This window comes from Rhipicephalus sanguineus, chromosome 2 (assembly GCF_013339695.2).
Source record: "Rhipicephalus sanguineus isolate Rsan-2018 chromosome 2, BIME_Rsan_1.4, whole genome shotgun sequence".
NCBI classification, from domain to species: Eukaryota; Metazoa; Arthropoda; class Arachnida; order Ixodida; family Ixodidae; genus Rhipicephalus; species Rhipicephalus sanguineus.
In genome coordinates, this window is record NC_051177.1 from 29466315 (window position 1) to 29538403 (window position 72089).

Below are 72089 nucleotides of genomic sequence, written 5' to 3' on the forward strand. Positions count from 1 at the left end.
AAGTGCCTGCTCTCAGCAAGCGCCACAGCAGTATTGTAATAAGTAGTACGTACTGTTTAAATGCGAGTTAGTTCCCTTGTTTTCTTCAGTTTTCCTCAGGTAACCGTCGATAAAGTCTCTTTCAAAATAACTTTCCATGTTCTTTTCTCGTTTTTTCACTTCCGTCCTGCGACATACACATAAAAAAAGATGGCTGATCCCTCCGTCATAGCAATCGTTATAGCATGAAAGTCAAACGTGTCGTCACATTAGTTGATTGTTTATGGTGCATTGGCATATGAAAGCTTGTACAATGTCTATTGTTGTTTGGCAGATATAGCACCGCTTGATGTGGACGCACCCACGTTGATGCCTAGTGGCCCATCCCCGTACCGACGACTAACGCCATTGATCATGATTTAACCATTGCGGTAGCTGAAGTTGTCACGATATACCTGGACGCGGATATGGTGAATCCCTCGCAAGGATGGCATCAACAAGCACATAGTCAACACTGATACTCGATATGCACTCCTTCAAAGCGTCGTGAAACGCGAAGAGAAACGCGACGAGCGTCGTGTCTTCCCTCTAGCCTGGCCGTTAATTTTCACAGGGTGACCGGGGAACGCGGTGAGACAGCCAGGCGAGCGTCGGAGAGCCGTTTTTCGATATGAATGGATGCTATGAGCGAGGCTAGGGTTAAAGCCGTTACCTCGCGGTGTGTTAAAGCGTTGAACAAATTACACCTCTCCTATTGGAAACGCGCCGAATGGGACGGTCGCAGCAACAGCGCATTGCCGTAGCAAATTGCGGAGGCAACGAAGTTTTCTTTTTTTTTTTTTATACTGGCGGGACACATATCACCGCCCCATTATAAAGGGGACGTTCATAGCATCCATCCATCTATCCAATAGTGAGAGGCGCGTTCATGTAGCCTTCGTTGAGTGTTTGGCGGTAGCTCAGTGGGCTAAACGCCCGCATGCTAATGTCGCGGACCGAGAGGTCGTGGGTTCGACTCCTGTCAATGGAGCTTTTCTGAAAGTTTTTTTTCTTTGCCATCTCATGGTGTTCAATTTGCTGGCGTACTTCCGTGACGGAAATACGTCATGAAAGGCTTGGTGCACCCCGGCATAAAACACTTTCGTGTTAAAAAAAAAATACCACCAGTAATCATTATGCAAATCAGATGGTGTACGTGTCTTTAAGAATGTCAGCTATGCGTTCGCAATTCACCGATTTTTCGTAGTTTACTGAACGGCGTTTCCGATACCAGACGCAGTCCCTCTTTTTTTTCGGTGCTTACACTCGGTACCTTTTCAATACTTATCCAGATGTCGCGAACAGCAGTATCTTATAAAGTGACAAAGTGATTTTGTTCTACTAAGGTAAACGCTAGCCTAAAACTATGAAAATATATATGCTGGCGTTTACGTTAGCAGACAAAGTTCACTTTATCTCAGATCAGGTATCGCACAAGAAGGCGGCCACGCTTTTGAGGTAAGCTCAAGGCAGATTCTGGCTTCATATCTGCCGCTAAGACCTTGTGAATGTTTCCACTCCAGAATTTTTTTTTAAACCTCCTTTGTCACTACTGACACTATACTCTTCGTCCTTCACATTTCACAGCAGCTCACCTGATAGCCTGCTTCATATTCTTGACTACGTCGTTCAAGGTGCCGATCTTCGTGTATGGGATGTAGTTGCACACTGAGCGGACTGTTGGCAGGAAGTCCAGTAGCGACAGAACACTTGCGTAGCGCATAAATGTGCTCACTAATCCCTCGATATAGTGACACCTGGGGTCATCGAGCTCGTATCGCTGCCCGAACACCAAAGCAGAAATGTTGTTGCACACGCTGGCAGCCAGCTTCTTAGCGACCACCATAGGTTGTCCCTCGGCGGATGCGAGGAGATTCACAAAGCATTTTATTTCTTCCTGTCAGAAATAACCGTAATGACTGAAACGTCAAGCGATGCAAACTTCAGCAATACAACACTAGAGGCTCTCGTTTAATCTGTCTAACGTAGAAAGGGTCTACACAACACTAATTCGTTCTCTCTTTTACCACTAACAGAATAACAACCTAAATTAGGTTACATTCGCTTGTTGCAAAGTGTCTAATCATGCTGTTTAAATCATGCTGTTTAAATCAACGCGAGAAAAAGGAATCCATGGACACTTATTTCTTCTAAGGCGATTTGCCAGAGGAGCTGCTAAACACCATGGCAAACGGTACCAAAGCACTTCTTCGGAATCCCTCGAGGGAGAAGAAGGCTCATCAAAGAGAAATTTATCTTCCACTCTTTTCTAGCACAAATACGAGGAAATCAATACGGATTTCTCAGAAAGGAAAGTTGCTCAGTCGATGAGAATTATGCGTCGTTATCGCGTCACTACTGCCTACCGCTGTTAGGCGAACGCACGATAGTCTTAAAACTGCGCCCTGCACCTCTGTATTGAGAAGGAGGTCCGCATAAGTCGACAGGTCAAGCTGCTATTGCATATCCTCGGGTTCGGCCACATTTTCTGCCGACTGAGGACAAAGCGCACTGGCACCGAAAATGCCGACCAACGTACCCCTAAGAACATCACTCTAAAAAAAAGTGGTCACTTACTTGAATGTGTGCTTCCATAGATTTCTTAGCGAATCCCAGGTTTCTTAAAGCATGAAAGCAGTATCTCCGGTTTACTTGCCATGGTTCTCCATTTAGTGACGTAATGCCTGTTTCAATGAAAGACAACGATAAGCGAGCGCTTTATTGAAAATGCGAAGTAGAATTCCGCAAAATGATGAGCAGCAGCGGCAGTTGCAGAAAGCGAAAGAGTTAGGAGGCGAGTGCTACAGCACGAAACATTTCTAACCTTTTACTCCCAGACAAGACATGATGAAATTGTTAGGCCGATAAAGCACGTCCGGGTTATTGAGTCCCGCTCTGATAGAGTCGAGATCATTCAGCACCACGACTTCCCTACATCCGAGTCGAAGCCTGCGAATACCACATAGCTGTTCACACAACGACACTGAGCCAATGCAACCACAATGAGTAAGCACATAGTGTCTATACACTTGAGAACAAAGCAACCTGGCAATACAAAAGCAGTATTTCGCAGAGCGTGTTGCACCGCCGAGACCTGAATCGCATCCATGTCACGTTCCCTCATGCGTCCACATACGCATGTGCATACGTCTTCTGTGGCTACGTGACTGTTCCTGTTACGACGCACAGTGACAGATACTGAAGGCAGCGCATATTTGCAACGCGGCTTGAGCTTGTAGCTGGGGCACCTTCTCGGCCCGCGGCAAAGCAGCGTTTGTGCGATGCGCAACACAAGATCGCTGTTGGTGTTTATGCGGACTACTTATCTTACCAAAAATTTATGAATGGCTCTTTTGTTTATATATGTGTGTTTGTGACTGTACGCATTATATGTGTGCGTACGTGATCATTGTATATATCATAGTCATCACCCGACACCTGGAGTAGAAAGCCAGGCAATAAACCAGGCTAACATATCTGGGAATATCATTAAAGATTGCTATCTATCTATCTATCTATCTATCTATCTATCTATCTATCTATCTATCTATCTATCTATCTATCTATCTATCTATCTATCTATCTATCTATCTATCTATCTATCTATCTATCTATCTATCTATCTATCTATCTATCTATCTATTCTATAGTTCTCGTTCAAGTTAACAGCTATATTAAATAAATATGATAACGGAGCATAACTTGACTTAAGAACCTATTAACTGTCAAGACAGTTAAAGAAGTTTAGTTGATTAAGCTCACTGAAAGATACTGAGCAGCTGGAACCGTTGCAGTAGCTGGCGGAGCAGATCTCAACCGTGAACTTAGAGGTCCGCTTCGGCAGCGCGCACAGCACGAAGTTAACCCAAGGAATACAGCAGGGCACACTAAAGTATTAGAATTGTCTCGAGAATTTTTTTTTGGCATTCATTATGTTTATTCTCTTGATCTCGGACTTCACAAGGTCGCCGTCACTCTATGGGGTAGTTCGCGTTCTGTCAACTTCGAAGCAAACTTTTAGCCATAGGATCAAGGTTCGTGCCTCATTCGAGCCTTCATTCTTCGTGCACCTACCTTATAATGGGACCATACTTCTCACTCAGTTCCTTGAATGCCTCGTGGTATAGCTTCCGTATGAAAGGCAAGTAGCCAAGCATCGGGAGCCCTCTTGGGCCTGGCGGTAGTTTCTTTTCTTGTTTCCTGCTTGTCACTATGAAGAGCCGCAACACCGACGACGTAAAGCAAAAGACCGCCAAGCAAGCTGTGACCAGTAGCCAGCAGTTTTCCCCCATAGCAGCCTGAAAGAAATTTTAATAAACATCATGTCGACCGGGTGGTTATGGGAGCCCGAATGCTAACCCGAAGGTTGTGGGATCGAATCCCGTCCACGGCGGCTGCATTTTCGATTGAGGCGAAAATGTTTCAGGCCCGTGTACTTAGATTTAGGTGCACGGTAAAGAACCCCAGGTGGTCGAAATTTCCGAGTCCTCCACTACGGCGTCTCTCATAAACATATCGTGGTTTTAGGACGCTAAACCCCAGATATTATTAATAAAAATCATGTCCAAATAAGTTGTATGTGGTTGTGTGAGGTTCCACTCATTGCTACGTTACGGCATGGACAACCTACCGGCAGTTACACGTTCTTTTGCGCGTTAGCGCATAGCCATTACGCTCCTACATCGATCCACTAAGCCCCTATATCTTTTGTTTACACGAAATGGCATTTTTCTTACTGGGCTCCCCGTAACACAACTTTGTTTTTTCTTCTTCCGCTAAGAGAATACCAACCGTTGCATTGTGTTGTTGCAAAGTGTCCAAATATCGCAATCACGCTGTTTAAAATCAATATGTTTCTGAAAGGTACAGGCCCGCCATGACAGGACTATTTCCTGGTGCTTGGCAGTGCCTTTCGCTCAAACGCAAGTATTTCCCTACAATTCGTTCATATGCTTGTCGTAATAAATTTGCAAGTATTGCTTTTGTTCGGGGTAGTCAGTACTTTTGGCCGTAATCAGCAACACGTATCGGTGCTTTATTCGGCGATATCTTTCATTTGCTCTGCACATATGATGAACCTCGCTGCGAGGGAGAGGGAGATAATTTATTGGAAGGCAGAGAGGTCGGCCTGCGCTAGTGCGCTCAACCTCGTTGCATTCTTGCCGAAAACTCTGCAGTTAGCACGTGTAGCATTGCCATCAACCGCGCGCATGTGCAACGCATGGCTTACAGTCGTCATAAAGACCTTCTTCTTTTACAAGTATCTTGATTGCTGCCTTCACTGCGACCCCGTATCTCTACCGAAACATTTCCTTGCTTAACAAATAAATCTCGTTGCAAGTGATCGCCAAGGGTCCCATCATTAGCAAGGTGAAAACACTTACTGATTTAAGTGTGACAAGAAAGCGTGTTTCCCGCGCTTCGTGCATTGTATAAGCAAATATGAACGTATATTAATTTTGACCAATGTAGCAGGCGTTTCTGTAACCGGTAAAGTAACTTAAAGAAGACACCATGAAGGATCGGTCATTGTGTAAATTCTCATACAACCGGCGAGCTCCAAACACAATGAAAGCAGCTACAAATTCTTCCAAGGGAGTACGAGGTACTTATATTTGATGACACGTAAATGGAGATCAACAGTGAAAAGGAAAGGTAACCAGAATATACTTCGCTTTGCATGTAACGTTCAGGGGAACGCAAGAAGTTTGGAAGCGGGACTGAATAGAAAAACTTTCTTTAGGTCATTCGGGTCGTGAACTAGAACGTAACGAGCCGCTCCCACGTGGGGACAGATAGACCTAGCCTATCCGCCACGTTGCGGGCCCGTTGGACTGCCCATAGTTGTGCTTCCAAATCCGGACTGCGTATCGCAGCATCCCACTTGGACGACGTAACCCCGTAACGCGGGGAACCGCCAGAGCATGCATGGTCTAAGCTGGCAAATGTCTAAGCAAAGCGCGCTAGTGTTTGACGTCTGAATTTTGGGATAGATCCTGCGCAAGAGTGCGGGGCTAGGGTATGCCGCGACCTGCAAGAGTCTTGGTGTCAATGCCTGCAGGCCTGTTCAGTTTACTGTGCGGTTGGGATAGGCTACATAAAATTTGTGCAGGAGCCATCGAAGATGATTTTCGATGCTTTCTGCGCAAGTTGTCCTGATTGTGCGGAATGCATCGAAAGGTTGGGCTGATCTCGAATATTAGGGCTAATATATCTGAGGGACAGGCCCATAGCCAGCAGGCCCGTAGCCTTGGCTACGGGCCTGCTGAGAGACCAAGTCGCCGGCGCTGTTCTTGCGCGTCTGGGCGCCTTGTAGCAGGCCCGGAAACTGAGCAGCAGTTTCGGTTTCAAGGAATTGTGCGCTCGTAGCGGTTGCCGGGCATCCTAAGATCTGCTTGAACGAAGTGAGGTTCATATGGATGTTCGCATTTATTGTGTTTCACGAGTTTTTACAAATAAATCATTTTGATTGAACGGTAAAGAACTCTTCTTTTGTTTGTTTGTCTTTTAGATGCGAAAGCATCTTATGCTCGGGGCAGTGTACGTTCTGCGGCGTCCGCCCCCATACTGCGTATGCGCCAACTCTCCCCCCTCTCCTCGCGTTAGCGCGAGGAGATGGGAGGAGGTGGCGTGAGTGCTGCCTCCACTTCGTTTCTCCTCTCCCGTTTCTCTCTCTCAGTCACAGCTGTGCGCTCGTAATAATGCGGCGCGCGCTCGCTCCCGTTGCACCCTCCTTCGCAACAGCGATATGGACGATCGCGAAGCTGAACGTAAACGGCAACGCCGGCAATCGAATCTCGAAGCTGCGAGGCTGCGAAAGCGCGCGTTCGCTGTGCTTCCGTCATTCTCTCTCAGTGCAACAGTGTGCGAAACGCCATGAACAACGTCAACGTCGGCGCTAGTTGCAGCGGCAGCGCGCCACCGCCGCGGAGCAGAGAAAGGCTCAGGAAGCCGAACGTAAACGTGAGCGTCGGCAAGCGGTAATTCAAACGCCTCGACAACCACCGTCTCATAAGTCGCATAAGAGAAACGGGAACTCGATGCGCACACCCCGCGATGCTTTCGCATCCCACCATGGTTGCCCGTAGGGGGGATGATGTGTTTTTATTCCTTATTTTCTGAATTCGAGCGAAGCGTGGGAACTGGTTGACTGGTATTCGTAGCGCTTGCCTCCGCTCACCCTTGCCACTCGCTCAGCGATACCACGAGTTGGATCGAGCTAGGTTATCTCGCTCGGTTGACGTACCAAGTATGAATACGGGAAAGATAAGACTTTTGATGTGGTGTGCAGCGAACGGAAGCCGCGGTAGGCCACGTCGAGCACGTCAGCCGTGCATTAGACCAAGATGGCTAAATCGGGGCATCACATGTTTTTCGCGACTCTCTGTTGTGTCAACCCAGGAATTTCCAGTTCCGCGAAGGCTTTTCAGGTTTCCTAGCGACAACTGGTGAGTACAAGTATTTGGGTCCATTATTTGAACAGGTGTTCATTTTGCATGAGTACATGAGTAAATCCAGTTCTCTTCAAGGCTAACTGGACTGACATAAGCGCAGTGTCGCGTCGCTAGACTGATTCCTCATGACGACAGCCTACCTGCTGCCGGCAAAATACGTTTAATGAAAGGCTTAAATGCGTGTTGGTTCAGCGACACAGTTTGTTTATCTATTACTTTTGCCGTGTAGTTCTAATTATTTGAAGCAATTATAGGCTCCTTCTTGCGCATGGAAATGAATGTAGCCAGTTTGAAACTTTGTGGGCCTTTACTTCTAATACCGTCACTGAAATGGACTCACTGATGCTTTGAAAAATTGTTTAACAGGGAATGTCGCTGGAGTCAACGTTTCGACAAGTGGTCTTTTCTTCGTCAAAGCAGTGCCTGACGGAAACAAGTCAATTTACTGAAACATTATCTCCAGCGGTATTCCCTTTTAAACGATTTCTCATGGCTTCACGCCTCCATCTTCCCCTGAACTTCTGTCTTGTTTGGTAGTCAACTTCTGTAAGAAAAATATGTTCGCCGTCATGACAGACGTCATTGAGTCAAGTATGACATGGCCTGCTCGTGATTGTTAATAATTTACGCGTTGGTTCGGATATTCTGGGTTCAATGTTTGCTCATTGTAGACGTATTTAAGTTGTGAATTAAAGCTGCTTTTGCAGATTGAGACTGTCACACTACGTGTATGCCTCTGTTTTTTACTACGAAACGTGTGATTAAAAAACAAGATTGAATATTTACTAGTGTTGATCAAGTTTGTATTATTGAGAAATCGGTCAGCTTTAGTTTCTCCACTTCACAACATACGAAGAAAATTAAAAAATGTCTAACTAAATTTGACGAATGGCCGCGTCGCCCGAGCGGCCAGCGGGCATGCAAGAACGAACACATTTCGCTTGCATGCATTGTGGGAAAGGAGAGCTTTCGCGGCAACCCTCCTCCGCTCATTTTCACGCCCTTTCCCTCTATTTGACGACGTCACGAATGACGTCATGAAAGGAATATTTTGTTTGTGAATTATTTCTAGTTGGATACCCGGCAGCCGCCAGTGGTGGAAGCGGCACTGCCGCAGCGTATCAGCATGCGAGAGGTATAGGGAGTTGACCCCTATAAAGAAAACCCAAAGGTGTTGATACATACATACAATGAGACCAGCTATCTGAAGCCTCTTGGAAAAAAATCACACCATCTCGCGCTAAAGGGGACCATGAGGCGATGCGAAGCAGCGTTTCGGCATGTAGAGCCTGCGTTTCAGAGGGGGAGTGGACAGGGGAAGGAGAGAGGGGGGGAGAGAGAGAAAGGGGAGAGGGGAGATATGGATAGGGGAGAGGGAGTATGGAGAGGGAGAGGAGGTGTGTGGAGATGGCTTGCGCATGCGCAGTAAGGGTGGTCACGCCGCACACCACCACCACCGGATTGAACTCCGCTATAATATGCTTCACATCTAAAACGCCATGCCGGAGCGCGCCGCACAGTCACAGCGAAAGCTGGAAGAGCAGCCTTTCTAGAACCCGTTCCTGGAGAAACTAATACAAGTACACATGCATGGTATCCACTGCGCCACAAATCATTTTTGTGAAGTTGGGAAGCACCCACTATGTCATCATTCGTGTTTCTGCGGTTCTACTATGCTTTACATATGTTTGCGCGTGTGTTTATATGTTTGGTGCATGTATATATACACAGGCAAATTTAAAAATTTTCGGGGGAAAAGGGGTTTTAACTACCCCCCCACCCCCACCCGCTTACGCCAGTGACTTTTGTGGACCCGGTATTTGCGCACAGGGCCCGGTTAATATGGGTGGCGGACATCTGCTGCAGGCGTATGAGCTGAGAACTGCGGTCGCTGTTCTCTATAAGTTTGACACCAAGTATAAGTAATGATTGATGTATGACCACATCTTCCACACGAGCACTGTGGGGAAGGTAGGTTACCCACTTCCATAAGTACTACCTTTAGGAAGGAAAACGGGAGAGAGGAAAGACAGGGATGTTAACCAGTTTGGCATAACCGGTATGCTACCCTGCACAGGGGGAAGGGATGGGGGAGATTGAAAGAAGAGTAAAGAGAGATAGAAATAGAGGGGAACACACAGGCACACACATAACTTCACAGCGCAGAGCGGCAGTGTTGTGCGGTATGCGGCATCATTACGAGTCTACAGCCGTTCGTGTAAGTCTGTTGTCCTTAGGAATTTGAGCAATGCCTTGGTTGCTTGAATTCTCGATTACTTTTCAGGATGACATTGGAGAATTGTTTCTAGTGCCATCGTTCTTGTGAAGACGAGCGAGAGCGAATATGAGGGATCGTCTCTGCGTAGCGTAGCGAGGACAGTCGCGGAAGATATGCTGCAAGGTCTCCTCGGTGCCGCAGGCGTCGCAAAGAGCGTTGTCGGCCATCCCTATTCGAAACGAATACGACTTCGTGAAAGCCACTCTTAGCCATAAGCGGCATAGCAGAGTGGCCTCTCTTCGGCGGAGTCCAGATGGTAGTTGAAGTCACCACAACTCGTTTAGGTGGTGTTGCCGATAGTTTTGGCTTCTTGAGGTATTCACTGTTGAGTGCGAAATGAAATATTCTTTGCGATCCTTTGAAGCATGGCAGCAGCATCAGACCTTGAAAGGGGTATAGCCTCTTCCTTGTCGCCTTGCAAAGCTGACCGAGCAGCATTATCGGCATGTTCGTTGCCAAGCACGCCGCAGTGACTTGGCAACCATTGAAATGTCACTTGATGTCCCTTATCGAATGACCTATGAATGAGGTGTCTTATCTCGAATACCAGTTGTTCCTATGGTCCACGCCGCAGGGCTGACAAGAGAGATTGCAGGGCTGCTTCGGAGTCGCTAAAAATTGACCATCGCTGCGGTTGTTCGCGATTGATAACACAAAGTGCAGCGCGAAGAGCTGTGAGTTCTGCAGCCGTTGATGTTATTGGGTGGTCGGTCTTAAAGCTAACAGTTACACCTTTCGCGGGGACGACAACTACTGCTCCGGACGAATCACGGATGGTCGTTGAGCCGTCGGTGTAAATATGTATGTGGTCGGTGTATTTCTCGTGCAGTAGAAGCAGATATAGCTGTTTCAGGACAGGCGATGACAAATCAGATTTTTTCTTGATTCCTGGTACACTGAGGTGCACTGCAGGACGAACCAAACACCAAGGTGGAATCGATGGTTTGGATGCGGGGCTGAAGTCTGACGGTAGGTTGGCGGAGGAGCTCGAGATTGTTGCGCAGTATGATGCTAGCGGTCTTTCTGAGGGCAGTGTTGCCAGGTGGTGGTTAGGAGCTCGAGCAAAATGCCTGATGTGAGCTCTCAGGGCTTTTAACTAGTGATGCAGAACTATCGATGGTACTATCGATACTATCGATAGCTGGGTCACTATCGAACTATCGATGGTGAAAAATACTATCGATAGCGCTATCGATAGTAAAAAATTTCAATGATACTATCGATAATATAAAATCAACAGCGCCGACTCACTGCAGAATAAACTTGGTTTTCCGCGCGCGTGGTACATAGTGGAGCCAGAGGAGCAGGCTGAAGGGCAAGAAAGTTGACATGCTTGTGTTCTTCACCAGAGTGCTTTGCTGACACATGATCATAAAGTCAAACTGTTCTGCTGTAGCGGAAAGGAAGCCTTTACATATGGTAGGACTGCGCGGCTTCAAATTGATATTGCATTTTATGATTTCAAAGTAAAAAAAATACCAAGTTAATTGTAAGGTGTAACTGGTTGCTTTTGGATACGAATTTATTGATGGACATATTCCGCCATTTTGACTGCGGAAATAATTAATTTATCTGCCAAAAATTGTTCATAAATTAAGCGAAGCTGGTAGTAGGCTATCGCAAATATTTTGGCAATATGGCCGGCCAGCAACCGCATCACGTATTGTCACGTGGTTGTGACGGTGAAGAATGCTGCAGCAAGACTAGGAAATACGGAGGTCTCTATTTGGGCGAACTTGTGTCCAGAAAATCAAAACTCAAAATACAAACGATACATGCTGCGCACTGATAGGGGCGGGAGCAGTCATCAGCCATTGAGTAATCGGATCATCGGTGGAACGCGTCGTTCTTTATACATCAGTCATCAAACCTTCCAGTGTTATCGCTGGTGCTCGCGTAAGCTCTCGAATAAACTTGACTATTCGCGTCTGGCGCGTAATCTTAACAAATGATCTCAAACAATTGTGAACCTTCTCAAACATTACGGCGCGGTCTGTGTCAAACGTTACTAACAGTCTTTGTGGGTGAAACCCGAATACGTCAAAACAAAGCAATAAACACGCGTGACAGTAATATAGTAATATCGCTATAGTAATATTAACGACGGTACTACCAATTGCACTATCGATAGTTTGTCGATAGTAGCACTATCGATAGTCTGTTTACACTATCGATAGTTTCAAAAAAACTATCGATACTATCGATCGTCAATTTACTGATAGTTCTGCATCACTACTTTTAACGCAATGTGCGTTTCTATCGGTCGATCCTTGGCGATGGCAATAGTCGCCTCTGTTGGCGCACATTTGGGCAGACCTAGGCAAACTCTGAATGCCTGAGCTTGTGCAGCCTGTAGAACGCGAAGATTTGTCTTGCAGGTGTTGGCTAGGTCATGTCAGTCGATGCAATGTTGGAATTATACAGAGCACTCTTTCTTGGGTTTCTGAGATATAGTCTGCCTGTACTAACTATCTTTTGGTGTTCAAACGGGCCACCCATCTGATTCAGCGGAGAAAATTTACTTAGCATTTCTGCAAGTGAAAAGAATATTTGCTTGATTCTTTTCGGCCGATATATATAAATCACGCGACAGTGTTTCTACTACCAATTAAAAAAAGGCGCGTCATAAACCTGGGAAATCGAACCATCTATGCTACCGCAACTGTAACGTTTCATCGGCTAGTACAAACTTTCCGCTGCTTCCGTTTCCCCCGCCCGTAATAATAATATAGCAAACACACATCGTAAACAATAAGAGGAAAGAAGGTTTGCTGTATCTTCACAAAAGCCGTACGCAAACTATTTACATATTCAGTGCTATCTCTGCGGTTCTTGTGTCGTGTTTCTCTTTCTTTATCCTGTGTGTGCATGGTTGCTGACCTGATATCTGCAAGCGCTGGAGCTTATCAAGTAGGCTACCATTGTCAGTTGTACCACTCCGGTTGCAATGTAGTAAAAGTAGAGCACATGGGCAGTGGTTCACTCACCAATGCCGTAGAACTTTGCAGTGGAGCGAACGATATTCAATAGGCCATGCTGGAGCTGCCACACTTTAACGAGCTTGCCGTCAGGCAAAACTCACATTTATTTATATACAATCAATCTCCTGTCAATCTCCTTTCGGCTCGTGGGAATGTTGATACCTTGGTGGCGTTTTGCCTCCTCAGTCTCCTCTGGCGTGGTTCACATCAGGCGTTGAACTGAAGGACGTGTATAGGGTCGCGTCTTCTTCTTTCTTTTTTGAGTTCGCGATTCGAAAGTTGTCACTGCTCATCATTTCGCAGAAGGCCGATTCTATAGACGATGTTACATTGGGAGCATGTACGCAGCCTTCTTGGGCTGTTAAACAAATGTTTTTCTATTGTTTGTATGTCGTGACGTAAAATTAACACGGTTAAGAAACGTCAATGCACCAACCCGACCGTTTTCATGCGCATGCGCAATCTGTAGCACTGCTTACTTGTTAAATGATAGAAAACGACAAGGTTAGCGGTCCAGCATGGTGACACCGAAAATAGGCGACAGAAATTAAACTGATCTGCACCTGGTCAGAAGTTCAAGATGTCTGCCGAGCTTGTAAAAACAAATTGCTCTTAATTGAACTGCCAAATGCTGGTTTGCGGGTTCTGTTGGCAAGAGGAAATATCACTGCAAACTTCCACACTTCGTTATGCACATTTCAATAATTTGCGGAGGTACTTCACTGCTTGGCCTGATTATATGTTATAAAACTATAGTTTCAATGTTTCTCGCATTAAATTAGATCTCAAGGTGAATGTACCATGTAAGGTGCATAGCTCGGCGAATGATACCTACACTGTTGGCAGCCACATCTTCACCGTGTTTTTCTTTACTATCACGACGTGCTCATCATTATGGTAATGTGCTCATATAAAAAAATAAAAATGAAAACGTGAGCTCTACGCCATCATTTCCGTTCGCCTTCACCTCCACTGCTTGGTACATCCGGCGGCACTAAAAATTCGGAATTCACGGGGGTGTCGACCACTGTTGTCTAACATGTGGAAAATTATGTAATGAAGCGACGAGCAAAAAAAGTTAACGCGGTAAACATCGCCAAAGCCACGTGAAATCAAGTTAACCTTAAAGAACTTCGTCTGCTGCTGATATAGCAATAATATGATCGTTTCTACCTACATTTAGCATTTCTGTGTCACGTTTTCTTGATCGACCTTTTTTTATACGACGCTGTTTTCAGCGCACCTCTGCGTGCACCTCGAAAATCATCTTTTAACATCGGAGCTGCCACCATTTCGTGCGCAAAAACTCGGGTGTGTGTGTGCCACAGGAATAATTAATAATAATAATATCTGGGGTTTAAAGATCAATTGTGGGCCATCCAGCAAGACCGTGAGTCGGCGAGGAGACAGGGTCTCCGGTCCTTCTCGGGGGCGGCCTAGGCCACGAATTTGCCGCAGTTGTTAATAAAGTTGCTACCGCCACCACGTCCCAAAACCACGATATGATTATAAGAGACGCCGTAGTGGAGGGCTCCGGAAATTTCGACCACCTGGGGTTCGTTAACGTGCACCTAAATCTAAGTACACGGGCCTCAAAAATTTTCGCCTCCATCGAAAATGCAGCCGCCGCGGCCGGGATTCGATCCCGCGACCTTCGGGTCAGCAGTCGAGCGCCATAACCACTAGACCGCCGTGGCCGGGCTGCCACAGGAACTGGGCAAGCCCCACTGCCGAGCGCAGCAGGTGCGAGGGAAAGCGAGGACATTGCAGGGAGAGGGCGGAGCGAAGGAGAGTGATTGACAGCAGTGCGGAAGGAGCCTGGCGCGGCAGGGAGTAAAAACGAGGAATGCTGAGGCAATAAGCCGGGAAGGAGGAGGGAGGCGAGCGCTGAGCGAAAACTCTGCTCGGAAAAGTGAAGAGCAGAAAGAGAAGGAGAGGGGAGTGAAGAAATAAATAAAGCGAAATAAAGTTTCTTGGTGTGACAGGATTCGAACCTGGGTACCCACGGTCCGAAGGCGAGCCTTGTAACCACTCGGTTATCCAGGCACGGTAGGTAGCAGAACAAGCACATGTATGGGAACCACATGATTGCGTTGCTATGGGCGGGTTAACGAGAAAAAGAAAGAGAGAAAGAAAGCATAGCATGGTCATTTATAATGTAATATAGCGAGGGGGTGTGAAACGGAAGTGATGGTGAGGAGGAGGGAGAGGGGGAGGGCGGTGCCACCAGCTCAGCTGTTTCCACAGTCTTCGCACCGCTAGAGCGTACCTGCCCCTATTTTTTAAGGTAAAAAATCGAGCCGCAAAGCAACATTTAGTCAGTAATAAATTCCTGTTCGGGTCACAATTTTTTCTGATTCACTCTCTCACGCACTGAGAGAACTGGAATAAAATTTAGCGATATTCGTGGAATTTAATATTCCCGACTTCTCAAGAACTGGTCCTTACAGACTATTTCCCCAGAGCTCCATATGTTGATAAAATTCTACAAGCTGATTTTCCGGCTGTTTCTCCTCCGCAACCGTTATCATTGCATGTACGCTAAAAACAAGCGATGTTCGGAAAAAGCAGCTACCTCCAAACCGCGACCATCAGAAGTGCTTATTGTGAATAGTGAAACCTTTTTTCTCTGTATGCCATAAAGTACAGGCAAATTTAGAATTGCATTGTCTTCCTGCTCGCTTCGCCAAATCTATGAGCGTGCGATGTCTGGGTACATCACTTTAAGCCTGCAGGAAGCGCAAGCGTCGCAATTCAGTAGCTTACGCCGTCGACATCCCCATGTTGATTTCTAGAACACAACAACCGACGGAGGTTATTTAATAGTGGGAAGCTTGCCACAGGCGACGTATTCAAATTAAATTTCGCGTGGAGGAAATCAATGTGTTTTCGCCGGGCTCCACTGAAATATTGTCTTTGGAAAGAATAAAGACATCTGCGAATTGCAGCAGCGTACTTCATTTATCAATAAAAATGATGAAATCACATTTAGACAAGCAATTCTTACTCAAAATTTGACACCAAACAATGCAACCTGGGTGAGGGAAATACTTTACCCTATATAATTATTACGACAAACACGATTGGCAAATAACGATTGTTTTGCGAACACGAAATTTGTGCGCCTAAGATTACGTTACTGTCGTGTTGGTTTCAAACTTACTTATTTTCTGCTTGTCGTTGTTGTTGTTGTTATTATTATTATTATTGCCTGGACACTTCCATATTTCCTAGAATGTGGAAAACTGCTCGTGTTTTCCAAGTATTTAAGTCGGGCTCTAAAACAGATGTTTGCAATTATCGCCCCATTTCTCTAATATGTGCCACATAAAAGACCTTCGGGCTGGCTCTTCACAACATATTGTCTTTTGGTGTGAAAAATTCATTGATTCCTAATAAACATGGTTTGCTCGTTGGCCGCTCAACTACCAAAAATCTTGTTAATTTCATGGCGCAGATCTCCACACCTATTTCTCAGAGAGGACAGGTTGACGTAATCTACTGTGACCTGAGTAAGGCTTTTGACGTAGTCAGCCACACACTGATTATGGTTAAACTTGCACACTTCGATGTTGACTTGTCGGTTGTGAATCTCCTGCACAGCTATCATCTCAATAGATCTTGTTATGTTCCCGTGAATGGCCAAACGTCTTCTTTCTTTAAAGTGACTGGTGGCGTCCGTCAGGCGTTGGTATTAGGCCCACTCCTATTTTTGTTTACGTTAATAATGTTTGTTTTGTCATTCGTAATTCTCCTTTCCTCTTGTATGCCGATGTCATCAAGATATTTAAGGAAATTCATTCAGTTAACGACTGTCGCTTGCTGCAGTCAGATTTGTGTTCTTTTTCCGAATGGTGCAACGGCAACAACCTTTCTCTGAATACCTCAAAGACAAAGTTCATGTGTATCACTCGCAAAACATCTAGCATTACATTTCAATACACTGTCAATTCTGTGTCGTTATGCGAGGTTTATGAGATCAATTATCTTGGTGTTGTTATCTTGGTGTTGTTGCTGATAGCACGTTAAATTTTTCTGCTCACGTTAAGCGTGCTGCTATGTGGGGACTTCGTTCTCTCGGATGCGTTTGCAGAATATCTCGAGAACTCAGAAGAGCAATGGGACGAGTTCTCGAGATATTCTGCAAACGCATCCGAGAGAACGAAGTTGCGTAGGAAAGCTTATGGAGAAGATGGTATTGATGCGCCTGGACTGGTTGCTGATGAACAAGAATGCATACCCTCCACAAATGTCAGGGTTTCGAAAGGGCCGCAGTAGCATCGACAATGTGATTCGTCTCATTAACTGCGTAAAACTCAACAAAGCTACGGGCAACATCACTATCGGCGTATTCCTCGACATCAAGGGAGCGTTCGATAACGTGACTCACGAGTCCATCCTATACGCCCTTAAGTCTGTCGGAGTTGGCGGTCGTATGTACCGCTGGATCTTGGACTACCTCACTGATCGGTCAGTCTACATGTCCACAAGAGAAGGTGACACAGCCCCGCACACAGTGCATCGAGGAGTTCCCCAGGGCGGTGTTCTAAGTCCAACCTTATTCAACATCTCTCTCATTGGATTGGAGAAGTGTATCCCTGCGTCGGTCGAAATCTCTCTCTATGCAGATGACATTTGTATATGGAGCAGTGGTCGCAACAGACGTGTCCTACGAGCAAGACTACAAAAAGCTCTCAATTCAATCGAAAAATTCTTACTCGGACGAGGTCTAATGATGTCACCAGAAAAATGCGCCGCCGTTGCTTTTACGAGGCGTGATGTTTCGCGCTATACGTTAAAGGTAGCGAATTCTCCCATTCGGTATGTGCAAAGTCACAAGTTTCTGGGAGTGACAATCGACAGGCTAATGACATGGACGCCCCAAGTTCGAATACTAAAGGAAAAAGTTGCATCATATGCGAGCATCTTCCGCATGTTACAAAGCAACGCCGGGGGCTGCTCCGTAAGTGCCCTGCTGCGAATGTATACGGCTCTCTGTGAAGGTCTTCTAAGATACAGCCTTCCTGCGTTACATGGCATTTCACAAACCAACATACAAGCGCTGACTGGAGCTCAAGCGAAAGCCCTGAGAGTGTGCCTTGGCCTACCAAAAAACACATCAAGTATTGGAACCCTTGCCGAAAGCAGACGCCTATCAGCTGCAGTGCTTCTGCAGCAGGAGTTTCTTCGAGTTCACTTGCGTTATGCCACCAGAATGCCGGGTCATCCGCTTGCTTCAGACAGCAGTCTTGTGGTGCGGAGCTTGCTTCCGCTGCATTATGAAAGCGCATCAATGCCTACAGAGCCATCGTGGAAAATTCCTTCGTGGTCAATAATCACTTTTGTGCCTGGGTTCAAGAACAAGAGACGTACACCCGGACCAGCACTAACATATTTCACCCTACAGCACGTGGAAAATAATTACAGGGCTCACCGTCATATTTACACTGATGGCTCTGTTACACCTACATCGTCTGCAATTGGTGTCTGGATTCCATCTGCCAATGTCACCATCTCTGCCACTCTTAGTCACCGCACTTCATCTACAGCGACTGAACTGGCTGCACTACGGGCTGCATTTAATTACATTGTAGATCAGACAGCTGAGTCTTGGGTCATCTTCACCGACTCAAGAGCGGCGCTGCAGTCTCTGAAGTCCCCAAGCACGCAAGACCAACTCGTCATGGACATCAAATATCTATGCAACAAAGCCTGCGACCTCCATCACCGCATTGCTCTGCAGTGGATACCTGCCCACTGTGGAATACAAGGCAACGTCCATGCTGATGACGCTGCCAAAGCTGGACATGAAGCCTCGAGAGAAATCATCAAGATACCTTTCTCGAGAAAAGATGCCGCGACAATCGTATCGGCACACGCTTGGCGGCTCCAGCGATCCCTCTGGACAGATGCTAATCACCAGTATGGACCACTTTAGAAGATTGACCCATCGTGTAACTTTGATATGCCGCGAGACCTAAACAGGCAAGATGAAACGTGCTTGCACCGCATCAGACTGAACGTCGCATACACCAACTACTTCAGGAGCAAGATTAAGCTGTCGGACTCACCAATGTGCGTCCAATGCAACGTCCAAGAAGATTTACATCATGTTCTTTGTGAATGCAAGCGATACGCACCAGAGAGACAGTCTCTGAAGGCAGCCTTGCATCTTCAACGGGGATCGTGCTTAGAGTTGCGACATGTTCTGGGCCCATGGCAAAGCAGCACCTGTGCGCTACGTGCCACGAAAGCGCTGTTGAATTTCTTGCGGGCCACGAGCCTGAACCAAACTTTGTAAACTTGTGTGACTGTATGTGCTATGTGGTTATCACTGTATATATCATAATCGTCACCCAGCACCTGGAGTAGCATGTCAGGCGAACAGCCAGGCAAACATCTCCAGCTTCATTAAAAGGTTTATCTCTCTCTCTCTCGAGAACTCAGTTCTCGTATAGTGCTCCACAAATTGTACACTGCATAATGTCTTCCACAACTTGAGTATGCGTCCGTGATATGAAATGGCATTGATTAATCCGGCGGTAACACCCCTGAACAAGTCCAGAAAAAATTCCTCAGCATATATAATCACCGCTTTGCTAGAAGTGACTCTGGATCTCGTTCAAATACTGCTGGATTATTATCATTGCCATCACTTGACTGCCGACGGAATCGTTCTGATCTGTAATTTCTTTACAAGCTAGTTCACGGTATCATATCCTGCCCTGTATACTTCTCGATTGTGTTCATTTTCGAACTCCGCGTAAATTAGCCAGAGAGAATAGACCGTTTCATCTACCCGCCTGATTCTTATCCAAGCCCTATTCAAGGGGTCCTAAAACACTTTTCTAAGTAATCACCGAATGACCTCAGTATCGGAATTTATTCCTCACGATTCGATCGCCGCAATAGTTTCTCGGGTCCGTCAAGAACGAGTCAAGTTATATGGGTTTGTCGCACGCTTTAACTCTTTCGTGACCGCGCCTATAGAATGTGGGTCACCGGTGACCCGAACGCGCTGAACGAGAATTTAAAAGTACGGGCGCTCCTATCAGCTAGTTGCACCATCTAGCACATTCTGTAAGCACCAATGTTTCGTTTCCTACATAGTTAGCGTCCGTAAACGATTTTTCTGCTGTTTGTAGCACAAATTAGTCCGAGGATTATGTCAAATCATGGATATATATAGTTCGGTTGATAAAAAACCGTACAACGAGCCCGGATCGTAGTCAAGTGTTGATCAGCACATTACGCTTTCTCGCTCATCGATTTTTTACTCCGACTGAAATGTCTTGAGGATGTTCGCACTATTATATATTTTATTTGTAGTGTCTCGACAATACATGGTAAAATTTCGGTGACGTAACCTTCAACCAGCAGAGAGTAATGTTCAGCCCAAGAAGGCTACCCGGCCGTGACGTCAGAGTAATGTTGCACAGTGAAGCGATATGTCTCACCAGGAAAGTCAGCGTTTCGGGCATCTTTTTCACCGTGGAAGTATGAAACAGGATTTGTATTAACAAAAATGAGTGTGCGTGGTTGCAAATCCTGTAGAAACAGTCTTATGCCAAAGATGATGGTTCTTGGGAAATGGTCACGGCCGCAGAATTGGTGAACTTCATTTGCCCGCTAATTTATATGGGCATCGTCGAGCTTCCACGACTAAATCTCCTCAAAACAAGTACATTCAGAACAAGTCCTACCGAATGACAAAGCGGAGAAAATACAAAAAGTGCTAAGAAAAGACACTTGACGACTGGACAAGTGTTGTAACGCCTGTTTTGCCCAGTGGCACATCAACCTGAGAAAAAGACATTTTTTTTTTACATCTTAGAGCTTTCAGACATAATTCCCCCAATTTCGATAATGTCAGACATTGAAATGTCAAGACTTTTTTGTAGCTTACAAGTTCACAATATTTTTAATTTGTGCGGTGAAGCCCTGCTTTAGGATGTTTTGGTGCCGTGTTCAGTGCTATGTTTTGGTATCTGAATTTTTTTTCTGGGCTGCTGGTTAGCATAATTTGCTAAAATACCTATCGCTCAATAGCAAATTTATTCCTCTTCTCAATTATGTTTATTGTATTGCTGTGCTTTAAGAAGCTGTAGAAGGAAAGAATATAACCCGATGAAATAATGCATTTCCCACTGGGCAGACAGAAAAAAATTCTAACTCATACGCTTTTTGAGCTAGATCATTTAAAGTTTCCTCTAATATAGAAAGATGTTGAGCAAATATTTTGTGCATCTCAGATTATTTCTCGTTTCTTTTTTCTTTTATGTTGGGGCATAACATTAAAAATGTTCTCTGCAATGTTCAATAATTCAAGTTTTTATAAATATTCTTGCATTTTATACCTTAATATGAATTTTTCGAAGTAATACCATTAGAAAGTACAGCATTTAGCTTCTATAATATTACACTGTATCTATCATATTATTCATAACAAAACATATTCACTAAAACATACAAAATGTGGCCAATTTTACCGCGGTCACGAAAGAGTCAAACGCTTTCTCTCTTCTCTTGCCACGACAAGCACGCTGGAAACTGCACAGGGAGGGATGGCACGGGGGTAGTAAGTTACGTCAGGGCGCGTCATGACCGCGCGATGAAACGCGATCGCTCTTTTCCTTTTTGCATCCTCCGCTCGCCAGTGTGGCTACTGCGTAATGTGAGCAGACCATGGAGCGCGGCACCGACACATGGTGGCACCCCGTGGGAAGAAGCACACCTGATCCACGCGCTGCGCTTGATTCATGTCCGCTTTTGCCAATAGCACGCTACCTGTTGTTTGACGTAAAACAGCAGGCGCCGGCAGCTCCGAACGAGTGTGAGCACAGACCTCTGTATGAAAGAAGGGCGCCTGAGGAAATGGCAGCTTGCGCTCCGTTTGTAAACTCTCCTTGACTCGCACGATTTCAATATTTGGCTGAGCGGTTCATAACATTATCTGCTTTCTGCAGGATGGGCTTTTTAACAGTGAAGCTGATTAAGCCAGCCGTAACTTGTGTGTTCGCCCCATCAGAAAACTATCTTCATCATGAACGGGTATACGTGAAACAGAATTTGGGCATATCCCACTACTCACCGTTTTGGTGCGGCCTGTAATAACCCTGGGAACGAGTACATAGAAAGAGAAAGAAAGAAAAAAGAGACGGAAAGAAAGGTATAAAGAAAGAGAAATAGAAAAATTCTTACCGAAAAAAAATTTCTTCACGAGGTAGGATTCGAACCCGCGTATCGTCGATCCGAAGCGAGCGCCCTAACCACTAGACTATCCAGGCACTTTTTTTTTTTCTTTCATGGTATTTATTACAAATGTGTGTAATTAGCATACATAGCGAACAAAATACTCAAGGCGGCTTCTACCAGCGCACAAGCGTTACACAGAAGTCCTAAAAGGGTATTAAAGCTATACATTTCATGAAGAGTGGATACCAGTCCGGTTGAAACTCTAATTGTTCGTAAAAGTCTTTTAGCTGAAGAGCCATTTGAATGAGATGCAACCATGGTAGACTATCCAGGCACGCTAGCAGAGCACAGCATAGCCTTGTATATAGTATAGTGCAGCACGGGGCTGGGAAAAGAAAGTGAGAGTGAGGGGGACAGATGTGCTGGTGGGGAGGAGGAAATCCCACTACTCACCACTGGTTCACTAACAGAGAGAGAGAGAAAGCTATAGGAAGAAAGAGAGAGCGAAAAATAGAGTGAAATGATGGGAATGAAGACACAAAAAGAGTTGGCACGACTAGTGCGAAGCTGCCATAATAGGGAACGGGAATGGCAACGGCGGCTTCGAGAAGAGCGCGAAGCGATCGAAGCCCTACGCCAACGACGACGTGCCGTGGATCTACGGGAGGTGAGAAGGCTCGGTTCGGGAGTTTGGACATCCGTGTCATGATTGACCCCGCTAAAGCCTAGCAAAAACCTAGAGCAACCAGATTAGACTTCCGAATCGTCCAGTCTCGCTGTTTCAAGCCTTGAGCGACTTAGTGCAAGCTTCGCCAAGTTTTTTCATCTTGCCCGAGGGGTGGTTCATATCCCCTTTAATTTCAGTTCTCAGTGGGGTCTTGCCGGAACGGAAAAAGAATAAGCGGTGGGTTAAAATCCTTGTCTATACTTTGCCAACGATGTATTTTAGTACTTCCTTCGATTTCGCTACCACAATTTCCTACGATGTACGCGACTCCGAAAGTTGCGCTGAAATCATGTACCTGCATGCATCCGTGTTCTGAACCAGCAACTCCTTGTTAAAGGGGTACTGGCACGAATATTTTCAGTTGTCGTTTTTTTGCGGCAAATGAAAATTCAAGCCCTTAAGAGCCTAGAAAAGGTAGTGCTAAGCGCGAGTTCGCCCTTAAAAAGTAATTACAGTGTGTTTTTAAAAGCTAGTTTCGGTTCCTGCTGCACCCTGACGTCACAACACGGGATGAGCTTCTCGTCACGTGCTCGCACAATATACAATGACGATTCCACGGCCCCTCCGCAACGTGGCTCCGTTGGTGACGCACAAGCGGCCATTTTGGAAGTTTTGATGACGCACAAGTGGCCATCTTGGAAGTTTTGGTACCTAACGTCATCACAACTAGCCAGACTGCTGCGTGAAGTCACCAGAATTTGTACTGTAGCCTGACGTCAAGCTAGTGTCGATGTCAGTAGGTGCGCCATGGAAAAATTGATTTTAATATCAAATTAAAATACCTTACCAGCATTTTCTGAGCTTCACACTTAATCAGAGCCGTCTCTGCATGCAGGAGAGTTGGTGTGGCAGAGTAAACTCGCCTTCGAAAAAATGTATCAGTACCCGTTTAAGTGCAAGGGATACGCATCGACTTCTTGCACAGAGTATATCCTCGCTGTTCCCGGCTGAATCTTATTATTGCTTTTCCTTCAATTTAATCACGGGCGCGATGCTTCTTGAGGGATGTGACAGCGTCAGCGCGGTTTGCTTGCACTTTTCTCGTGGCTGCCACTTCAGTTGCTTATTTGTTCTACCAAAAGCAAATCTGCACGTAGGTTAGCATGATTGTCTGCATAAAAAAAGACTGAAACGCAAAGGAACGCATCGACAGGACGAGCGCAAAGTGCCAAGTTCAAAGTCAGCTTTGTATCAGAGTATATTCAATTACTTTGCGCACTTAAATCAATCTACCGCGCCTTCTGATGTGTTCGCACTTTTAACGTGTCATTCAACCGTCCTGTTTCCTTTTCACTCAGAGAACAGTGCTTAAAAATCTTCACTTAAGCACCTTTTCCTGTGCCGAGGTATACATGACGGTGAAGCCTCTAAGGCGCATACAAGAGCGGTGCCATATCAGTCGTATCCTCACCATAAAACTCTTGCAGCTGCGTGAAAATGGCAACTACATGTGACCGCTGAACTCATTCGCCGCTGGGGAAGTCATTTAGTTTTATGAGCATGAACTGAGGACTCTCTATCGATGCAAGGTAACGAAAACAGCGCACAATGAAAACAAAGGAGCAGCAGCTTTTGATAAAATTGTTGATCCCTATATTCCTAACATTCTATTTATTTTTTGAACTCCTGTTCTTTCCTCTGAATAAAGTTTATTCCTCTTCCTCCTGCTCAACGCCGGTGTTATATATATATATATATATATATATATATATATATATATATATATATATATATTAGAAGTAACAAAGAAAAATAATTCAGAAGAATTACTTCCCGAAGCGCGCGACCGGGGATTCGAACGTGCGACACCTTCCTCCGCAGCGCGCCGCGTTAGATAGCTCCACCACGCGGCTTACGTCCTTCAATATACTAATGGTGAGCTATTAATATACAACTTTTACCGCTGGCGGTAGGCAAAGCTCGGAGGTGCTTCTGCGTGTTCACTATCGCCTGCGAGATGGCGCGAAGGGCGCGCTTTAAAGCTCGCGTTTCGCTGGATTTTGGATGCGCGCGTGCCTCCCGCCTCTTCCCACTTCCCTCTCCCACTTTCACCTGCAGGGCGAAGTCGCCGGTGCTCGCGCTCTTATTTCGTGAATGGGGAGGTTTGTACATCTTGTGCTTTCACCGCAATGTTTGCGTTAAAGCTATCGACTGCTCGAAGGTCAGTTCGCTCGCTGCAGCGGCCGCGTTTACGAAAGGAGTGACCTGCTAGCTAGAAGAGCCAAAGTAGGGGCTAGTTGGCTGTGAATAGTCGACACTTGCAGCGCGCTGCTCAAACAAAAAGTTGTAACAACTCTGACAGGTGTTAGTTAGCGTTCATCCTGTGTATACCTGTGCGTTCGTTTCGTGCTTCCTTCTTTGTGTTTGAGCAACGCTGGTTTGCGCTGAAGATTTCATCAAGCATAAAATTGTGCGGGTAGTGTATAAAACGTGTTGCTTGCAATACTATTACAAGCAGAGCACGTATATGTATGGTTGTTCCAGTGTATGCTACGTAGAACTGACTGTACTTTTTCTGTAATGTTCTTGAACACCACTAACCAAATTTTATGTCTGTATATGAAGAATCGCATCAAATTGAGTGCGAATGAACTTCTCTCTCTCTCTCGCGAACAACTTGGTACACCACTGCAGATATACGGAACTGTTCAGAGAAAAACGCTGTGCTCTGTATTGCAACAAACACGGGATTGATATTCCGCATTCAAATCGGAATATTAACGCACAGCCATTGGTACGCTTCAACGCACAGCCATTGGTATGGGGCTCATGGACAGCCACGTCGTTTCCGATCGCCAGTAATGCAACATCAGTGTGCTTTAAAAGCGTACCGACTGAAATTCGCTCATTAATTAATCAGTTAACGATTTATCCATACTGTGAAGCCTCTGCTGAAGTATCTTACACATAGAAGAAAAACACAAGAAAGCGAGCATGGCAAAGGGATTAAACCGGTGCATCAAGATTACTAGACACATTCTTCAAAATATTGGTATAAAAGTTGGAGGACGCTTGAGCTTCGCCTCAGGAGTAGAACGCGATAGCGTAATCGGGCCCCGTTCGCACGGCCTTCTCAATCGCTAGCCTAGCTACGCTTCTCGGTTTGACACCTCAACCGTGCGACAAGGGAAGGAACATCAGTACACGTAACATTATCCGTTTAAAGTTTATCCTACAATGCCTCTTGGCAGTGCAGTTGCGAAGTGCCCACTACGCCATAATTCTTCCTTTTGCGAATCGGCGAAGTACCCACTACGCGTCCGTAAGGCAAGAAACGAACCTACGCAGCTGCTCGCTTTGTTGAGCAGCTACGTTGATGATGCCGATTAAATATATCTGAGCGATTGTAATGAGTAGGCCTATAAGCCCCTCACTCGTTGTAGAATTCATACGTCTTGACGCCTCGCGCGATTCTACGCATCTGCCACGCAACATTACATGCGTTAAGGAGACTCGTCACGTTACATGGCATTCATATAGGATTTTTTTTTTTTTCGGAAGCAGTACCAAGCAATGGCGTTGCTTTATGGTAGAACACCTGCTTGTCACGCTGGAAGCCTGGGTTTGATTCCCACTCGAATCAAAGTTTTTTTGTTATTATTATTTATACATTTGCATGTATTTCGAATTTTCGCTCACAGACAACGCTGATTTGTCGCTCACAACTAAAGACGCCGACAGCGGAATTTCTGCGAAAAGAGCTCCTCAACCTTATCGCGTCAAAGTGTATTCGTACACCGCATATATTCACAACAATTCTGTAGAGTGCTCAGAAGTGTGCCGGGAACAATAAAGCCGGGATCAATGTAAGGCTGTGACAACGTAAGTTAACGAAAACCTGTTTCTAACACTTTCTCTAGCTTTTCTTTCAAAACCGCAGTAAGAACTTGGTTTTTGTAAGTGCCCCATTTTTAGAGAACGGCTCCACAACTCACAAGGAAGTTCTTACACTCTAACTGTTCTAATAAAAGCGTTAGCAAGCAATCCCATCGTCACAATAGACTTGGCAAAGGCTGTCGCAGCCGATGGCAAAACGCTCTTCCGAGTGTTGTGTAAACATAGGCCCTCAACGGCACAGTAGCAAACACGCCTGAAATGTGACATCCATTACGTGTTCAGTGCTACGCCCACGGGTATTCGCGCCACTGATCTGAGTCTAGTTATGCTACGTAAGGGGTGTTATGTATCGGTAACACCCTTTCACTTCTACCGGAAAGTCAGCTCCGCATAGCCATACCTTTTAGAAGAAGCACCTTTGAAGACACTTGAACACGACAGTGATCTCTGTACTGAATGAATAGCTGATAAATAGCTTTTACCGCCGTGAACGATGGGCACTGCAAGCGAACGTTATCATTAGGCCATCTAGAAGTTTACTGTATTCCGTGAACTTATCACAGTGAGAGGCACATCCTGAAAGTGGCTTTATAGGGCTTTTACCGCGCAAAGGACCACAGCTGTGCTTTATGCTGTAGCAGCTGTTAGCCGCTGAAAACAGTCACTGGGAATGTATAAGCAATGCACGAGTGTCGATGTCGGTAGGTGCAAAGACTGACCGCAAATGTGAAAAATGTTTCAGCAGTTTGTACTACGCGTCAAAGCTTTGCATGTATTATTTCTGTGGTGCGCATTACTTCTTTCTGTAGTATCACTGACATTTCGTTGGGACTCATAAATAATCACACTGAAAATAGCGCTGGTCCCACAGCAGATGTCATGTTATCTTTTATTTTAACAAGGCATGCAAAATGCAGCAAAGAAAATAAAGACTCGAAGATAATGATATCTAGAGCTTTACGTGTCAAAACCCCGATATGATCATGAGGCACGCCGTAGTGGATGGCTCCGGAAATTTTGACCATGTGGAGCTCTTTAACGTACACTGGCATCGCACAGCACATGGGCCTCTAGCATTTAGCCTCCATCGCAATGCAACCGCCGCGGCCGCGATTAAACCTGCGACCTTCGGGTCAGCAGCCGAGCACCGTAACCTCTGTACCACCGCAGTGGACTGATAGAGAGAATTAAACTTTATTGTCTGACCAGGCGCGCGTTCTCTTCGCCCAGAGGTGGGTGACTTCCTTATTCCAGGTAGCCATGGCTTGCAGCTGATGCCAGAGCCCTGTCCACCAGTCGGAGCTGGTCCTCAGGTTTTAGTGACGTCAGCAACGCCTCCCACTGGTCTTCCGGATTTTCTTGGATGCTGTGTTCGTCTATGGTCGGGATACTTGTGTTGTTTCGGCATCCCCATACCATGTGGTAAAGGGTTTTAGCACTCTCCGGGCAGTATCTGCAGTTCCTGAAGTTGCCGGGGTACGAACAAAGATTTTAAGGGAACACGCAGTGGGCTTTAAGGTTAGACCATGTGCCTGCCGTTAACGGTTTCGTTTATAAAATAGCACACAAGTGCTCATTTACCCGCAATAAACAAAACCAAATTTATGAAACAGTGTACATTCCTTTATTGGCAGGCTGTAGAACATTCACTAAAATCGAGCATAATTTTGGCCTCAGTAAAAGACAAGAGAATGCTCATATGTCTGTCACCATATTTAAAGAAGCACGTTATTCAATCTTCAGAAATCGTCTTGCGGATCGCTTCAGGGATCGTTCATTGAAAAACGCTAAAGTATATAACTTATCTTTGAGATCTTTAACTGTTTGGCGCTACACTATATACCCAGCTACAGAGCTGAGCACTGTGTAGCTGTGTATAGCTTATGGGCAAGTCGCTCCAAGATATATACTAGAGAAAAACCCTTGTCTGCTTGCCAAGTATTGACGATACAGTAAATCAGCGTTGCGAGGAACGAGAGGTGAAATCGTTTCTACGTATAGGATGTAGAAATATTAGCCGCATGGGCATTGCGTAGACTACAAGATTACAGTTGGGCATGAAGAAACTCTGAAACAACTTGTTTACACCTCGTTTAGATGCACGGCCCTGTATTGGTAAAAATAAAAATAATGGTACCTTATCTGAGTTTACACAGAACTAGTATAGCAGCAAATTATTATTTATTAGGTGTTGATTCGGCTGAATGGTACACAACAAGTTATGTTTCCTATGCTTAAATCGAAATATTGCGTTGTCGTAGTCTGCGTAGCATATACTGTGCTAGAAATCGCTCGTTTATAGATTCTTTTTGATAACTATATATACAGAGATCCGGGGTAAATTCTTCAGTTAGTTTCATTTTAATAATTCATCATTGTGTAAACACCCTTATTTTGCTTCAACCCTTCAGGTACTCCATATTCTTCATCTAGCGATTGACCAAGCCATGTTTCATGAAATTGTCAACTAGAGAGCTTTTCCTGTGTTGCATGGCACTTTTGTTCATATATAGAAGTTCGCTGAAAGTGTTGCTGTCAACAATGACATTCGGATAGTATGTAATTTTTTGCGCACAAAAGAGGCGACAACAGTGGTCCTTACAACTGTAGTGACAGCCAGTGTCTTCTTAAATTTTCGTTAATTGTCCATCAAGAAAGTTGCTCTAACCGCGTTCGTTCTTATTCCCCTCCAGCTTGGTTACTTCTTCCCTGTATAGATAAGGCGAAAAATTAAAAAAAAAATTCGGCAGATCCCACGTTCCGTGGGAATCGATGTTAGGCGAAGCATGCGCTCGAAGGTGATTGTTTCGCCGTTTTTCACATTGAGCGAAATGTTATTGAATGACGCTAGAGAAATGTGCAAATTGTGTACGTACACGCATACCTTGTAGAGTCGCACATATGTTATATAACCAGCTGTTTACAGTTGCTTAGCAATTCCAACAGCAACATAGGTGTTACCAAGGCCAGGCACAGTAAGCTGATATGTAGTGCTTATATTCTTCAATACTGGATAGCGCGAATTCGAATAGGACAATGAAGGAACAAGATGCACAGTACAGGCGCTACTCGCAACTAAGCTTTATTCAGAAAAGTGTCCCTAGATATATATACACAGGCGAGTGCCACGCGCAGGCGCACTGCACGTACGTTACAGTCACAGTCACAGTTGCAGTTTTTAGTGTTGCGTTACAGTTGTTATGCTTAACTTATTCTTTATGACGGAGAACGCACGCACGTTTCACGAACCTGTGTGCATGTGTGGAAGGAGTTCTTGGCGTTTCAGGAATATGGTAATCGTCACCGTGATCAGTGAGCACCAGCAGTTGGACAGGACTTGTTTTTCGGATCCATTGGTGATCGCAGCTACTAACGGTCCAAGTGTAGTGAAGTGCGAGGTATAGTAGAGCTGGTGGAAGCCGCGGATGGCTTTTACGAAGAAGGGATCTATGATATATCTCCTGTCCTGGACGTAGCACCACGGTCTTGTGATGCGCTGTCCACATCCAAGCCGTCTTTCATGCCGTCTAAGAAACAGGCGTTGTTGGGCTTTGATAACTCAATGCTGAAGTCACCGGTAGTCATGAGGGACATGGTCCTCTAGGCAGAGTTATTGTAAGAAGCATTGGCCCAGTTTTTGCGCAATCCACGTGGTCGACGTTACGGACCACGTGGACGAGTGGAGGGTTGCCCAGCGTCTTCCAGGGGTGCTCTGTCTTCAGGTGCCTAACTTTCCTTGCGTCGGCCGCTGTGGTGTAGTGGTTACGGTCCTCGGCTTCTGACCCGAAGGTCGCGGGTTCGATCCCCGCCGCGGCGGTCGCATTTCGATGGAAGCGAAATGCTACAGTCGCGTGTACTGTGTGATGTCAGTGCTCGTTAAAGAATACCAGATGGTCAAAATTTCCGGATCTCTTCACTACAGCGTCTCTCATAATCATATCGTGGTATTGGGCGGTAAAAACCCAACAAATTACTATTATTATCACTTTCGTTTCGTGTCAATGTGTATGTTCGCGGTTATGCGTTGATCGAGACTCTGTTATCACCTGTGGCACATACCCGCATAACATGAACGCTGGTATGCGGGTATGTGCCACACGTGACTGAGAGAAAGGGTTTCATGACGTACGCGACAGGAATTTTGCGTTATTCACGTCATCACCAGTGAATCGTGTCCGTCATGCACTCATCCTATGCTATGCAAATGTTGGTATATTACAACCTATGGAGACGACCGGGAGAGCGTCCAGACGTAGGCGGCTAGATAGATAGATAGATAGATAGATAGATAGATAGATAGATAGATAGATAGATAGATAGATAGATAGATAGATAGATAGATAGATAGATAGATAGATAGATACGCAGATAGAAACGCCCAAAGTGCCTGAGGTTCGCTAAGAAATGCTTCGCATTTAAAACAGACATCCTGAAGTTGCACATGAAATCCAGGTAAAACGCGAACGCTGACGGCATATTACAGGGGTTATATGTTTAATAAAGCTTAAAACATATTCTTGATTTAAATGAGTGCACGACAATGTAACTCCACAAAAGCATAGTTTTGGATATGCGAGTTTACGTACGTTATATTAACTGCATTATATGAAGTAAGTTTACTTACAAACGAACGAAGTTTCACAGCTTCGTGAGTGCTTTTGCGGAATAGCATTCTAGGGCTTGTTCTTCACTAGTCTGTGCAAATGGTCATTTGGAGTTCTTGTTTTTAAAGATGTGTAAGTTGTGACCTATGAGTACTCTTCGTAGTTGAATGTGCTTCTTGAACGTACAAGCGACAGTATCGTGAACATGCCGTGCATCTCATTACTATGTCAAAAATCATGTTGAGGCTACGGATTCCGGCATATGAATGTGCAGCTGAGTTTTGTCTATTTAACTTGCTTTTATATACGACCTCTAGTAGGAGAAGACATCGTTAATATCTAGATTGTTCTGTCAGGTTTTATCCCTCCGCTCGCTGTGCCGCAGGTCCTGCATGACGATGCTCTCACCATTCATGTTTCAGCGCGGTGTGCATATGTCGTTCCACCTAAGGTTCTCTTTTTTTTTCTTTGTCGTTTGTACAAACTCCTTCATATTTCTTTTATGAAATTACAGAAGCACCCCGCTCATGCGCAACCTTCACTAAAAATGCGCAGTTATACAAAATGTATTTTAACCAAAGCACTCACGTCACAAAGTGCGCCATTTCATCCGTTAAGCGTTTCATATTCTGAATTCTTGTCCTGGGGATCTTGGCCAGCAAAGCCCGAATTCCCAGAAATAAGTCCATGAACGAGAAGAAGCTCTCTCTATGCAAGAGTTTAGTCGATAGCCGCTCGATGAAACGACCTCCGAGTTCTTCGAGGCGAAATCGTTGTCGGAATACCAGCGCCGAAATCACGTTTCCCAAGCTCGACCCAAGAGGCTAGGCCACCAGAGTAGGATTTCTTTTCTTCGAGGTTAAGAAATCGACCAAATGTAGCACTTCCACCTGAGAGGAAAACACCAGGAATCTGGGCACATTTCCAAAACCTAAAGTGGCTATTATATCTTTTTTTGTGCGCATAATTTCATGCTGCTTCAACCCCTTCGCCATTTCTCCCTTAAGTATTTTCTTCTATGATTTGAGAGTGTATGTTAAAGTAGCTTTCCGCGAGCTCCCCGGTGTGACCTAATCAAACGTTATCGCAAGTTCACTGAGAATTCACGATGTTCAGAGTCAATCCTGAACATCGTGAATTAAATAATGAAATATCCGATCAAAAGTATAGGAAGAGGCTTAATTGATGAGAGAGAGAGAGATAAAAGCGAAGGAAAGGCAGGGAGGTTAACCAGGTTGCACCCGGTTTGCTACCCTACACGGGGGAGGGGGAAGGGGAGAAAAAAGAATAGATAGAGCAAGGAGGAAAGAAGGAACAAGTAATACGCGCACAGTGTTCACCGCACACACACAGACAGTCACAACCGAGAAATATTTGACATCGCTTCCTCTGCGGTTGTCTAGAAGTAGGCGTTAACAAAGGCTTGCAAGGACTGGCTCCAAGGAATCCAGAACTTGCAGAGCACATTTCGCTGACGGAGTTGTCATTCCGTTGAGGAGAGTGCGCATCGTGGTCATGAGAGACCTCAACACAGCGAGGACTTGTAGGTTTTTGTCGTGGCAATCATCTGTGGACGATGATGTACATTGCGGGCCATTCTGCATCGGCTCTTTATGACTGCGCAGGGGTGGCAGTGAGGGCCACGCGACATCCGCCGCCGCTTTCAAAGCCTCTGCGTCTTTTCGGCTTTCCGACTGTGATGCAGTGGGCGGTGGTGGTGGCGGCAGTGGTGGTAGCTGTCGCTTCGGAGAAGTCTGACGGTCTGTCGGAGTAGGAGATCGCGTTGTCCGTCCAGATCGCACCGCAGTAGCCTTGGACGGTCGTCGCCGACGCGAGCGTCGTTGTCTATTTCTCACCACATCAGCGGCCTCTTTGTGCGTTGAGCCGTCCCGTACCATCTGTCTCATGACGCTCCATTCCTTTTTCACCAATGGACAGTCCCTTGATGAGGCTTCGTGTGATCCATGGCAGTTGGTACATTTCAGGACAGTTGCTCGGCAGGATTCCGCATTGTGTGGCTCTGCACAGCGGGGGCAAATCGCCACGTTCCTGCAAACTCCGCTCACATGACCCATTTTTTGACATTTACGGCACTGGAGTGGTCGTGGTGTAAATGGACGGACCACGTGACGAAAGTGTCCGACCTTCACGTGGGATGGCAATATGTCGCCTTTGAAGACAATCTTTACGCAACGCGAGTTGCCCAGACGTGAGACTAGGACTATGTTGCTATGATCACTAACTTCCTTGATGAGCATTGGAAGGTCGCCACAAGGAATGGAGATGTCGACATCGTATATGACGCCTACCACCATGTCCTTGTTAAGTGGAAGGTGAGCTCGAACCTTTATACCGTCGAAGTCTGTGACCCTGGTCAGAGCAAGCAGAGATGCCTGGTGTATAACATCGATGGCCAAGACATTCTTGCGGGGGTTGACTCGAACATCCTTGATTTCGTTTGGAGCCAGAGACTCGAGTTTCCTCGAGATGGTCTGCCGATTCAGGTGTCTCAGATTGTCCGATGGCGTAACAGGCACAAATAAGACGGTGTAGTTCGTTGAAGCCACCTTCGGCTTCACAGTAGATGCGGTTGAAGCTGATGAAGCACCCATAGATCTTCGTTTTGGTTTACGACTGTAAACAGGCGTGAATCCATCGTCGGAATCGTCACTGCTCGCCGAATACAGTTCGGTGGACTCACTGTCGGCGTCGCTGAGTTCGCTGTTCCGTTTCCTCGAGGGGCCCGCCGACGGCGGAGGCATGCTGGAGGGTGTGGAAATATGTGTCTGGACTTGCTTCCTCTGTGCGTCTACACTAGCTCCGACGGCCCCATGCGCGATCCCGTCTCATGCAGCATATGATTGAAACGTGCCACAGCTCTGCCAGAGCGCTGCGTGCAACAAAGGCGCTGTAAGTACACCTAGCCTCAACTATATGCGCTTTATTAGCTTGGTGCCGTGTGCGCTTGTGTTTGTTACTTGAGCTATAGCTGTGCGTATGCTCTTATCGGAAGTGAGTCATATCCGTTGTCAACGGGAGTAGCATGCCAGGCACATGACCAGGAATTCACCTCTAACAACTATTAGGGAATGTCTCTGTCTTTTTAGCCAATACGACGAGACTTTCACAGCGTTTTTCCATTTATTCTTACCTGAATATGTTTCTCTATAGCTCTCGACGCAAAATCCACGTTCCGCAATGCATGAAAGCAATATCTGCGATTCACTTTCCATTGCTCTCCATTCATTGTTAAGACGCCTATATCTAGAACAAAAAAAATATACATTTGTGATCTGTTCAGCTCGGACACGGCACGGCGATAGACATTTTCATATATACGAGCAACAAATGCCCGAATACAATGCACGTTTCAATCATTGCCACGTTGTCAATACACCTTATGGCAAGCTGTATTTTCTTTATGACATTTGGCGAAGCACTTATCTCGTATATCGTGTTTTTTTTTCCTCCTTGCCTGCAGTTTCGAAAGTGTGTTCTTGCTTGTTTGTCAACTCTAAACGTGAGCTTACTTTCGGTTTTTCTGCTACTTGAATAGATTATCTGCAGAGTTATGACATATAATTAAAATAACAAATATTAGGTGACCATACCGAGGCCCTACGAGAACATCACTGCACAAGTTCCTACAATACACACATATTTACGTTTAGATTAGTACACAATCTGGTTTTCCTTTACCCGTCAAACTACATGTATTATTTTGTTTCACAGGAGTCGTTTATATTAACTTCTCTCTCTCTCTCTCTCTCTCTATATATATATATATATATATATATATATATATATATATATATATACACACTATATTAATGAGAACTAACAGACAATAATGCCAAGGAAAGTATAGGGGATGTTTTTAGTAATAAATGCAAGGTAATTGTGAAGAAAGAAAAGTGGACGAAAAGATAGCTTGCCGTGGGCAGGGACCGAACCTGCGACCTTCGAATAACGCGTCCGATGCTCTACCAACTGAGCTACCACTTTTCCACTTTTCTTTCTTCACAATTACCTTGCATTTATTACTAAAAACATCCCCTATACTTTCCTTGGCATTATTGTCTGTTAGTTCTCATTAATATAGTGTATAACAAAGAAAACGAGCCCTTGAAATTAACACTTCTTTCCTTTAGATGTAATTGAATATTTCAATTACATCTTCCGAAGAAGGCTGGACCGTCAGCCGTGACTGTTAGGATAAAATAAATATTTGTTTTGTTTCCTATATTGTATAGTACAAAGTTTATCACTATATATATATATATATATATATATATATATATATATATCTATATATATATATATATATATATATATATATATATAGATATATAGATATATATATATATATATAACTGTTATCTTGTTACCAGAATGCGTGTGCTGAAGCGTGGAGCATCGCCACGTCGGTGGGCCTAAAACAACCGATGTGCCGAGCTGTGGTTTTACAAGACCTGTTCTTGCTATTTCTGACATTTCGCAAGTTGACTAACCACGCTGCGGTGACGTGTTTCAAGGAGTGTTCCACAGTGGAGAAAACTTAGGGCTAACGCTTTTGGTTGTCTTCGAGTAGCTTTCATGTGGTCCACTGAAGAGAAACCATAACCTCTTGATCGAGTGAACATTAAATTCTATGTTTTGTTGATCAATTCAGCCTAAAGCTTTTTATTACGGTGCTTGCAATTTTGTAATAAACCCTACTTTAAAAAATGGATTCTCACAGGAGGACCGAGTGCAATCGTTACCAATCATAAAGTCAGAAGTGTAAGCAGGGTTTTTTTAGGTATCTAATTCAAACTTACAACAATGCTATCCACGAATACGGTTAGCCCAGTTTTGAATAAACAAGCACGCCCCAAGGCACCGCTCCACGCTGAAATGTAGACTTCTCTGGCTACTGGCCTTAACCAAATCATCCAGAAGGTTTTAAATATAGAGCCGCTAGTTATATAAATCAGTTTGTGTTTAAAGTGGAGAAAACGTACACGACGACGTTCTGAAGCCCAGCTGAAGCCTGCGGACATGAAATTGTCACCGTTTCGAATTCCACATGACACATTTGCTAGCGAATAGGGTCAAGGCTCAGACATGGCGTCCTTTGGCCACCCATGGTCCTTGCGCCTGAAAATCCCGCTAATCATCATAGGGTCAAGGCTCGTTTGTATACCTTTAACAAATGCTTATATTATTTGTATACATTTAAGTGGTGTCAATTTGTAAGTAAAAAGAAAGAACAAATGTGGTTGTAACGAACGCTTCAGTAAAAGTGGATCTTTTTTTGCTTCAATTTTACAAAATAATGTTACTCGCACACTTTGTGTGAACAAAAATCGTTGAACAGCGAATGTCGCTGGAGCCAACGTCTCGGCAAGCGGACTTGTCTTCGTCAAAGCAGCCACTTGACTGCTGCTTTGACGAAGGCAGGTCCATTTTTTCGAGACGTTGGCTCCAGCGACATTTTCTGTTCAATGATTTTTCATCACTGCAAGCCTTGATCTTCCCCTGAACTTTTATTTTGTTTGAATTGCACACTTGCACACTTTATGCGCGTCATACTTATATGTTGCTTTACCTTTATATTTCAATTCCTTATAGAATAGGAAAAAAATTGTGCTTCACTTGTCATTAACACTGAACAGGAGTTCACATCACGGGAATGAGGATGACGACAACGCACGATATATCGTTGTCATGCACAGGATTACATTCTGTCAATGGTACTATGGGTCAAACAGGAGTTGCTTGCCTTACGATTGGCCCATATTGTTCACTCAGCTTCTTGAAAGCAACGTGGTACGGTTTCCTGATTAACGGAAGGTAACCAAGCATCGACAGGTCGCTCGGACCAGGCGGCGAACGCTTCCGTTTAACCCCCTTCTTCCAAATGGTAAGCCAAGTGATATTAATTACCGCTCCAATTGTGATCCAAACCCACATGGTATAGAGCAAATGACGATGTCCCTATATATACTAGAGGATACCTGCAAAGAAACAATTCAATGGGTGATATGCATAGGCGAAACCATACATTGGGTTGTATATAGGGATATGTGTACCTAGGACTATTACGATCAGGGGAGGCTAATCACGAAAAAGTGATCCACCGATGAATAAGTATGGGCTGTAGCGCATTCGGCAGGCACTTCCAAGTAATGACATAAAACCTGCCGGTGTCATTAAAGCGAATGGTATACAATCACTGCATACTGTCAGTACTAACATACGGGGCTGAAACATGGAGGATAACAAAGCAACTACAGAATAATTGGACGACCACGCCGCGTGCAATGGGACGAGCAATTATAGGAGTAACATTAAGAGATGGGAGGTCGGGGAACAAACAGGGCTGGCGGATATCCTAGTTGACATCAAGCTAAAGAAATCGACTTGGGCTGGCCACGTAATGCGTAGAACACGGAACCGTTGGAAAGTAAGAGCAACAGGTGGGTTACCAAGGTATGGTAAACACGGTCGAGGTAGGCAGAGAGTTGGATGGAGTCGCGAAATTAGGAGGCTCGGAGGGATAAATAGGATGGAATCAGCTCGCACAGGATAGGGTAAACTGGAGATCATTGGGAGATGCATTCGTCCTGCAGTGGACATAAGTTGGCTGAATATGATGATGACGATCATGATGCATGAACAGGTAAATACGTATCGCTGTAGTCAGAAGTTCAACGAAAGCTCACCTGGTTATAGCTAGCATGATGATGATGGTGAAGCGGTGGCTATTGACCCAGTCGAAGCGAAAAACACATGCGGAGCCTGCGTCGTTTTTCACCTCTACTTGGTCAGTGACAACGACTTCTTCGTATGCTTGTCGTTGTATATCAATTGAGAATGGCTTTTTAACGGTAAGCTTAGTTGAAAAATGCCGACTATGGAATGTCGATCGGCAGTAAGGTGATATACGCGCGAAATTTGTTGTTTCAGAGGCTGCGAGGTGCCTTGTATTGAATTGCGAGGCGCAGGTAAGACACCACTTTACAACGCTGCACATTTATCTGTGCTCCTCGAGCGCATGCGTTTTTCTTGCTACTTTAGTATCTGAACAAAATGATCTGCTCTAGCCAAAAGAATCAAAGAAAACACGTGAACGTATGTTGTTCGTCATCTCTCCCATGTCGGGACTCAGCAAGCGGCAGTTTATAGACTATTTTACGGATGTGTTTTCGGGCCGCCATATTGGGCTGTTAACCTTGCCGTTCTGTATCTTTAACAACTGAACGAACAGCGTTATGGTGGACGTATACGCATGAAAACTGTTGGGTTGATGTAGTCAACGTTTCCTGACTTTATCAATTCCCGTCACTGGATACAAAAATAAGAAAACATTGGTTTAGCTACCCGAGGTGACGACGCCAATATGTCTTACGCAAAATCGTCTATAAGGCAAGAGAAACGCTTTATAGTCGCTCCACCCCGCAGTTCCATAAGCACCCTTCGCCTTCGACAAGCGCCACCGTGTCTTCTCATACAGCAATCTAATAAGACAGGGTAAATTTTACCTTGTCTAAGCACTACAGCATAAACAGCAAAGCGAAAGCACAAATATCTAGGACGCGATGGTCACCCTTGGCTGACTGCGCCATGCCCAATATTTCAACTTTCCGATAAATGAACACTCCCCTTTAAAAAGTGCGCCAGCTATATGTTAAGGAAAGAACTTTTTATGAATCTTGAAGGATCACTGAAAATGTTTGACGCAATGATAAATGGCATATCGCTTTGTTAGATAGAGTAAAATCCTTTGTTCTTGTTTTTTTTCGTTTTAAAACGAATAGTAGTGCTTGAGGCGTTTTCGTGATCAATCAATGTCAAAGTTTACCAAACGCGCCGGCTATGCCAGTACAGCCATATTCTATGGTACTATTGGCAGTAGGAAGCTTTACCTATTTGAAGACTTAAAATCACAAAGCTTGCATCCACAGGGCTATCACTCAACACACCCCAAAGATTAATAGCTTCAAGAGGTTACAGGAATGAAAAAAGTTAAACGTAATTACCTATTATACGAACGCACGATATTTGTGCGTAGAACAAAATGTGAACAATTTAGACACAAAAACAGCAGCGCTGGAACGAGTGAGGATGAAACTTCATCGTTTGCTCTAGTTTTATTGTTTGTCAAACAAATTTTCACTAATACGCCCAAGTTTCGCTACTGTTAAATCCTGATATTGCAGTTAATTAGGATTAATGTTCAGGAACACAAAAGTTTTATAAAGCTCTGCCTCTATACGCTACACTGAATTTTAATTCCGAAACATTCCATCGTTGGTTTTTATTCGTTGTGCCCTGTATCATGGCATTTCTTATTCATATTAACAATGCGTCACCGAGGAAAGTTTGCTCATTTGCCAGCACCCGTGTGCCAGTGGATGAACGGCACTTATTAGCCTGCTAGTCAAACTACATTGTCTAAAAGGCAGTCGTCATAACAGAACAGATTTCTTTTAGGTTTCTTCTCTACGAACCCGCAATATTATTGAAAGGTTGCCCAAAGGCACGCGCATTACTGCCAAATTAGACCAATGGCTTTGAAAGATATTAGTGCATGCAATATTTCTTGTCATTCACTCGTGCCATATCATATGTTAGGTGCATTACTTTTGCGAAATAATGACTTCTTTGACTACAGCCGCATTAAGTAATGGTGAGCGTCCCTTTCGTAACAGTGCGTCAGCTTTTTCTATGACACAGGTTCAAACAAACTCCGATTGTAGTAGCCGTTTACGAGCACAAGCTGCAAAGAAAGGAATAAAAGACCGCTATTCTGTACATGGTACATCCGTGCGTTCCATAGCATGATTTCCATAGCGTGCTTCCAAAATATTACCTTTTCTTTTAACCACGTGTTCAGAAAGGAAGCAGTGTGTGATAGAGCAGGAAATAATAATGAAGAAAAAGAAAACGACTAGCCTCACCAATGCAAGGGCCAACGACTCCACGTTCTGTATCTCTTTGGCAGATGGAACGACGTGCGGGCTTCGTACTAAGCATACAGTCACTTCCGCTGGCGAAACCTAAAGCGAGCATCGTCGTTGTCTCTATCGTAACAATAAAAAAAAATGGTCCCTGTCGTCCCTCCGTAAAAAAATACGCCCTTTACGACCTCGTCCTTGCATTAAAATAGCTGTGCTTCGCGTTGCAATGCCGCTTCAAAAGCTTTTCTATACGATTTCATCTCGCGACGTGTACTGCATGAGTTTCGCAAGCCCAACGTTATGGCTGAGCTTTTCACGTTCCTTTAAATAAAGCGGAGGACGAAGCAAGATTTCTCTGGCACCGCAATTTCCCGCTCATTTCTTTCAGCCTGGTTGACCGTGGTTGTGCTTGAGCGTGCAATCGCGCAGCAATATTTGAAATGTCCTGTGCTGCGACCTCTTTAACGATAGGCAGCAGTGCCGCCGGGTCAGCTACAACCTTTATCGCGCAAATTTTCGCGCAGTTATTCAATTGTAAGGCAGCTTCGCAATAGTGGCGTCAAACCTGAAGGGACAGAGGCGCTGGGTGGCCTCATTTGTTTCTCTTTATTTTTATCTTTCTTTCTTCCTCTCTTTCTTTCTGTTTTTTTTGTCTCTTTATTGTCTCTCTTTCTTTCTATTTCTTTCTATCTCTTTCTCACTCTTCCTATCTTTTTTATCAATTTCTTCTACTTCTTTCTCTCTCTTTATTTCTCTCTCTTTCTGTCGGGCTCTCTCTTTTTTCAATCTTTATTTTGTCTGTTTCTTCCCATCTCTTTATCTCTCTCTCTCTTTCTTTCTATTTGTTTGTTTCTCTCTCATTCTCTCTTTCGTTCTCTCTCTCTGTACTTGTTCTCCCGCCCATCCGAGTTATTGCATCCCACGCCCGGACAAATCGGCACACGTTCGGAGAGCGAAGCAGAAAATGGAGAAGAGGAGGAAGAGAGCGCGCGCCGGCCCAGTTGTTGCGTCGCACGCGCTAGAAAGGTGGAGGCCATTCATGATGATGATATTTTTTGTGAACGCGTAACGGCATAGCGAAAAGCATAACTGCTCGGCTGTAAAAATCACGTCGCTGGCTTGTGCTACGGACTTTATGATTGCCAGCGTGGTTTTGTCGAAATGTTGTAAATTCCGAAATTCGAATCAAGTTCAGTTCTTTACATTTCGACCCCATCAAAATACTATTACCGGCCACCGTGGCCGGGAATCGAACCCGTGTCCTCTAGCTTAGCAGCGCGAAACAAATATACTAGTGCATACAGTTGTCAGTGATGAGCTGGTGATAGCAAGAAAAAGAAGAGAAAAAAAGCGCGTAAGAAAACAATAGGTGACATATAGCTAAGTAAGTGAAGGCATATGGTCTCCATCTTACGCTGCGAATTTTCATGCTCGTAAACACTCACATTAAACCTAAAATGGATAAAAATCTTCGTCCTCCTCCTTCGACGTGTTGCCAAACCGCAAAGTGGCGAAGCTGCAAAATGTTCTGCCAAGACAGCGCTTTGTTCAGGAATTCCACTTTCACCTATGTTTTCAAACTTCTTTAGGGGTTATTTGAGAGTGTTGAATCTAGAGGGAGTTCGCCTGGTGTCGTTGTCTTCTCGCGTAACCATAACAGAAAAAAATAAAACAAAACAAAAACTAAACACGACATTCCTAAACACGAACACGGGTTACGCGAGGTAACACCGCACATTCCCACTAGAAGGCATAATTTATTCACTAGTATTCGAAGACGCCAAGCTACTGCGAAATAACATAGGCTGCAAGCATGGAAACTGTATGCCTAATGAAGTCGCGTAATGAAATCACGTCGCGTATTCGCAGGTTGCTTTGAGAGAGGAATGCTTTATTGTCGTTGCTGATAACAGCGTTCACCAGGAATTCAGGCCTTAAGCTATAAGTGTTCTACTATCATCAGATGTAAGAAAAACACAGACACCCGTTCATATATATACACGCGCTGAGAATCCAAATTAAAACGGTCTCTAGTCATCGAGGTATGAAGCGCAATTTCTGGGTGTCGTCCACGATCGCGATGAGACCATTCTTGACATCCAGGGACATAGTTTTTCCTTCTTCGGGTAGCACTCTGAATTTCTGCAGCAGCGTAGCCACGTACAAAAATATTTCTGTAAGCGCCACGGTCTCGCCGGGACAGCCTCGCTTGCCTGCGAACGAGAAAATGCAGTCGTTATTCGCGCTACTTTCATCTTTCCTTTCCGCAGTCGAATCAAACGAAGCTGCAGCAGTTCGCAAATAAATAAATAAAACAGAACAAATATGCCAGAAGTGATTGCGAAGGGAAAAATAGGGATGGAAAGTTATCTTCACGAAAAATTTCGCCACACTACACCCTCCTGCACTCTAACAAAAGAAAAGATTACCTAGTTTTCTTTTTGGTGAATCCTGTCTTTCCACGCACACAACTTCCTTTACAGATACGCGCTAACTTTTTTCTTTTTTTTCTTTTTTTGAGACCCTTCCATTCTTTTTGAAGAGTTGTAGAAGGCACAACTTTTCATAGCGCCAAGGCAAAGGGACAAAGAACGCAATACGGATGTGCTTACCCTTTTCTTCTACCTCCTTTCTCATATTTCTGCCCATCAATGACATAACAAGCTTACCGAAGCTGAAAGCAAGGAACGCTTGAGGTCTCTGCTCCATTGCTGTTCCGTCAGAGTTCAGAAATCGAGTAGGGTCGTACAAATACGGTTGATGCCAGTGGGTTTCATCGTTGTGGACAGCCCAGAGGTTCGGCAGAACTATGGTGCCAGCAGGAATGTCGTAACCGCAGATCACAGTGTCGCGCCCCGTGCTGGAGGTAGATCAAAGACGACAGTATTTATGTGAATAAATATGTAACACTAACCTGGGCCACAACGTAACACACTTTTACAAGGATTCCCTGTCATTCGCTTCGTTCTCAATAAATATTTTAAATTTGAAAGAAAGGTGAATGGATATATGTAGAGTGATAAATTATACTGTAAGTTCATGTAAAGCAAAAAGGAGTTTGGCCGTCATCCACGCGTCTTGTGTCCTCAGTCCAGGAAGTCATTGGTCCTGGTTGGTTGCGAAACCCTGTTAACCACTTGTCGCTGTTCATAAGGGTTGGGTTGCATTAGCATAAGATGTTGTATGCTACTGCAAGGTGCGAATACAAGGTGTTTGGCCTTATGGGTTTTGACGTCTCAATAAAACGAGCAAGCCGTAACAGTTGCCGTATTGGAAAACGAAGGCATCGGCTAAATCTCGAGAACTATTGGTCATTTAATGTATACCCGTGTATAAGAAAACGACCATTTGTGTACTGCGCTCATATAAAAAATGCTGCTGTCAGGACCGGTAACCGAACATGCGACCTCATGTTGAACCAGCAGAAGCCTACAGAGTCACTAAACCCCGCGATGTTTGTAGAATTTTCAAGCACTTCCCTCTGAAGCTTCAACGAGGGCCGGTGTATATAGGCGCCTTCGCTGTTAAGTATGTTAGATGCAAAACCCCTATGCCCACATTTCGTTCCGAGAGTACTAGGATAGGCATCAATGGAGTGGCACCGACGTCACCAACTCACGATCTATTAATACCCAAGGGCGCTATTGTCCTCCATCGCAGCGTCTCCAGAACAGTCGCCATGGTATAGGGCAGCCGATGCCTGTCGTCCCAAGTCGGAGCGCTGTCTTGACCCAATGCGGCATCGATCTCCCTCTGAGCGCGTGCCTGGTGGCCATCCGGGTCGCTCGCGGCGATGCAAAGGTTCCACAGCACGGAAGTCCGCACCGTATTAGTGGCCGCGGCCAAAAAGTTCAGAGAGTTCCCTTCCAGATGCCGCACTGAACAGAAAACGAAGCGAATATCATTTTCCCTCGTTAGAAACAAATTAGTCGCAGTGCACATGCGCCTACAGAGGCCCTGAATATAACAAAATAAATGGTTCCTTTGCACTCCTTTGTTCTCGCTCAAATATCGCCGAAATGTCCAATATCATCCTTAATATTGCGTATTACGTTTGACGCTGCTACTTGCCTCATTTTCCAGCAAAACAAAGTACGAAGTTGCTTTCGTCTTCGCATGTCGCGATATTCTCGTCACCTTGCCACCCAGGAAGGAGCGGAAGCTAAACTCAAAGGTCATACTCTGTCCAAAAAGCGAACGACGCAAAACGGCCATGTGAGGTCCGAGTTGCTATAATTTGGACACCACTTACGGCGAGAGGCTATGGAGATCATTTGGCTTTCCGTTGTATTTATTTATTTATTTATTTATTTATTTATTTATTTATTTATTTATTTATTTATTATTTATTTATTTATTTATTTATTTATACGTTTGTTTGTTTGCTTGTTTACTATTATTTTTTTCGAAGCAAAATGATACCTCGTATTGAAGAATATGGACCCTGCAATATGTGTATATACAACGGTGACTACTATATAGCTTTAACAGAAAAGCCTTCAGAAGAAAGAACAGGAGAGAGAAGAAAACGCAGGGATGTCAACCGGTCTAGAAGTACTGGTACGCTACCCTACACTGGGGAAAAGGGGGCGTTTGAAAGGTAGAGAGAAAGAGAAAGGGCGTAGCACACACACGTCACTGTCGCGATATCGCCATTGGTCTATAACCGCTGGTGCAAGTCTGGTGTCTTCAACAATCTGGGCAATGTTGTCGTCGCGTTCATTCGCGTCGACTTCTCGGGACAAGATTCCAAAATGGTTACTGCCGTCGTTGGTCTATGGTCGAGTCGCAAAGATACAGTCGTGCACTTCGAGCAGAAAAAAAAATGGGGCGGGGGAGTACGGTAGGAGGAAAGTAATCTTTCCCTTATGACTTTGCATCGTATCAATTGCACTGCACTGTACAATTGCATGACCAGGTCAGACGAATTAGTATTCATTGGTTTCATTGAATATAATGATGACACTACGACTTTCACATGAAACAGGGACAGAGGTAAAAATCAGAACACCACCGTGCACTTTTACATCCGAAAGTTTACTGCAGTTTCACGAGATGTACGAATCTCACAAGATCGTTCGAGGAAAACCGCGTTTGTAACTTAAACGGCGGCTGCAGAACTCTTCGAGGAAGATCGGCGTTCACGAATTGTGGCAGGTTTCCACAAGCAGCTGTTTCATGTTTTAAAAATTTCGTAAATTTAAGTATATGAACGATATACATGCAACAACGGCAAAAGAAGTGCATTCGAATGCTGTGAAATCTACAGACTTACTGTTATAATAAGAACTACTGACGTTGTTGTTCTGAAGTTTCTTGAAGTATCCCCCAATGAAGTCCTTGTCTGAGTACGCCTCCATATTTCCTTCCCGTTCCTTGAGCTCATCCCTGCAATGCAAAATGTCCCCAGTATAACTACAGCCTTTAGTAGCAGTTTTACGGGGGGACTCTATGGTCGAAGCTGTCTTACGTCTTCAAATGACCGCAATCTTTCTGTTTAAATTAACTGGGGACTCTGCTTTGCATCCTTTAAATTCGACTGTAGTATTAGGCAGTCATAGCTTTTCGGGAAGCGTGACACCGTTACCGCGATACGTTTGGGTCACCGCGCATACAGTGTCGGTTTTCGCACAAGTTACCTTGACTACGTAACAACGTGCGAACACCGACACCAAACCATACTGACCGTCATAATTAGCTTTTTGCTACTTTCTATTAGAGCAGATGGTAAAGTGCGAGAGCGTTTGCAAATAACGATTAAAAAACTGGCTGAAGTTGGTTGGGACTTTCGCGGTGATAGACGCCTTTCTCAACCTTCGTATGAGAACGACCTGCACGATCCGTGCTTTTTCACGACAGTTCAGACTTACAGACCGGCAACGAACGAACTGAAAACTTAAAGCTTCCTCCGTGCCCACGACTTCGATGTTTGGACTTGGTTATCTGCCAATCGCGAGCTGAAAACCCCAAGTTGTTTGTAAACACCATTCGTCATGTAAAGCCTGTATACTCACGCTACGCCTCCACATTGACCCCCATCGCGCGCGCGCGCGCGATGGGTCACACACACACACGCACACACACACACACACACACACACACGCACACGCACACACACACACGCACGAACGCACACACGCACACAAACGCGCGCGCACGTGTGTTTGTGCGTGCGCGCATGTTTATATTTTTTAAAGTGCGGAGCACTTCAAGGGCCCGGCCTGAGAGGAAGAAAAGGCAGAAAAAGATAAAAGGAAACAAAGAGAGGAGGAAAGAAAAAGAAAACCGAAGAGAAACAAAGATGGCTGCCCAGCTCCGCACTTCCTTCAGGCGTCGCCCTCCTGTGCGAAGCTACCTTAATTTTTTACCTTTATATTTTTCTGTAAACAGTACTGGTGCGGGGCTGAAGTACAGTCCGCAACAGCGCCAAAATACGAAAAATGGACATTGTTGAAGCTAATATAGAACGCGACTCCACGACGGCGGCTGCGTAAGATCCTCAATGTGATACCCCATCACAATGAAGAGACGAAACAGCAGAGCAGCGCCATAGAGCGCTGTGTTTGTCTGAGCTAGCTAGTTGCCCATCGTAAAGAGGGTTTCTAGCAAAGCACACTAACAAGGACACAGGAAGAACTGACACAAGCACCAGCGGTGTGTCGTCTTTCTTTCTGTGTCCGTGTCAGTGCGTTTTGCTGGAAGCCGCTGGCGTAGCCAAGGGGCTCAACCCCCTCCCCCCCCCCCCCCCCTCCGATATGTTTCAATATTTTCCATGTGTATATACATATACACGCACGCACGCAAACGCATGCACGAACAAACATAAAGTATGGTTGAACCCCCTCCGAAAAAAATTTCTGGCTACGCTACTGCTGGAAACCCTCTTCGCATGAAGAGCGTTTGCAAGTCGTTCCCGCTACCATAGGCGTGATTAGGGTTCTCCATTAAGAAGGGAAAGGAAGGGGGGTGAACTTTCAACGCAGAGCGTCCTTCCGCTCTTTCCGACCCCTCAAACTGAGGTCCTTACGATTAGAAACCAGTGCAAAGACGACGTGTTAGACGGTAGGGGAAGGACGGTGGAGCTCCCCTCGGCCCCTATGCACACACCTATGTCCGTTACAGTTTGATAGAAAAGTTATGTCTTTTTTGATAATATGAGGAATAACACCTGGCGTTCTTCGTAAATATCGATCGGCACTCACCTTACGAGCTTTGACACCCCCGAAAACACTTGATTCATTGCGTGCATCCTCGTGTTGGGGATGTAAGTTGCGAAGAACCGCACGAGTGGGAAGAAGTCGTAGTGAGAGAATATGGCGGCGTGACGAAGGAATTTGGTTAGCAGCCCCTCGACGAAACTGCTTAAGGGGTCGTCCAGGTCGTACCGCTTGCCCATCACCAACGACAGCACATTGTTTGCCGCGCTAGCCGCCAGAGCCTTCGCTACAACCATTGGCTTCCGATTGGTTGAAGACACAACTTGTACCAAACATTGTACTTCCTCCTAAGAAAGGCACAAAAAGAAATACAATGCGAGCGAAAATTATTGACGAACCTATAAGACTGCAAACGTAGCAGTGAATCCAACGTTTCGGCCTTAAAGCATACCCGCAAAATTTCAAAACAAATAAATAAAGATAAGCGAACATCCCGCCGCGTTTCGGGCTTTTAACTTCGAGTGGATTATCCGCCTTGGTGGTATAGTGATTACGGCGCTCAGATGCTGACCCGAAAGACGTGGACTGGATCCCGGCCACGGAGGTCGCATTTCGCTGGAAGCTAAATCTAGAAGTCCATTTATGTGCTATGTCACTGTAAGTCAAGGAGCACCAACACCAGATGGCCTCAATTTCTGGAGTCCCACACTACGGCGTGCCACATAATCGCATCGTGGCTTTGGCACGTAAAAACCATAAAATTATTGTTAACTTCGAGCGGAGTCGCACACTGGCACAGAGTTAATTACTCTTCAGCTATGAAGCTTTCTACCAGATAAGTCTGTAAAGGTTCTCTTTGTAGCTTCGGCGGGACTTTTAGGTGGATGAATTTACTTCCCTTTCATAAAGCTACCTCCCCCAAAGCGCTTCCCAGCACTCACTCAGCGCTACCTTACATATCATAGCGTTTGTAGCCAGAAAATAAGCAATGTAGCTTACCTGAACGTGCTCCTCCATAGTTTTCTTTTCAAATCCGAGGCTTTTCAACAAACGAAAGCTGTACTTCCGATTTTCTTGCCATGGTTCGCCATTCAATGCTACGATTGCTGTTTTGAACAAAAAAAATGATGATGATTTTCAAAGAGGTATCAGTTGCAAAGCATCCAATCAATGGTATGTTGTCGTTACGCAGTCAGTATTGATTCGTTAAAATTGAGGAGCTGCATAACGTAGCAAGTTGTTTCGCAATTTCCCAACCTTTCAGTCCGAGGTAGCGAAAGGAGAAGTCCTCCGGCCTGTACAGCACGTCAGTATTTGCGAGGCCCTCGCGTATGGACGTGAGGTCATTGAGGACAACCACATCTTTACAGCCAAGCCGAACCCTGCAAGTGGCGCCATGTCATTATAGCCCATTCCGCAATACTTCACAAGCCCGCTGCGTCCTTTCTGTGCGAAAAGCGAGGCATGAATATCCATCGCAGAGTGAGTGACTGAGGGAAGAAGTTTATTAAAATGAAAAGAAACCACCGGGTCGAGAATATATTTAGAGAGCTGGCTGGCAATAGGCTCTGAGGGGAGCACAATACCTTTCACCATAGGTCAGCAAATAATGGGCAGCTCACTCATGGTATATTCGACTGGTCGTTTGAGAGCGCTCTGACTGTGTTTGAAACTGTTGAATTCAACAGCTTTAAACCTTTTCAACGAGAACAAGCAGGTATGAAAGTCATCTTTCTCCTTCCTGATCATGTTTTGACCCGATAATGTTAGTAGCAATGGTTAGTTGCTATTTTACACACTTTTTTCAGCGCCTGCGGAGCGCTCGAAAACGACCTGTCGAATGTACCATCAGACTCACTCATGAGACACATTTTGTCCTTACGGCTCAATCGGACTCAGACTCACCAAAATTTTTCTCAACTGGACTCACTCAAACTCAGAGTTACTAAAATTTTTCTAAACGGACTCACTCGAACTCGCTCAGACTCGCGGCTATATCTGAGTCTGTGTGAGTCTAAGTGAATCTACTCATGAGTCCATTAGCGTACAATTAGCCTGTTCGTCCGTGGTGTCAATGCTCTTCGACACAAATATCTCGCGTAATCGATGCCTTTTGATCTCGTACCTTCAAATCAGAGTTATCACTGGCTCCAATCCAATAAGGACATTTTTATTGAAAGAGGGGACTCACACGATTTATTTTTATCAAGAACTTCCGGTGAGAAAGTTTGCGGGGGTTGATGTTGTTCACGCCTCTGATCAATAAATATTCAGCTGGCGTTTGAACGCTAGTGCGTTGAAGTAAGTGTGAGTGGACGTGAGTATAAACGTGAGCCTACATACGGCTGATAATAACGCTGACGTTGAGTAGGTTGGAGCCACCCTATCTTGTTCTGTTTGGTTGGCCTTGTTTATTTTTTTTTCGTTGTTGTGTTCAGTAAATAAACCCCCATAGCCGTAACGTCGTGCCAAGTCACAAAACAGAGTAATTAGCTCGCATTCATTTCTGCCCATGCAGTGTGCATTTGCACAAAGACAACAAATTCTTATTGAACGAACATTACGTGGGGTATTTATTTTTCATTATTAATCATAGATGTCCAGAACTACCCAGCGCTGAAAACTCCTACCAGTGCGTCAGAAACATTATCATGTTGTTTCCGTGATGTCTCTGATGCCTACTTTTGTGGCAAAGTACGAGCTTCAAAACAAAACGGCGAAGAAAACCCACCCTCATTTAAGGACTATGCCACACTAGTTTTTCTAAGCGTGAGTGAGTGAGTGAGTGAGTGAGTGAGTGAGTGAGTGAGTGAGTGAGTGAGTGAGTGAGTGAGTGAGTGAGTGAGTGAGTGAGTGAGTGAGTGAGTGAGTGAGTGTGAGTGAGTGAGTGATGTGAGTGTGAGTGTGTGTGTGTGTGTGTGTGTGTGTGTGTGTGTGTGTGTGTGTGTGTGTGTGTGTGTGTGTGTGTGTGTGTGTGTGTGTGTGTGTTCTTTATTTTATTTCACATTTGTGCAGAATAGCGACTGGATGCTTATCTTGTGGTTCACCTTCCTGCCTTTAGAATATCTCTAGATCTCAATTTAGAATTTTACAATGTTACACTCGATAAGTACATACAGCGTTAAACACTCCGTGACCATGTCAGTGAGTACGTGGAAGCGTATTTGTTGGCCTTGGTTAGCCCACAACTCCCAAGATTTGCAGCTGCTGTGGAGAGTTAGGCAGCAAGGTCGACTACAAGTGCAGTTCCTGTCACTGTGTATGTAGTCTTACTACAAGTAACTAGCGCAAAAAATTACACATGCACCGGGGAAAAACCGCACCAGACAAGAACGAGCGCTAGCCTTTGTCTGGTGTGTTTCTTTCCACTGCACGTTTGACACAACCCTAATGGAAACCAGCAGATAATGACGCCAAGAAGCCTCACCTTCCTTCGCTTCTTTATCTGTTGGTTTTCATTAAGGTTGTGTCAAACAAAGAATCGAGCCCTCACAAATTCCCTTCCTTCATTTATTTCCAGTGTATGTGAAATTCTTGCGCTACTTACTTGTAGTAATAATGTCAGACCAACTATCCCAACACGCACTCCTTCTTAACTATATACACATACTGTTACCTAACTGCTTTTTCCTTCGTGATTTATTACCCAGCATTTATGAAAGCTGGAAACGCCCACCTAATAACGGGTCCATATTGTTGACTAAGTTTCTTGAACGCAACGTGGTATGGCTTCTGCAGAAACGGCAGGTAACCTAGTATTGGTAGGCCCCTTGGACCAGGAGGCAGATTATTTCCATTTCTTCTATTTCGCACAACAAGCTTTTTTATCGCGAGAAATCCACCGACGACGATGACAGCGAGGCATGCTGTGGAAATAGACCATGTGCTGTCCCAAATAAAGATCTGAAAGAAAAGCAGAGGGAGAGAGGAAGATTTACTTTGATTGAAAAGCTAAGAGTTCGGCCTGAATTAACATTCTGACCTGCTACTCATCGTTGGGGAAGGGCAAGGGGTTGAAAAGAGAGGAAGAGAGAAGATGCACATCATTAGGATGAGGGTGGCGATGAAACAAAAGCTTGAATGCTCAAAGGCTCTTCATGCTTTCTTCTCCAGTTTAGTCTAAAAACCATGTCTGGGGGAAAATGTGGAAAGGTGCGGCTGTGTGTGCGCACGTGTGTTTGAAGGAGACAATGAGAGAGAGGGAGAGAAGGAGAGAAAACTATTTTCAGAGGTGACATGTATAGCTCAAAAAATTAGCCATCATTTCTGGGATAATCCTCCCTAACGCTTGCTTTGGCAAAAGGCACAACGTGCAAAAAAGAAGAGAACGCATTACGTCTGTCGCCACTCTCAATCTCTAATACTCGTCCGTCTAGTGCTAGGGTTTACAGAGGAAAAAGTTACAGGTCGTCTTGATATATGTTAGTATGCAGAATTCCTTTCAGTGGACATGGAATGAAGTCGAAATATGGCTAACTTAATCAAGTACAAGAGCCACAATTTCTGGTTTAGATTCAGTTCGCACAAGACAACAAAAGTAACAACGCCACAAGTCATATGTACATACCGTGACCCGGAGAGTTCATTTTACAAACGCTACTTCTTTTACTGGAAAGAATCGAGTGCGCCCTTCCACGGGCGTTAATATGATATCCCTGTTTGCAGACGATATTTAAACTTGCCGATGCAACCTGTTTCGCGAATGGCACTTACAAAGAAATATGTCGTACGTATTCCACTTTAGGCAGTCCTCTCCGATGCGGTGTTTGGCTTTATTGTTTCGTATTTAAAATACCTTCCAGTCTGTCTCGTTTCAGTCGCGTGTTCTCAGACCGCACAGGGGTCGGTCCTCCTCGCGCTTTACAGCTCTCCAGCCGTCTTTATTTTTTGTTCCTTTGTTCGAGAGAAGAGGAACGGCTCCATTACAAATTTGATTTCGAAATCCCGGAAATTACTCTGGTAACGGTAAATAGTGCCGAGCGATTCCGGAAGGACGAGGCTTTCAAATAATCCAAAGACGGTGTGCTTCTTCTCCCGAAGAAAATTTTGTACATCACGGTATGATTTCTTTTTTTCTCTCAATCCCCTTTGCTGACAAAAGAATCGCTGGGTGCGCTTAATTGAGTGAATGCAGGGAGAGAGACTGAGAGAGAGAGAAAGAAACGCTTAACTTTTTTTGAAATAAAGGACATCCTTGAAATTTCTCTGTGCATGGAAATGGTTTTTCATCTGAGAATGGCGACCAAAGCACACATCGAAACCAAGCCATCTGGCATCCCAAAAAAACCGAACGCCGGTGACAGTTTTTGCAAAATATAAGCCCGAGTTCTCTGTCTCTGCTCTCTCTCTCTCTCTCTCTCTCTCTCTCTCTCTCTCTGTCTTTGAAACATATTGAAATCTGGTCTGCACGTGTGCTTCGATTGCGACCGTTTATTTCCAATACAGATCCGTGCAATTGTGCGAAGCACTCTGTTTCAGTGCAGACTTCATGTAAAAGAGGGGGCAGTATAATAAATTTGTGCACGCTGAATGCCGCACCGTCCATTGTCCGCCTTGTTGTGTGCCTGGTTATAAGAAAAAGATGCAGCTACTGAACAGGCGAAAAAGGAAACAAAAAGAAAACGTCCTTTGCCATTGCGTATCACAAACTCTGGAAACTGTACATCGGTGGTGATATTGGCGTGAAGAGTTTCTTAATTTTAAGGTGATTTGAATGCTGGCGTGGATGGAAGCTTACAAGAGGGCTCTGCCTCTGGAAATGAATAGCCCAACAAGCGAATATGTTGCCGTGCAAGGCTGTGAATGTTCGACCTGTAGTATTCTTGGAGGAACTACAGCACAGGTGTGCATCTGGGTACGCTCAATAGCCCAATAATATCAGCGAAAATCTTCACTTGGTCGCTACTCTGCCAATCAAAACGTTGGCCGTCCTCTCTTCGCCGTATGTTCCAAGGTAGGACGGAAGACAAGATGCATCGATGTTAGAATGACTCGCGTTTCTGCCTAGACCTGTGCTTGCGTTTTTGTTTCTTACTTTTTCCAGCTTGAGAAAGCTTTTTATTATAAATTGTGGCATATAACAAAATTCCTCCTACAATTTGTAGCTCTTGGTTTCTTCTTGTACGCAGTAAGACAGCCTTCCTGGTATACCTTAGCGGCTATGCTATGACGTTACTAAGCTCGAGGATGCGGGTTCGATTCCCGGCCATAGCGCCGACATAATGATGGGAGCGAAATGCAAAAACCCCCGTGTACTTATATTTTGATTGACTTTAAAGAACGCTAGGTGGTCAAAATAATCCGGAGTCCTCCACTGCGGCGTACCTCATAATCACATGTTTTCGGCACGTAAATCTCCAGGATTTAGTAAATCTTAATTTAACCAATCGTGGTGTGATTGCATGCGGCACAGCATATGCATAGAGCAACTTACGTTGAGAATGACGCTCTTAAGATTGTAGAGCACCATTTTGGATGCTGCTTGGGAAGGCCTAGGCGTGCATCGACTGTGGCCTTTGCGTGCGCCGCGCACAAGTCCAGTGACATCTTGAATTGCCTCTTCGCTTTTTATCTATGTCCCCATGACGCACTGACACTTACTCCAGGAGGTCGTTTTTCTGTCCCATAAAGCAAGCCTTGAGGGAGTCGTATCCGCTTGAAACGACAGCGTGGCGGCCGGCGCTTATGAAGAAGTAGGTTTATCGACCCCTTCCCTGTTTTCTACCATAACACCGCTCTGTGAATCTTGTAACGCCTGTTTCACGAGCGCAAGCTGTTTGCAGCACGTGCCACACAGATCACTTGGGTGAAGAGAACACTATCGCGGGTCATCTTGATGCGTTTCCTGACTACTGGTACTAACCTCACTGAATGTTTATGTCCCTGACGTTCAGTGTGGCTTCTTCCGAATAGTTGACACTCCACTCGAGCTCCAGCAGTACAGCCAACACATGACGACAAAAAATACATACCGAAGAGCATTGCGTTTTATTTACTTGACCCATATGGCAATTCCAAGTGATGTGAATGAGTGTTGGTGTGTCGCCACACCAAGGGCAGCGGTCAGCGTATTGGGACGGCCGCATTTCACTGAGTGTGTGTATGTTCGGATACAAAGACCAGCAGAGGGCAACTCGCCACTCATCACACGCAACGAATTCGATAGGTCGTGGGAGGTGCGACTCACCCGGCAGGACTTGGGAAGCCAGCAGGCAACCTTGGACCAGGCCAAGCGAGCCGCTCAGGCCAGTGGGGCCCTGGAATAGGGGCTCCAACCACGGGAACCTTAGTTTGCCATTTGAATAAAATGTTTATTCCTCCTCCTTGACCCATATGGGACCCAAATGGGAGTGGCAGAAGGATTTGCTGACAACTGGTACTAACCTCGCTGAATGTATTGTCCCTGAGGTTCGGTGTGGCTTTTCTAACTGCTGCAGTTATTTCGGACAGTTGACACTCCGCTCACGCTCCAGCAGAACAGCCAACAGGGTATCGAAACGCATTACAACACAAAAGACATCCCGAAGAGCATTATGTTTTATTTACTTGACCCATATGGGACCCAAATGGGAACCATATGGCAGTGGCAGAAGGGTCATTGGGGTTTAGTTCGTGGTTATACCAAGATGTGCATCGCAAGACACTTAGCGCATTTACTTCAATGCCACACACGCTACACAGACTGGACGGGCAACAAATATGCACGGCCGGCAACAACTCAGACTGTTAACAGCCGTGCATACTTGTTTATTATCGTCACTTGATTACAACTTAAGGCGGCCAACGTTGCTGTAATAACGGCAGACAACCTGTTTTAGCATACATTACCCTACGCTTACCGTCATGAGCCCAATGTAGCCGACAATATACAATGCTAACTAGTGCCGATAGTGTGTTAGTAAGTGCGGTATGGCCGGCACTCTGGTCACGCCCCCGCAAAAATCGACGAGGTTGAGGGTTCGCTAAAATATGCTGTCGCGTATGAATTGCCCAATCCCAGCAGTATTGACGGACAGTGGCATTTTCCCATGTAAATGTCTATTCAAAACAATTTTCAAAGCAGCTCCGTTACATAAAGTGGGTGTAAAAGGTCACGATAGACATTGTCTTTGAAATTGAAGGCGAGCCTTATCATAGACTTAAGCGTCTGGTATGCGGCGACTGCACTTTCGATGGAGGCGAAAATGTTTGAGGCCCGTGTACTTAGATTTAGGCGCACGTTAAAGAACCTCAGGTAGTCGAAATATCCGGATCCCTCCACTACGGCGTCTCTCATAATCATATCGTGGTTTTGGGACGTTAAACCCCAGATATTATTATTATTAAGAGTCTGGTATAGTAGCACTCGCACCTCGGCGTCCGTGTGGTCAAGTGTATTCCTTGGTTGCGCTGCCAAAGCGGATCTCAGAGGCCACGTAGAAAGAAGTGCGTGGTTGAGATCTGCTGCGCCAGGTGGCGCAACGATTCCAGCTTCTCACTAGAAAACAATCTGCTCATTCAATGAACCCGTTCATTTGCTTTTCATTTATTATCCTGACAGTTATTTGGTCCTGATCTTAAGCAATATTATGCTCTGATATCGCATCTATCCAATATAACGCTTAACTTGAACCAGAATCATTGATTTCGCGCCACTTTTATTTTTTTAGAAGACTCAGAATATTCGGAAAACCGGAAGTAAGTTCATGTTAACGTGGGGAAAAGCACACGGAGAGGCAAGGCACACAAGGAACGAAACGGCAGGACGCTCGGTGCGCTGTTTCACACGTTAACATGAACTATCACCAACTCGCCCAACTGTCAACTTTATGGAAGTGCTGGACTGCAAGGGCTAGGCAGAGGAACAAGAGTGTCACTCACTGCTCGGGCCACTAAATATTAGACATTATTATTATTATTATTATTATTATTATTATTATTATTATTATTATTATTATTATTATTATTATTATTATTATTATTATTATTATTATTTGCGCACATCTAGATGCACGAGGACACAGAGAAACGAGGGAGAGAGCAAGCCGGCAACTGCCACCTATAAGAGGGGCACAACACCTGCCTACTCTTTCGGGAGGAGAGAAAGAGGAAAGAAGATAGGAAAGCAAAGAAAAATATTGACGATGACTTGGACAAAGATCGTCAAACACACGTAGAAGTAAGTATACAGCCACGCAAGCTCTAATCATAAATGGCATCCTTCTATCAGAAAACGGCAACAAAAACCATCGTGTTTTTTTAAGCATCCACTGAGGTGGCCAAGTATCCTCAGTAAGTTCACGGCCATTCACTGCACGTGGTCACGACATGGGTTGCCAGAGCAACGTCTGTGGCAGTGCTCTATTGCCACATCCACAAACGAAACCTTAAATCTGAGCAAACCCGAGTGCTCTCGTCGACTTCAAATGGGATTGTGTTGTGACCAATGCCTTGCCCGAAACTCAGAAATTGTACGAACTTACCGCGGATGGCGCTTACCGTCTCTTTTGCAGCTTGCCGTTCTATAAAAGCCCTCCATTCTGAAGAAAGCTTAACGGCTTTATTTTCTCACCCCATATGTTTTTTTTTTTTTTTTTATGGTGCCCGTTATATAGCCGTTCACCGGCCGACCACTATAGTGTGTTTACTGTGCGATTGGCCTTGTCGACAGAAGGAAGTGGTATTTACATTGCGTTGCTACTATGATTTCCCGTTTTTGCCTCCCATGCAAGAAGTGCTTGCATTCCTCTTCAGCGCGTAAACACCCTTACATTTCGACTACATGGCCAGCGTCTTTTTGTGTTGAACGCTCTGATTTACTCATGATCGTACTGCACACTTATACTCACTCACTTATAATATTTCACTTTTTTCTTACCTCAATATACAAGATAACAAGCCAGCTCATAACATCTCCAGTCCTTTCCCATTATCTTCTCACTCATTCTTTCACTCAATCTCTCTCCTCACGCAACGCCGGGCACACATTTCGATCAATATCAGGACAAGCAGTTAATCACCGATGCTCTTGGCCAGCCGTACTTTTGTAGCGTTAGACACACTTGCCTAGCCGGAGCCGATTTCGCGTGGGTCCTCATGAGCAGTGCTGCGCATGCGCGAGGATCAGTGATGTCACACAGCTGGGTCACCGGAGCTGGCATCTCACGCGCTCTGCGACACTGCCACGCGCGGCTCGCCGCTGCTTGTCTGCGGGTTCAGGAGGAGTGGCGTCGTAGCTGCGGCAGATAAACTGGCGCAGCTGGCGCCACCGCCGCGCGCGACTCGCCGCCGCCGGTCTGCGCTTTCCAGAGTGACGTCGTAGCCTTGTCAGACGTACTGGCGCCAGCGCGCGCGCAGCTATTCACCTTCGTTGTGCAGTCGCCGTCTGACACTGTGTTGGAGCCGCTTGATAGCGCCTCTGGCTGGCGTTTGCAGGTGGGTAACGCCATGGAGAAGGAGAGCGCAAATGCTGCTCAACGGCGCAGAAGAGCCGAGAAGCTTATCTCATCGGATCCCGAAGTAGTTGCCTGGCAATTAGCGGTTCAGCGTACGAAGAATGAACAGAAAAAGGCTAATAATTCTAGACTATCTGGAAAGCTAAGAATAATCAGCTGAACCTTTGCTAACGCTACGTATATCCTGGCATAGCCGAGCTGAGCCACTGCAAATTTTTTTTCATTTCCATTTTCTGTTATACAATTTCGAAGCGTGACAGAAGCTATATATTATGTTTTCAACTCCGTCGTCGCTTTCATTTAGATTATATATATATATATATATATATATATATATATATATATATATATATATATATATATATATATATATATATATATTGTGAGATGACGTCAGGTACGACAGAACGATTGTTATATTTACAGCAAAGGCGCGCGAACCCAAAACCGAACACCGACCAGCCAACACGATGATGATGATCACGATGATTTGTATGCACAAGTGAAGATGATGAACGGCACAGTCAGCGCTCACACTATTTCCCCCCTTGACGAAAGCGGTCAGCAAGTCGTCCATTTAGGAAGGGTACGAACGCCGGATATAGGGCTTCAGGCGAGACACATGGGTGATCTCGGTACCGCGACGGCGGCGGTCCGAAGCCGAACTAACAGGAGCGACGCGATAGTTCACAGCGGAGGTTCGTTCAAGCACGGTGTAAGGGCCCAGGTATCTGTGAACGAATTTTTCACAGAGCCCCGGTGTACGAATAGGTGTCCAGAGGAGCACTTCGTCGCCTGGGTGGAAAGACACAACTCTACGTGTCTCATTGCAACGAACTTTCCTCTTGGCCTGAATGGCAGAGGTGTTGGCGCGGGCAATTTCACGGCAGCGGGCGACGCGGGCAGCGAACTCTTCTGGAAGGGACGCTGATGGGACAGAGGGCGCGGACAAGAAGCTGGTGTCCAGAACAAAAGACGGTGCACGGCCATACACGAGGAAAAACGGGCTGTAGCTTGTAGTGCGTTGTGTGGCAGTATTGTAGGCAAACGTGACGAAAGGCAGTATTGTGTCCCAGTTCTTGTGATCGGGCTGAACATACATAGAGATCATGTCTGACAACGTTCGGTGAAAACGCTCGATGAGACCATTTGTCTGCGGGTGATAGGCCGAGGTGGTCTTATGGATGGTGTCAGAGGCCTGTAGGACTTCAGCGAGGACATGAGGAAGAAAGGTCTTGCCACGGTCACTAAGGAGAACTCGAGGGGCGCCGTGGCGCAAGGTAATGGCACGCAGGACAAAGTCGGCGACTTCGGAGGCAGCACCTGAAGGAAGAGCGGCCGTCTCAGCGTAGCGAGTTAAGTGGTCTACGGCAGTAACGATCCAGCGATGACCGGCGGGTGTAATTGGAAGAGGTCCGTATAAGTCTATGCCCACGAACTCGAAGGGAGCGGACGGGCACGGTAGAGGTTGTAAAGGGCCGGCGGGAAGAGATGTCGAACGTTTTCGGTGCTGGCATGACGAACAGGACTCGACGTACTTGGAAAACTAGTGGAAAGGCCAGGCCAGAAGCAGCGAGTCTTGATGCGATCGTAGGTTTTATGAAAACCTAAGTGGCCAGCTGTCGGGTCGTCGTGAAAGGCTTCTAAAACTTGGAGTCGAAGTGAGCGAGGGATGACTGGGACCCATCGGTTACCGAGAGGATGGTAAATGTGCCGAAGGAGCGCTCCATCGTGAAGTTTGAAACGCGCGAGCTGTCGCCGTAAGCGGCTGTTGGGAGCACGGGACGAGCCAGTGAGCCGATCGATGATTGTACGGCAGTATGTATCTGTACGTTGGAGCACGGCGAGGTCTGTGGACTGAAGCAAGTTATCCGGCGCAGTAGACTTGATGGGACTAAGGCTGGTCAGCTGCGTGGTCGCTTCGCTGAGAGGTGCCGCACAGGAGGTAGGTGTGTCATGGTTATTTTGCGACAACGGACAACGCGACAAAGCGTCAGCATCTTGGTGTTTCCTACCCGACCTGTATGTGACAATGTAGTCATACTCCTGGAGTCGGAGCACCCAACGGCCGAGGCGTCCTGACAAGTTCTTCAGAGAGGACAACCAACAGAGCGCATGATGGTCTGTGACGATCGTAAAACGGCGGCCGTACAAATAAGGGCGAAACTTTTGCACAGACCACACGATGGCCAGACATTCTTGTTCAGTGATGGTGTAATTCCGTTCAGCTGGAGAGAGAGTGCGACTCGCGTAAGCCACTACTTGCTCTTGCGAAGTCTGGTCATGCTGCAGCAGTACAGCGCCGATTCCATGCCCACTTGCGTCAGTGTGCAAGATAGTAGGTGCTGTGGGATCGAAATGGCGAAGAACTGGCCCTGACGTGAGGCATCGCTTAAGGGTCTGGAAAGCAGCTTCACAGTCATCCGTCCAAACGAAGGAAGCACTTGTGGTCAGAAGTTTGTGAAGAGGTGCTGCGATAGTGGCGAAATCACGGACAAACCGGCGGAAGTACGACGCTAAGCCGAGGAAGCTGCGAAGGTCCTTTAGCGTAGTAGGTTTAGGAAAGTGCAATACAGCGGCCACCTTGTCAGCATCAGGTTCATTACCAAGCTTGCTGACGACGTGACCCAACACTTTGATGCTGCGACTCGCAAACCGACACTTCTTGGTATTTAGCTGGAGACCGGCTTTGGCTAGACACGTTAGTACCTCGTCTAGACGTTCGAGGTGTTGTGAGAAGCTGGACGAAAAGATGACGATGTCGTCCAGGTAACAAAGACAGGTCTTCCATTTTAAGCCGCGCAGCACCGTATCAATAATTCGCTCAAATGTGGCTGGGGCATTGCAGAGCCCAAAAGGCATAACATTGAATTCGAAGAGGCCATCAGGTGTAGCAAATGCGGTCTTCTCTTTATCAGACTCGTGCATCGGGATCTGCCAATAGCCAGATCGCAAGTCGAGGCTTGAAAAGTATTCAGCACCCTGTAAGGTGTCAAGGGCATCGTCAATCCGAGGCATAGGATATACATCCTTCCGGGTAATTTTGTTTAGTGCCCTGTAATCAACGCAAAATCGTACTGACCCGTCCTTTTTCTTAACTAGGACAACAGGAGAAGACCAAGCGCTTGCTGAAGGCCGGATAACGTTGCGTGCGAGCATGTCATTGACTTGTTCCTCGATAACCTTGCGTTCCGAAGACGACACACGGTAAGGGCGACGGCGAATGATGCGAGACCCATCTGTGTCGATGCGATGAGAGGCCGCCGTAGTTTGACCCAAACCATCCGAACAAACGTCAAAACAAGCTTGGTGTTTCGTTAAAATGGCCAGTAAGTCATGGGTTTGTGTTGGAGTCAGATCGGTACTCAAAGTGGCCTTGAGAGCACTATATGAACCTCCCGAGGGCGTAGATTTTGCGATTGACGAGGGAGGCGATACAGTGACGACACATACCGGTGCTGTGTCGATAAGGCTGGCAACAGTGGACCCCTCCGACAGGAGTTGCGTCTCTGATGTCGTGTTGTAGGCGGTGAGACTGGCATGACCACGTGAAAACCGCACTAGACAACAGGCGAAGCCGATTCCTCGAAAAATACACCGCTGATCAGGGATAACCACTGCGTCGCCATCTATAGGGTCTCTTAATTTAATTGTGACAATACGTTCTTGGGCTGGAGGCAGGACGAAATCCGCAGCTGCGACAAGGTGAGGCGACGAGAAATCGTAAGCACTAGAATGCTCTGTGTCTGTAATGCGAATAACGGGCGGACCACACGAAATGACAGCGGAAGCAGCTGACAGGAAGTCCCAGCCTAATATAATCTGGTGAGCACACGAAGAAAGTACAGCAAGCTGAATATGATGCCGAATTCCGTCGATCAGAACACGAACAGTGCACTGGCCAATAGGGTAAATTGGATTGTCATTGGCGCCGCATAACACCGGACCAACATACGGAGTTTGCACTTTTCGTAGACGATGGCATAATTCGCGATGAATGACCGAGATAGCGGCTCCAGTGTCTACAAGGGCGTCCACCAAAATACCTTCCACACATACAGTCAGTAAATTTGCAGGGCGTGCAGGAGGAATTATTGTACTTAGACGACGAGCAGTTTCCCCTCCAAAAACTGCAGCTTCTAGTTTTCCGAGTGGCTGTCGAGAGGGGTCGCGGCAGAACGTAAGGGCGAAGAAGTACGACGGAACGGCGATGGTGAACGACGGCGAGGTGAGCGGGAAGGACGAGGGTCGCCGTGGGACAAAAGAGGAGAAGGCGAGCGTTGTGACGAGGGAACGTAGGGTCCCGGAACGTAGGGATCGGACCTCGGAGTGAAATCTCTCTCGTAGGAAGAATATCCTCGTCGTTCATCTTGCTGGCGCCGGCGGCAAAAACGGGAGATATGTCCTCGTATGCCACAGTAAAAACAGATGGGGCGTGCAGGGCGCCAGGGAGCGGAGTGCTGCTGAATTGAATTGAAAAACGTTTATTAAAAAAGAAGAGGGGTTTGAGAAGCAGGTGGGTGGGGCCCCTAGTCCAGGGCTCCACTGGCCTCAGCAGCCCGCCGCGCCTGGTCCAGGAGAGCCACTTGGGCCTCCTTTTCCTCGCTGGCGAGCAGGGTCTCCCACTGCTCCGTCCTGAATTTTTGCGCCGGAATCTGAGGCGAGTTAATTTTTGGGGGCCTTAATTCACATTCCCACGTAATGTGAGAAAGAGTTGGCTGTCCTCCACACCACGGGCAAGCACCCGCGTATGCGGTTGGGTGAATGGCATGTTTTAAACGCAGATGCGGGTATGTATTTGTCTGCAGGCGGCGCCACTCATGTGCTTCTTTAACACCTAGCCGAGAGTGGGGCGGGGAGTATCGCCGTCGTTGTCGACGCTGGTGTTCTAGGATATCCCGAGGAGTGTGGGGAGCCTGGAGAAGCAGACGGGTATCGGGACGAGGGACAGTCGCTCGGTGAGTAATAGCTCGAGCTGCACCGTCCGCTCTATCGTTACCCGTTTCTGCTATATGTCCGGGGCACCATATGATGCAATGTTCCTGGCCTAGTGTTGCACCTAAGAGGCGGGCGACGCACGCAGGTACACGGCCGTTAGTGAAATAACGACACGCTATTTGCGAGTCCGTGAGGATGTAAGATCGCTGCCCCATAACGTCTTTGGTTTTGATGGCGAGAGCTACCGCCAGGGCTTCCGCCGTGTTCGCTGAGCTCGTCTTGGCTGAAGCGCAGGTGAATAAACCCGGGCTTCGTACCGAGCCAACAGCGGCCAGCGAAAAGCCATGCGTGCCGCAGCGGGCTGCGTCTGTGTAAATCGTGTCTGGGTCCGTTCCGAATTGTTTGTTGAGTTGCCTGGCTCTGGCGTTGCGACGCGCTCGGTGGTACAAGGGATTCATGTTTTTCGGTATAGGAGCAATATAGAGTTGCGCACGGATACAAGCGGAAAGGGGCACCAGATTCTCGTCACTGTATTGGGGCCGTACAGGATATCCTAAGCCACGTAAGATTTCCCTACCCGAGGGCGTGAGGCTAAGTCTTTCTCGCTGCGAAATGAGGACTGCGGCCCTAAGCTCCTCGAAGGTATTGTAGATCCCCAAGGCAAGAAGCCGATCTGTGGATGTTCCGTTTGGTAGACCCAGGGCAGCCTTGTAGGCGGTACGAATGAGGGTATCCGCTTGTTCAATCTCTGCCTTACTGAGTTCTTGGTAGGGGAGACTGTACGTTAACCTACTAATGACAAAGGCATGGATTATGCGGAGCGTGTCCCCCTCTCCGAAACCTTTGCGAGAGTGCTGCTGTGCTGGTGCCTTAGCTGCCATCGCGGCCAAGTGGTCGTATACGACGTCCGCAGGCGCAGGTGGAGTTGGTACCGGAGGCCGTGATGCAACTTCGGCATATGAAGGCGCATGGAAGGGCGCAGGAGACGGGGCACGTGCGACGCTCGTCATTAACGCCAGTTCATCCTTGATGATGTCCCGCAGATTAGTAGGAGGAGAGCAGACAGATGAAGTAGCTGTGCGGCCAGGAACAATGCCGTGGAGTTCCTCTCTCACGATGGTGCGGATGAGAGCGCGCAGTTCATGTTCTCCAGTAAGGGGAGAGTCACAGGAGGCGTGTGGAAGGCGCATTGAGTGGAGTGCGTCCAGGCGTTGGCACGTTGTAATGATGTCCTGAACTGAAGTTGGGTTCTGGATAACCAGACCATTAAAGGCGATGGAGTTGATGCCTTTCAGTACATGACGAATACGATCGGCCTCGGGCATGTCACTTTGGGCACGGCGGCAGAGAGCCAGAACGTCTTCAATGTACGACGTATACGATTCGTCGGGTCCCTGGATGCGAGTAGCGAGCTTCTGTTTCGCTACCTCAGAGCGCCCGGCAGACGTGCCGAAGATCTGACGCAGCTGCACCGTGAATGCTGACCAATCAGGAAAGTCGCTTTCGTGGTTATGATACCACGTCTTCGCGACCTCCTTGAGGTAAAAGGGAACATAGCGCAGCTTGTGTGCCTCATCCCAGTAATTGCAAGCACTGGTTCTGTCGTAATTGTCCAGCCATTCTTCTACGTCCTCACCACGAAGGCCGGAAAATACTGGAGGGTCTCGCTGCGAGGTACTCACGGTGTACTGAGGCCCAGCAGGCTGAGCAGGCGCGGCAGCGACGGCAGGAGATGCGTCGTTTTTTGCCATGGATGTTGTTGGCGAGCACAGACGTCGACCAGACCGGAGCTCCAGGGGTGACCGGTAGAGCAAGAGGACGTGGGAATCACAGCACGCTCCACCACTTGTGAGATGACGTCAGGTACGACAGAACGATTGTTATATTTACAGCAAAGGCGCGCGAACCAAAAACCAAACACCGACCAGCCAACACGATGATGATGATCACGATGATTTGTATGCACAAGTGAAGATGATGAACGGCACAGTCAGCGCTCACAATATATATATATATATATATATATATATATATATATATATATATATATATATATATATATATATATATATATATATATATATATCATTATATCATTCTAGGTTCGACGCCTATGGAACTGAACATCAGGTTGAAATGCAGTCAAACAAAAAACAATTTATATTTAACAGTATACATGCCGGATCGTCATATTGGTTTAAAAGCTACTACGTAGTTGTTAGTCCAATATGGCCTGAAGCGTGATAGAACTATATGTGTCCTGGTTGCACTGTCTCGTGTTAATTTTATAGGCAAGTTTGACAAACAGTTCTGGGTACAAATTCTAATTTCCATATGTATTGGAGAAATAACAGCAAAGCAAATATTTGTGCGAACGTCTGAATCATGAAGATTCCTTATTAGTGATGGGGTAATGAAGCACAATGATTTGTTGTCGTCCGTAGCCACGTTGAGGTGACTATAGACCTCAATTTTTTTCTTACTACTCCGAACTTCAGTGGCACTGTGACCACGTACAAAAATATTCCTGTTTGGACAACTGGCCTGCCGGAGTAAACCTGTTTTTATATGGAAATAAAATATGCCATCATAACTCGCTGAACCTCTAATTACCGTTTTCTGCAGTTCTTGTCTGCACCAGAATATGCTATATGAAAATATAAGGCTGAGCGATCTGATGGACAGACACAAGCAGCAGCAAACACTAGATGATAAACTTTCGCCGCACGACTAACTAGCATAATATTCAAAGGAGTCCCGTGAAAATAATAACGACGGAAAGCAGACATGAGGGTTTCACCGAACCGCGTTATCTGATTAGGAAAATGATAGATAACGTCCGAGTTTATCTCCGGCAAATATATAACCAGCATTGTACTTTGAGGGGAAAAGTTTTAATTATGGACATGAACAATGTTTGCAAATTTTGTTGCTTAATTTGGAGCAAACTTAATCATATACTCGTAGAATGTAATTATTTCGTGTAATGAACCTGGCCAACAATTCTGGACCTAGAACATTGGAACAACGGTGGCATCATAATTAATCAGCCTTAGCTCAATTTCTCGCGTTAATAAAACTTATGATAGTGTGTTATCAGCTAAAGAAATACACGTAGTTTAAGTTTGAACAGTTCATTGGCACAGTTTGTGTTATGTTGTTTGTTTCTGGCACTAGGATTTCGAGTAATAGCGGAAGATAAGCGTCGTTGCCTTGAGTGCAGTGTATGAGAGGGTGGTTTATTTTTAGAAGGATGCTAGATGAAAAGATAACGACATTAGCCTTGTCTCATCAATGCATATAAAGATATTGCCCCGCGGGTTTCTCGCTTTATTTTGGCGTATTCGAGTTTCCCCCATAAAACTAAAGTCCCTTGATATATAGAAAGTAGCGACACTCTCCTCCATATCCTCTCCCAAGTGTCCAACCCTCCTCTCTCAAGTGTCCACACCGTATCTATCTCCTCTCCCAAACGACCACCGTGCGGGCGCCGGCCCTATAACCCGGCTCGCGCCAATTTCCTATCAAGAATGCTATGTCACGCAGATAACGCGCGCGTTTCCCAGGCGACGGCCCGTGAAGCGGGGAGGTGGAAGGCGGGAGAGGAGGGTGCTCGGCGTGGCGGCTTAGTTAAAAGAAAGACGGTACTTTCCCAAAAATATCCAGGGACTTTACATAAAACCTGTTAGCAACGCTCGGCGCACACCACGCCGCAATGTTCGGGAAGCTTCGTGATTATTTGAGATCATTCTGTGAAGATTACGCGCAGGACGCGAAGAGTCATGTTTGTTCGAGCGCTTACGCGAGCGCCAACGATAACGCTGGAAGGTGTGATGGCTACTGTATAAAAGATGACACGTTCCGCCGATGATCAGATTACCGACGGCCGACGTTCTGTTCGCCGCTATCAGTGTACAGCTTCGATTGCTTGTACTTTGCCCCTTTCATTTTCTGGGCGTAAGTTCACCCTAATAAAGAGTTTTCATCTAGAACGCGCCTACTGCTGCCTTCGTCAACGTCACGACTATGTGATAATATAACGTCGCTATTCTCTCTGTTTCTGTCATTCCTCCTCCCACATTTAAAAAGAAAGCCATGCGTGGTGGGCACTGTTACATATACGGCAAACACAAATTAAAAAAGACTATCTATCTTACTAGCATTTTTCTGAACCAGAAGAAGGCTGACCAACAAGAAAGGTGCTTCGCATTATTCGCTTCGCTTGCCTGAATGATTTAGAAATATGCTTTCTTAAAACATCATTCGGAAGCTCACGAATCAAATGGTGTTAACCTTATCTTTCAATATTTTTTTACTGGTGCACTTCGTCGCAGCCGTCTAACAAAGACTATATAATAGAGTTACTAATAAATGATAATACCTGCGGTTTAACGTCCCAAAACCACTATATGATTATGAGAGACGCCGTAGTGGAGGGCTTCGGAAATTTTGATCACCTGGGGTTTTTTTAACGTGCACCTAAATCTAAGTACATGGGCCTCAAACATTTTCGCCTCCATCGAAAATGCAGCCGCCGCGACCGGGATTCCATCCCGCGACTCGAGTACCATAAGCACTAGACCATCGTGGCGGGGCATGATAGCATTACACAAATGTGTATCTGATGTCTGCAGGTAATCACTATTGATTGATGTGTTTGTAGGAATCGTTTTGTACACTCGTATGCGCCGTAAATGTATTGCGATATTTTGCCGTGTGTTTACAGACATGCAAGACGATTCAGTGTGCTGTGTATTTTATGTGCTATGGTGTGGTCTGCCATAACACATACCTCAACATAAAGCAGCCTCACTGGAGTTTTATTTCTAGGACCCAGAAAAATATGGTAACGTGTGTACTCCTGATATGTATGAGTAGCGGCTGCTTAACTGAGCACTGCCTCTATTGATAGCTTCAACTGACTTCTTTCGATGACCTCCCTTCCAGTTCTCTTCATGATTTCTTTCTGGGCATTCGCAGCGGAGCGCCTAGCAACTTGCCCGATTTTCTATCCTAATGTATTTAAAACGGCAGAATACTTTTTGCCTTGTCTAGACAATTTATTCAGTGTTGGAAGCCCTTTCACCTTCAACCTGGAAAGGGCCAAGTAAGAGCACGTTCAAACACGAGATAACAAAAAGACAACAAAGAAATACCGCCGCACAACACGGCTTCGCAAGTCTATGAAACATTTTACTTCTCTTTAACGGAAAGTTGAACAGAAGCTTTATTCGGCTTCTTCAAAGCTTCTTTTGTCGCAGCTCCCACCTTTGAAGAGTGGAACTATGGCATCAGTGCCATAACAAAATGAGGAACAGTTGCGCAGCGCCGGAAGGAGCCAAGTGCAGCTTTTATCTTGCCAGTGATGGAGAACCGAAAAAGTGTCGTGGCCTTTCAGACGCGGCTTCCGCTGTATAATGTTTATTTCCGCTCCATTACCGGCGAATACACGGCTTCGAGCACTCGTTAAGTGACCTTCAAACGTGTCAGTTCGATCAAAGACGAAAACGAGTGGCCGCGTATCAGCTACAGCGCAGTTGCCATAGTGCTCGCTTTTTTGTGCAGCTCAGACCGAAGTGGTGGTAAGTACACGTAGATACGTCCGCGTTTCAGTGAACTGCTTTGACAAGAGAGCACTTTACTCTCGGATTTCTTAGGGCACTGGATCGCGACCTTCGTATCTCTCATTCATTATCCCCGGCGTATAAGTGACGAAAAGCGCCGGAGCCTTCGAAAGATCTAAAAGGGAATTCCTATGTGTTCTACTGTATTGCATTTTGTGCCCTTACTAATTTTGTTACTACGTATTTTGTCTTCTAAGCGAGAAGGAGTAGCCGGTGCCACTATAATGGCACCAACCTCTCCTATTTCACCATTTCAATAAAAAAAAGGGGGGGGGGGAATGCTATCGGAAGCATGCTTTTTTAGGTCACAACGTTCAGCGCACACTTGGCAGTTCGCACGCATTATTTATACATACTGTGACCTAAAACCGTTCCCTCTGTCGCTTCCTGCAGTCTTTTATTTTTTTTCCCTAGACATCAGGCCCTGTCGGCATTCGTGACCAAGATTTCGGGACAAGTGCACGCCGCGCAATCTCTCGGCCGCGGCCGAACGTCTCGCCACAGGTCAGTGCGAAGTAAACGAATATCAAAAGCAAACAAGAACTTTGTCGCAAGAAAAACAGCTATCACAATTATATACAGTGTGCCCCACCTAACTCTAGCCAGGGTCTAAAAATATACCGACGTACTCCGTGACGATGCGACAAAATTCATGTTGCTCACTCTTGCATGGAGGTCACACTGATTTTTGTGTTCGGCTTAATTGTTTAATCAGGCAAGACTAATTGATCAATTATTGCAGAAACTAAGCTGGTCAATAATTCCAACGCGAAAGTTGTAGATCGGTTCGCAAGATGTCCGGTTACACAGTCGCTAACTTTCTCACTATTCTGGCAGGCAATTTCTCGTTGGACCCAAAATAAAGTTTATTACCGACCTACGTAGGTATTAATATATTTCTGCTTACTGCAAATGCCGGCGAAATAAAAAAAAATGAAATGCCCGCTTGTGTGCCATGATTGCATTGCTCCATAACGTTCCGCGTACGAACGATATGCTTCACTAGCGGCGGTTCATGGCAGCGATAAGCAGACGCAGCGGTTATCGCTTGTGCTGCCGCAAGCATCACGCGCACAGCCACGACCGTTGTCGCCGCTCTGTCGTCTTTCAGGCGGCAGCGCACCCGAATAAATGCTATCGTCACTTGCACGCAGAACGTTAGGGAGCACTCCAATCACGGCGCCCATTAGACGCACAAGCGGGCATATCATGGGGTTATTTTTTGGATTTCGCGTGCATGTGCAGTAAGCAGTAAAACACCAATACGTAATAGATAGACGGTTAGAAACTATCTAAACGGATGCTTTGCAAACATATTTACAACTTTCTAATTGAAATTTTTGGCCAAGCTTTGTTGTTTTAAAAGCTAATTAATAATCTCGCCTAATTAAGCAATTTAGAGAACACAGAAAATAGTGTGACTTCAGTCACTTACTCCATGGAATTGTCAGCAACACATATTTGGTCGCGCCGTCATTGAGTACGTCGGCATATTTTTAAGCTCTAGCCGGATAAAGTAAGGTGGTGCACCCTGTCTATTATAGATACCCACCGGAACATTCTGTTGAAATTCCAGTGTCGTACAACAGGAAGCGTAGGTTTCCAGGGAACTTTAGTTCTTCTTACAGTACCGCCCAAGAGATTTTGTTGTAAAACCCGAAGTGATGACTCCATTGCTGTGGTATCCTACGACATATGCATTTCTCATTTCGCACACTGCGTCCCTTTCACGCACAAATGAAATCACTTAAGCTTCAGGGTCCGAACATAGCGCAGTTCTGGCCGCAATAGACGAATCTTACGTTTTCGACAGTTAACTACAGCGCTTATGGCTGATGTTATGGAAAGTTATGAGGTCACGCAAAACTGTAGCCAAAAAATTAGTCTCATGTAAGAGCGTGAGCACTGCTCAACTGGGGTGTTTTATATGATGTCAGTTTGAATGAATTAATGAATGAATTTAGTGAACTTAAAATCTTTGCTGAAAGATCCCCTGCACTCTTAGCAAGACTGATATTGCATGCCCACGTAAATTAATACAAACTACTAAGGCACCACAGGTTAACAGGCAATGCGATTTGTAAGATCAGATTCTATTAGCGTTGTTAATAACACGATATTAACAAATGTATTGTTGCACAAAACTAAAGCCCGAAAATAAAAAAACTATATTTTACACAATAAAAACATGATAATTATCCTTTACAACTTGGTTAAGGATAAACGAATGTTTCAGAGTCTCTTCTGTCATCGCCAGACGGTATCCCATATTTTGTTGATAATGTATGCTAACCCGTGCTTGACGTGAATGTCGTTACCAGGTAGTAAAGTAGTATATTTTTCCTTAAACTGTGTGTCTCGTGTGTCTACGCTGTACAATAGGAGTGGGAAACGCGGTAAGTGATATTTTTCGGCTGCGTAGAATATGGCGTAATGACAATCCAGTCATACGAATGAACTACAACACGAAATGTTCAGAGAGAGAGAAAGCTCTTTAATGAAAAACAGAGAATTCTGCCGGCAGTTCAGATAATAAGCGTACTTATTGCGAGGAAGCAACGGCTGAGAGTCCTCAGTCCAAGGCATCTTGAGGTTTCCTTGCTGCAGAGGCCTCAATAGCAGCCGACGGTGACGTTGAAGCTGGTCAGTGCTCTCTCTTTCAAAGCCAAGGAAAGAATGGATTAGGCGAGTGTGGGTTTTTGTGCATCCTCCCACCGTATGAAACGGCGTCCCGGCGACTCTGCGGGGACTCAATAGCCGGGAGTATGAGTGAGGGACGAGATTTCGCATTTAGTGGGATGGGGGAAAGACGTTCGTTTGAAGGGCACGATGTTATCACTCCTCTCTCTTGTATACAGTGAAACCTCGGTGATATGAACCTCACGGGATCACCAAAAATATTCGTATCATCCGAAATTCGTATCACCAGAAAGCATGGAAAATTAGCATCTGACAAAGAAAAGCTGGCGTACATTTTCATTTATTGTCTTCCAGGGCCGCAGGAACGTCAGGAAGGACCCTGAATGATTGTCAGTCAAGTTTTTAGATGTCGGCAATCATACCAGCACTCGTAAATACAGTAAAACCTCGGTGATACGAATCTCGCAGGGTTACCAAAAATATTCGTATCATCCGAAACTCGTATCACCAGAAAACATGGAAAATTAGAATGCGACGAAAGAAAGTTGGCATACGTTTTGATTCAGTGTTTCTCAGCGCCGCAGCGACGTCATGAACAGCTCTGAATGATTGCCAGTAAAGATTTTAGACGTGAACGATCATACTTGTACTCGTAAATATACGGTGCATGCGCGCGTGTGTAATTAAATGAACCAGGTGTGTTGTGCCCCGTGACCGCTAGTAGCCCCTTCCTAATCTTACTACGCTTTTTTGCATGACACAAAAGTACTGCGGCGAAAGTGACTTAAGAAGCGCTTTGCACACGATAGAGAACAAGCTCCTTCGCCAAGACCCTGCACTTCGTCTCTCGGGGTCTTCGTCCACCTTTAATGGTACTTCATGACGGACCCGCAGCCCAAATTTCAGTCTTGTTTCATAAAACGTCTGATTGCGGGGACATGGCTTGCATCGACGTGGCAGGCACGTGTTAACACAGTACAAAGACGCTGCTGCCTCGAGCATAGGAGCACGCGTCAACGCGTCGGAAAAAAAAAATGGCGCGACGTGAACGTCATCTGTAATCTAAACGCGAAGGCGCCTAAAGGCCTCTAAGATTCGCGCGCACTATCTGGGAGGCCACGAGGCACCGTTGATGGTCGCGTAGCGCGCACGCCCGCGCCCGCGCGTGACTGCCACGTCTTCCGCGACAGCGCGGGCAGCAACTGTTCGCACCCGTGCGCTAGAGTACGTTCGTATCAGTTCGTATCAAACGTCGCGG

The 72089-nt window shown here is 45.7% G+C and overlaps 2 protein-coding genes across 2 annotated transcripts in view; both read right to left on the reverse strand.

The window, feature by feature from the left end:
* The window catches only part of LOC119381515 (cytochrome P450 18a1-like), a 7291-nt gene extending 2981 nt beyond the window's left edge, over positions 1-4310 (reverse strand). Inside the window, exons 1-5 of the mRNA XM_049412802.1 lie at positions 4093-4310; positions 2843-2967; positions 2596-2702; positions 1614-1915; positions 54-166 (exon numbers count right to left, since the gene is read on the reverse strand). Of these exons, the coding sequence (XP_049268759.1) occupies positions 54-166; positions 1614-1915; positions 2596-2702; positions 2843-2967; positions 4093-4310 (865 nt within the window). The remainder of the gene's footprint in view (positions 1-53; positions 167-1613; positions 1916-2595; positions 2703-2842; positions 2968-4092) is intronic.
* A 37685-nt stretch (positions 4311-41995) lies between these two features.
* On the reverse strand, positions 41996-53665 carry LOC119381516 (cytochrome P450 1A5). The gene is made up of 9 exons (XM_037649292.2): positions 53630-53665; positions 50873-51099; positions 48454-48578; positions 48196-48302; positions 47242-47495; positions 45315-45427; positions 43659-43917; positions 42709-42899; positions 41996-42252 (listed from the first exon to the last, which is right to left on the reverse strand). Exons 1-9 carry the CDS (start codon positions 53663-53665, stop codon positions 42074-42076), a joined length of 1491 nt encoding a protein of 496 aa, XP_037505220.2. The 3' UTR covers positions 41996-42073.
* Positions 53666-72089: the final 18424 nt, after the last annotated feature.

Bases quoted from the DNA above. Each gene is read 5' to 3' on its own strand.
- LOC119381516 (XM_037649292.2), bottom strand. From the start codon at position 53,665: ATGGTGCTCTACAATCTTAAGAGCGTCATTCTCAAC. The intron at 42,900-43,658 runs GTGAGTTGGTGA...ATCTACCTCCAG, and splicing joins CCCTTGGGTATTAATAGATC to CACGGGGCGCGACACTGTGA. The intron at 42,253-42,708 runs GTAAGCTTGTTA...TCTCGTTCGCAG, and splicing joins GTTCCTTGCTTTCAGCTTCG to GCAAGCGAGGCTGTCCCGGC.